Source organism: Siniperca chuatsi, linkage group LG5 (genome assembly GCF_020085105.1).
Source record: "Siniperca chuatsi isolate FFG_IHB_CAS linkage group LG5, ASM2008510v1, whole genome shotgun sequence".
Taxonomy (NCBI): domain Eukaryota; kingdom Metazoa; phylum Chordata; class Actinopteri; order Centrarchiformes; family Sinipercidae; genus Siniperca; species Siniperca chuatsi.
In genome coordinates, this window is record NC_058046.1 from 23,146,752 (window position 1) to 23,218,840 (window position 72,089).

Here is a 72,089-nt window from a genome sequence, read left to right on the forward strand (position 1 = left end):
TAAAATCACCTTGCTAGTGACCTTTTCTTTCCCACTGGCTACTGGGAATGGCTAAAAAGTTGGCCTCTGGGACAATTTAGAGTGTAACTTCACTTGGCTCGTAAGTAGCCTAATTACCATTTTTATTCCTCATTGTTTGCAGTTTTAGGGAGCTTGTTGTGATTGTCCTCAGTTAAATGTGATCCATTGTAAGATTGTTATAAGGTCAAAACTACAGGTTCTCATTACCCCCTGATGCATTAGATCATCATCCAGTCATCCCATTTTTGAACCATAAATAATTTGCTGGTATGATATCCAATAATAGCTCCAAATCATTTGCAGACATTTTCTGTAATGCAAGACTGGGATTCGTTATTGTCTTCATGGGACAATCAACTTGCCTCATAAGGGGGTAATTTATAAGCACAGATTCAGAAGTCACACCCAAAAATGTCTGTCTTTAGACATGGAACATCGGTTGTGCTTTCCATTCTGTCAAGGGCATTACGGAAGGATACAATCACACAGGCAGGAAATTCAGTTTGAAATGAATTATAACCTGCAGAGCACTATAAATCATACCCCCTAAACTCCACACTCCCTCTGTTTCCCAAACACACACACACACACACACACTGCCGCAGCCATCGGTGCACGAGTAGGCACATAGGTGAACATCTGCATGCTCACACAAACACAACGCTGCATTCAGAGATGTACACACACTCACCCATATTGCGTGTTGAGTGTGTAAAAGTAAGGAAAGAGCGAAGACTACAGCCAAATTATCCTTAGAATAAAGTAATTACTAACATACAGTAACTTGTGTAATTGACTCGGTTTCCTGTTACCGTTTGCACACCATTTAAAACTGTGGAGAGAAAGTCAATTTCAGAGAAACCACTAAAAGACTGATCAGTGATTAGAGCCAATAACGCATCTGCATGGCCACTCATTTGAAGTGCTTATTGAACGGCTTGTTGGGAAAAGTTGGCAAACAGTATTTTCATTAAAAAAAGTAGCTTGTGCTGTACCTTCTCTCCACCTCCCCTCCTGTCTGCTGAATGCCGGCTGTATAGTGAGTGTTTCGTGGTTTCTCTTTGTAATGATAGAGATTTTTGCAATTACTATTTATGGTAGCGGTGACTGTAATTGCTTTCCTCAGCTCATATTGTGATCATTATCATCACTCCTCTGTCATTCATACCAGCTATGAATATATATGAGACTGCTCTACTCTATGGGCCTAATTGGAAAAGCATCTATGTGGCCAGGACTGAAGAAACAAGAGAGACAGAGGGTGAATGGGCGGGGGGAGTAATGGCAGTGGTTTTGCTGTGGTCCCCTATTTCTATTCAGTGTTTATTATTTTTCACGCACCAGTGAAATGCAAGCCCATTTAGGTAGGGCAATAAAAGCAAATTAGTAGAACATGTGGATATTTCATTATGTGGTAGGGAGTCCATAGAGGCACAGGTGGCCTTTTTTAACATTCAGCTCCTCAACAAGCCACCGATTGGCTGGGTGTGTGTGAAGTAAGACACCACATATTGCAATCATGTTGGTTTTTCTGATCTAATGTATGCTAAATGTTCTCCAGGATAAATAATTTGTTTGTTACTTTGTTCTTGTCCATTTTTATCTAATTTGCTTGGATCAGTAAGAATGTAAATTTTCTATCACTATAATACTATGTTTACTGTCACAGTAATTACAGTAAATATTAGGCTAATTCTGAAAAGTAATCTGGTTAGATATGCTTTATAAGATCATTTCTTTGCTCTCTCTAATTGTCTATAATTAGCTCTAATGTATTCTTTTAAACCTGATGGCAGAATATTAATAAAGTGATGCTTCTGTGACTACTATATGTGATGTGAATTTAAACTAGTACTGTGCGATGCAATTCTTAAAAAGGTTTGTGAGGTGCATTTCTTATAAATTACTTTAAAAGACTTAATCAGTGTTTCAGAATGTTTTAGCCCATTTACTACAAATTGCATACATTACTCATCACTGCTGGATTTCCAAAGCATACAATTGTGTCTTTGATTTGTGAATTTCCATGCCTTGTAAAAGTTAACATTTCAAACCTCCTTTACATTGGTAATACATCACAATAAACATATTTATGTCAACGTTGAGCTACAGCAGTAGATATGCTTTGAAAAATTGTTCGCAGTTGTGTGTAAATATGTGTAATTTCAAGTAAATTGGCAAACACATACAAACCATTAGTTTGGTCCTTAAATTTCACAAGATATGCGACTAGATGTAACAACACAACAAAACTGGAATTTGAACACAGACTCCCAAGACACACTTGTACAACAGCTCCAATTTGGCCTTCTGCTGGGGACTTAATATGAAACCCTAATTGAAACTGAATGTTGTCTGTCAGTGGTTAGACAGTGAGTTTTAAAACATGCATTGTTGCTGAAGGTTGGTTCAGTGAGGTCCTTTGCTTGGAAGGAAAAAAAATCTGGAAAAAAAACATACTTTATAAATTGCGCAAGTACATGCAAGGGCACACGCACACACGGGTGTGCGTATACAGATACTGAATGGCACATTCAGTGTGTTATCAGCAAAACACACAATGCACATAATCAGCAATAACACCATAACGCTTACATATAAATCCCTAATCACATGCAGTACTCTGTTTTATGAGTCATACCCTGATCTAGTACTCTGTGCAACGAGCACCTTTATTTTTCCAAGAACAAAATATTCAGGCTTTTATTTGGACGTTAACAAGGCACAACAACAAATTAGGTTTTATTACAGAAACAGAACCGAGACAACTTAGGAAAATTCAGCCTAGGGAGCCTTTTGTTTTGCCAGCGGGCACTCGATGCAGGATGAATCTGGTGATCACACATGCTGTTAAACCAAGAAACCTAATTACTGATAGTCATGGTCCTCAACTCACTGAGCTTAACAGAGTCACTGAAAAAGATGGGAGCTGTGGCAGAAGCACTGAGCCTCCCTGCTGGGCCTACAGCACATGTGTAATTAATATATTTGTATTCTCATTATTTGGTGTAGGAGTAGTCTTTTACTGTGTTTATTTATTTAGAACACAGATAGTTTTTTTCTAAGCTGAAAACTGAATAAAAAGCAACATTGTTGATATTGTCAATCAATTTTGCCTGCATCTGCATATTTCATTTGTGGAGAAATAGACACTGCCAATAAATGCCTGGTGAAATAAACTTCAGGATTGTTGGCCATTTCAGTTGGAGAGAAATATTAACTTTTACATTACTGTGGAGGCTCCAGAGCTGGTGTACATGATGGCTGTGCTGATGAAAAGAGCATCGATTGTCATTATCCTACCCGTGGGACTCTTCGATGGTACAGAGGACCATTTCGTAGTAGCACTGAGGGGACTTAAGAGAAAAAGGCTGCCACTAACATCCTGCTAATAGTCTTTTTTACCGAAACCCTTGCTCTGAAAAACTGACATTGTTGAATAAGAGCAGATGTAAATCATTGGGAAATCTTCTTGGGAATGTAGAAAGGGCCCCCGACACAGGAAGGACATCAACAGACATAACTCGGTAAAATTTATGTTTGATTTACCAAAAAAAGGTTTGCCCAACACCAACATAAAATTTGATGGTATCTTCTCCAACTTAATGGCTGTAATAAAAAATCTATTCATTTTAATGTTTGGGGACAAATACAAGATAAAGAGAAAAACACAAATAGTGCATTCTTCTATTTAAAGTCTCTGTCTCATAGCTCATACATCACCAAACCATGACATGTCAGACATCAGAGGCTGTTTTCCCCCGATGGAAACTTGTGGAGGAAGTGAGCAACTTTGGTGGCTTGGCAGTAACACACCAAGCAATGGAGTCTGGTCACGTCCTCATCCAAAACTCCATGCAAAAGCCCTGATCTCTCTTCCAGATGTAGAGCCATAATGCAAAGCCCAACACCAGATAAGGTTCAAAGGGGGCTCTCATCGATCAGTTTCAGACTGGAAGCGACTGCTGGGGTCAGGGGAGCATCTCATTATCTGTGATGCAAAACAGCTTAAGACCCACCACCTCCTCACCTGCAGGACCAACATGGGAGATGACCTGTTAATGCTTCTGAATATAGTTAGCGATAACACTGTTAGGTGATAACATGTTTTAGAGTTCTACTTCTACATCTCCCTTATATTTATTTGTGAGAATTAAAACCTCTAGATATTTGAGATCTCAATTATTTATAAAACTGATCTTCAGTAGCGTTGCACTACTCAAGGTACTGAGACTGCTAAATTAATTACTGCAAGTAATTATTATATTTTAGATATTTTGTTGATTTTTGTACTGCAAATTCCATACCATTAAGTAATGTAAAACACATTAAAACACACTTATAAGTAAAATGAATGAGAAAACGATTAGTTGAGTCATCGATTTGTCATTCAAAATTGGTGTGCATCAGTTTGAACAATCAATTAATTATTTAAGTCTAAGCAATCAAGCCAAAATGTCAAAAATAAATATATTACTGGCACCAGCCAAATTTGCTGCTTTTCTCTGTTTTATATCGCTGTACATTGAATATCTTTGGGTAAAAACAAGCAATTGAAGACATTTTTAGTCTTTTCTCACATTTTATAGACAACATGACAACATTTCATCAGAAAAATAATTGACAGATGAATCAATAATGACAAAAATTGTTAGTTGCAGTGGCACACAGAGTCTTGCTAACACTACTACTACTAACACACACAAATGCACTTTTTATTACCTCCACAAGTATACAGTATGCTCCCAAGTTTTCAGTTGGCTTACTGTTTTCAATTAGGCTCTGAAAAGTATTCTGTAGTGGTCAATCACAGCCATCTATTATTTCATTAAGCACCATTAACTATGGCGCACCGGGCAGAAAAGTTCAAAGCTTTTAGCTTTAGAGCATTATTAAATGTGTTCTACATGCCAGTTTACCAGTAATCGTTATAATGCTTTCTTGACATCCATCAGCAGACTATAGAATTACACTGCTTCGATACCAATCAGACCCTGCAGGATCCATTTGGGCGTTATTCCTAGCAGCTTAAACAAACATATCATGTCTAATGTCAAACCAGTAACATGCTTTCTAAGGCAATCAAGTTAAGTAGTATCAAATTAATTTGAAAAGTTTTTCTTTCTGTGGGAGTCCCCTCAGTGGAATACCAGAAGTATGTGACCTTGCATCGGCAGCGGGGCGGCAGTGGGTTCGGCATGTTTGTTCAACCCTCTCTTATCTTCTGTCCAAAATGAAAAATAAAAAGAAGCAGTTCTAAGATCCAACGTAATCTTGTGGCCTGTCCTCTCTGATACGTATCAGTGGTGGAAACATGTTTCCAGTTAATTCAGACCAGGAAAAGGTGGACAGGGGGACGGGGGGCACGCATATATACCGAAGAGAAACATGATCTAAATGCTTATTAATTTCTGCGAGGGAATAACATGCGGGACCAAACATCCAGCCCTGTGTTCATTTAACCGTGAAAGTATAGGAAGAGGATACTCATCTCTTTGCAGCTTAATAAAAGCCATCTTACTGTAGCTTAAGAGATGTTATCCTCCATTCTCTTTTTTTCAATTTATCATTGACTAAAAGGCTTAGGTCATGCAGAGGCATTGACTGTGGAGATATGTCTCTTCAAAAATTTCATGGCATTACTGTAGCGTGAAAAAGCAGACAAGACGTAAATCATAACCATATGGATTGAATTTAAGAGAAACTATGACTGGTGCATTATTGTAGTTGGAATTCATCTGTGGGATGTGCTGTGAAATAAACATATATTGTAGAATTAAATTAACCTTACAACTTAGGCCTATAAATCCAAATAGACCATGTTCTGAAAAGCTCAACTAGACCTTGTACAAAAAATGATGTACTTTAAACACAGGAAAGGTCGTCACCACCACATGTGGTGTCTGTTTTGGTTTCGAGATGTGGAATGAAACAGAGGGAAGCAGAAAAGAGGAAGACACACAGAGGGAGGTCCAGTGAGTGTAAACCAGAGCAGAAAATTCTCCTACCTCTTGGGGGAGACAAAATGCGGTGTAACTTCATCACATCCTCCCTTCTTTCTTCCAGTATGCAAGCAGCAGCAAAATCCAAGTATTATTCATTTCCTTTGCACCCGCCCACCCTCTTAGATAGATTCTGATGTCAGAAAGAGGCATAGCTCCTAACTCAATCTGTCGTCCGCGGGGGAATGTGGGATCTGTAAGAGGTCAGTGCCATAGGCTGCCATCCTGCCACCTCAAATGACAATAGATGACGCTAATAGCAGGAGGAACCATAAAGCCTTATCAGATTACACACACAATGAAACCATGACATATTACTGCTGGCTAAACACCACAATGGGAAAAGTCAGTGATAGTGTTTTGCAAGAGTTTTACTGCTGTTTTATTCCTTGCTCTTGTTTATATTTCACAATCTCTCTCTGGGCTTCAGCACAGTTCTCCCTATTCTGTGTTTATTCCTTCCCTCCCCGTAGGTTCCTTTTGTTTGTATGATTACTTTGAAATGAACATGCTTACGTGCTCTTCTGTTGGTTTGCATTTTTATGCCTGTGTGTGAGTTGCCATCCTGGGAAACATAAATGGCATCCCCCCAACATTCATGTGTGTTTGATAAAAATCTTCCTGGTCTCTCTCCATTTGTCGGCAGCCGCTAACCAGCTCCAGCTCTGCTTTCAGCTGCCTCCCATTTTATCATGCAGGCTGTAATCAAAGCCAGGTCTGCCTGGACACACACACACACATTCACATGTATGTGCACACATGCAGACATACAAACGAGAGTACACACACTTGCATATCTCTCACGCCCTCTAATATGGTTTCAATTGTCTATTTGAGCTTCAGAAATGGTAACAATATTCCATTGTGACCAATAAAATGTCTGCCCACAGGGACATTTATTTATGTATGTAGAACTGGGTGAACAACATGATTTTAGCCTTTAACAACTGAGCCAAACAGTGATTGCAGCATTCTTTAACATTTCTGTAAAAGCTGCCCACAGGAAAACTGTTACAGTGAGCAGCTCGTCCCGTGTGCATTACAAGATTATTTACAAGAAATCTGCCTGGGGTGTCTATGTAATTTTAAGGTCGTACAGTAGGTCATATATTACAATATGATTTCAAAATTACTGCAATATGTACGGGGGGGTGTGTCTACAGTAGGGGGTGGGGGGCTTTGGGGGAATGTGTTTTCTATTTAAAGTAATTTATGTGAGGCATTTTAGTACATTAACATCTATAGCTGCTTATGATTAGACATAAGCTAAATGAACATATCAAGCTTCAACTTGTCTAATGTTTACAAAGATTTATGATGTGTAAATTTAAATAAGATAAATTCCAGCACCCTCTCTGCCACATGTGGCTTCTGTCTCCCTATGCTTCTTGCTCTGTGTGTAGGAAGTTTCAGCCATTAAACGCATCAGGCCAGGACACATGTTGGGGTCAACCTCTCTCCTGTTGGCAGATTCAGAGGCCCAACTAGAGAACAGGCAGGCAACAGATTTTTATCTTCCCTTCTGGAGAGCACCTGGATTAGTCGTACACCCCCTCACACACACATGCACACACACACACTACCCTGCACTGGACTGAATGACAAGCCAATTCAGACCTTTGACCTTCCCAAAGGAAGACTGAGTGGGAGAGCATGTGTTAGTGAGTTAGTGTGTGTGCACATTCATGCTTGGATGAGAGTGTATGCTTGCATGTAGATGCACATGTGCATGGTCTGAAATAAAAAAAGAGGCCGTGAGAAGGGACATATACTTTCTCATCGGTCTCCGCTATGTTTCTCTTAAATTGGCAACATTTAATTTGTGGACACCGTATTTTGCAGCTTTGCCAATAAAGCATAACTAAATGAAACTGAATAGAGTGCGAGTGATTACAGAGAGAACAGTAAAAGTAGTTCTCACATTTACTGTGGACATAATTTCCAACAGACAGGTCATTTACAGCTCTCTATTCACTTCAGCTCACAAGAGCTCAGCTGGCTCATTTAGACGCTGTTTTAAATTCTTGTCCATTTGATTCAAAGTAAAGGAGAATACCATTAAATCTAAGATCTATGATTTTATGGATTTAAGGCAGGACACACTCCTCTCTTTATGTTGCTGGCTACAGTTGTGAATATTTTTCTAATACAACAACTATTTGAAATCTTTCCGGGCAGAAGAATACCTTATTTTGATTTTGAAATTCTCAGATATTCCACCTTAAATATTTATGACTGCATAATCTCTTGCAGCCTGAGATGGTGTTTTTTTTTAAAATAGATTTTAGTGCTTGTGTTTATGTTTAGCAGCAAACTCTAGGGACACTCGGACATATTGCACTGTCCAAACATATTCAGACATATCGCAGTGAAGATTATGTTGAAATGAAAATTAATCAATACATGGAAAACCAAATAAATATGTACATATATTAATAAATACTTAACCACTTACATGAAATTGTTTGTATTTGAAACTCTACTGAGAAATACAGAATTGTTTTTACACTATTGTCCAAAATGTAACATTTAAGTCATATTTCACCATTCTCAGTCACACACTGTTATATTCACTTTACACTAGATCTACAGTATTTTTTGCATTATTCATCATTGTTTTTGAAGACTCATTGTGCTAGAGTACAGGTTGAAGATGTGATGACAACATAGATTTGCATTTGTACAAAATATAAGGAATGTATTTTGAGGAGTTTCTGGAGTAAAAATAGCTCAGTTAATCATATGATTTTACAATACTCTTACTTTTCCCCCCTGCAATTTACTTTCATTCAGGGATTGTTTTATTTTTTCAGTGCCTATCAACTAATTCTGAGATAAAGAGTTGAGAAGAAAAATGCCTCTTGGCCGCAGGGATGGAAGTGTTGTTTGAATAATAATAACAAGTATTTAAGAGGGGGAGCTGGCACTGTGGAGATCTCACTTTGAAAGCCATTAAAAGACATGTTTATTTATTGGGAGATGTAACTAGCTAATCTTTCAATAATAATACACAGAAAGCTCTATACTTTAATATACATATGTTTATGGGGTACTGTATGGACCATAGAGCATGTGTGCATGCATATGTTTGTGTGTTTCTGTGCGTGGGTGTATGTGTTTGAATAGTAACTCCATGCAGACAACCCTCACCTTCCTACGCCAACACACACACACACACACACACACACACACACACACACACACATACTTAAATTGTAAGAGCATAGATCTGGGCCAGGGGTGAGAGAGCTTCAGCTGTTTGCTTAAGCTTTAACTTTATTGGGTGGCAGGGGTTACCTCCCCTTTTCACACCATTAATCTTTTGGAAGGTCTCTTCCTTCTGAGATCCTGTTCTCACAATACTGATCTAAATTTATTCTTAGGAACATTTTTTGTGGCTGTGATTTGGCAAACGGCAAGGTGTATTGGGAGCTTTTTGAGAAAAAATGCTCTCACCGCATTTTTTCGAACTAAGTAAACAAGGCAATGAACTATTACTATACCCTATAATGAGTCATATCATATGCTTGAATAGTTTCCACAGGACCCAAGGTACACAGGGATTTCAAGTAATGATTATAAAAAACTGTCTATTTTGCTACTCTAAATCAAGAATCCTCAGACACATGGGAAGTGATGCATTTTACATTACTGGCAGAGGAAACAGTGGTTTGGTTGGATAAACAGGAGAAGAGCTGTGTACTTATATATAAGCAGGGATAAACCAGGGCTGACCATAACTGAACTAACTGTATATGCTTTTTGCAAGAGACAGCAAACACTTCAATTTAAAGTTAAATAAATACATATTCTATGTACATAAAAGTCAGACCACTCCAGGTTTTCAATGCTGTTTCAACTGTACATCAAAGTATGATGATGATTTAAATTACTTTCAAACTTTCTCACTCATGGTAAATCAAGGTTAGTTCATTTTGAGGTGAAGCAAAAGAAAGGATTTTTAATTGTGGGCTAAAAGGTTGAGAAAGGACCAACAAGACTAAGAGTCTACAGCCATACTTTGTGAGGCTGTACTTAGGCACAGCAGAGCTTGAAGCTAAATGTTTGCATGTTAACATGCTCATAATTTGGAGCTATCTAGAGTTTCAGGAGCAGGACCACACCTCAACCATGCCACTTCCGGCACTTCCATAAATACCTATCTTCGCTCTCGTATTCTGCCCCCCCATTTCTCTCTCCCCTTTTCCTCCTCTCCATCCTCCTCTCCGTAGGGTCCTGAAGGGGGTCCGTCATGCCCTGGTGCTATGGCGGATTCCCCACCGAAGCTTCCCCCACACACAGTAGCCAACCAAGCAAACAGCGAGTCAAGCCTCCCACACAATCTTGTTTCATCAATATATAATTTAAATGTATCCCGTTGACGGTGTGGTCCTTGCTAGTGAAAACAATGCTAACATGCTGATGTTAAGCAGGTATAATGTTTACCATCTTCACCATGTAATGATGGGAATGTAATCAGGTATTTGGTCATAAGTACTGAACAAATAAAAATTATGACCTGATGGTGGCGCTAGATGAAAAGTCAGAGGATCACCAAAGTTTTTACAACAAATCATCCTGAAGAGGACATGAATGTCTGTACCAAATTTCATGGCAATCAATCCAATAGTTGTTGAGACATTCCACTAAAAAACACAAATGTCAACCTCAGTTGACGATAGATGTAAAGTCTGGGGATCACCAAAGTCATCAGGATTCATCAACTGGGGCCATGAAATTTTGTGCCAATCCCTTTAGTAGATATTGAGATATTTAAGTGAGGATAAGTGAAAAGGTCATGCTGGAGGAAAAGTCAGGGGATCACCAAAGTCAGTAGCATTCATCCTCTGGGGTCCATTTAATAGTTATTAAGATACACTACACCCACTACAGATGGACGGATGGACCAACAGGCCGACCTTGGCCTCCCTTGAGCCATGCCGCTAGCATGGCTACAAACTGTAGAACGCTACTATCCCAGAAAGATACTGGTCAGCTTGTTGGCTGTGAAGTTACAGTACATGTATTCAGTGCACAGTGGGTGCATTTGTACCCTGGATGCTACAGTATTGGTCAAACTTAGAGTAAATGCTGGGAACTGCAACACAAAATCATTACAGTACTAAATGGAAAATTATTGCGATAGATGTCCATTTATATAAAACATGAAATCATGACTTTTGCTTTAATGGAAAAGCAACTAGTACTGCTCTTGAACCGTACTGTACACTTATCAGTGGAAACATCAATATGTAAGCATGAGTTTAATTTGACAGACAGGTTGCGCTCAGCCAAATGTATGCCTCTTGTGTATCTCTTAGCATTCAGCATATTCATTACATGAGTGCCTCATCTGCAGCAGAAAGAATGACCCCATTGTTTACCTTCACCTCCAATTCAAGTCGGGAGAAGTTTCTGGCTGACCGGCGAGTGTGTGTGCGCATATAAGTGCCCATGCAGATGTATGTGTTTGTGTGTGTACAGTGCTATTAGCATATATCATAGCAATATTAGCATACAGAACAACACCAGGGGATACCAAGTGTACATAAGTTGCGATCTGTTTTAAATAATTTTATTATTCTTGACATACTGAGTGCCTTTACAGATGCACTTTTTTTATAGCATAAAGGGAAAGTATTAAATCATAAAAGATTCATTTTCTCAACTGTGGTCCTATGAGAAGTTAGGACCAGAGAAATGTATCTTGACCACAAAAGTAGTAGAGTAGAGAGTAGAGTAGGGCAGCATACGTGTGAGAGAAGATAGGAACAGTCTGGCACTGACTGTGCTCAAGGTATCACGCCGAGCTGTCTATTAGATAACCGATCAGATCTGGAGCTGAAAAATAGAATTTGACAAAAAAGCTCAACAGACAGTGCTGGCCATACAGTGCTGAGGAGAAAAGGTGTAAGGACAATAGGTGGAAAATAGGTGGTATCACGCAAGTAGAAATATAGAGCAATACTGTTTTCAACCAGTGTCTTCACTGAAATTGTTTACTGAAATTTCACTTTCATTACAAGCATTATTTAAAAGAGGCCAGATGATGGCAGTTTAAAGCCAGCTGTTTATTATTGTATTGTTGATAACATAACAGATGAAGAGCGCCACAAAATACACAGTTATAACCTGTGTATCTCTGGTGCATATTACAGGCTATTGTCTGTATTGCCATGTGTTTTATGATATGTCAACGTGTGTTTACTCCACTTCCTTGCTTTCTAAACATTACATTTTATCAGCTATAAACAGAATCACCACTTGTTTGGGCTTCAAGAGAGCATGATGTTTGTATATGCAAAGGGTTTTATTGTTTAGTCTGGCTTGTGTTACAGGTAGTCTTGATTAAAACGCAATGGGATCATTATTATGACCTCATTTTTTCTGATAAACTTGTTTTATGGATTGAAATGTCCCTAACAACCTCGTCCTAGTTATTATCTGTTACTATCTGTAGCTGTAGGATGAAAATGCAGGTGCATCAGTCCAAGTGCAATGTGTGACAGCACTGATCGTGGCATTCTGAACTCAATTCAACTCAAAAGTTTTCCCATAGCTGATCGTGACTCCTCGATCAGCTTAATAACTTAATAACTGTATCTGCTGAGCTGTGGCTCCGCTCCAGATATTGCAGGAAGACTTTTGAGTGGCACTGAGAGTAGAAACTATCCTCACAAGCCAGAGAAGTCCTGTAAGCTGAACACAATTTGTGAAATGTGTGACCTTCCCCAATATTGATTTCACTGAAAGGCGTTTCCTCCCTGAATTATTTAAATATTTAAACTAATCAGGATGAGAAGTCGTTGTCATTTGAACTATTAGTTCAACAGTGTTATTCTTGGTATGCCATGAGAAATATCATCCTCAAAGACTGCAACCACCAGAGATATGACAATGTGTACTGGGTTTTCCATCCCCTTTTCACCCCCAGTTGGGCTTCTAAGAGATCAAACTACTAAATCTGTTAGGAAAAATCAATGGAAACACAGTTTTCCTCTCTGGAAAAAAACTATTCCTTAGTGCAGTTATGTAGAATTTTCAATGTACACATCCCCTTAATTTCTGAAATGCTGTTGTTGCTTTTAGTTTGCTGCCTGTAGTCTGCTGTTTTGTCTCTTACAGACTTACACTTGAGTGCACTGAAGGCCACGGGCTGAAACATCTGTACCTGTCTAAGCTCCTCATTGAAGTAATGAAATGTCTTCGGCAGAGATAGTCATTTTTAGAGTGCAAACCTGACATTATTTACATTTTGAGAGGCTGATCAAAGCGGGGGCACTTTGATCAGCCTCTTAAACTGTGATTACACTGTCCACTTTGTAGCCGGCTCATTCCTATCCACACATCAGGGAAGGTGGGCTACACTGTGAGGTCTGGAGACTACGCTGGCTTCTAACAGATCATATAAACCATTTTTATCCTTCAATTTGTTGTCTGATTGATTTTGAGATTGCACTAATTTTCTCTCAGGCAGACGCAGAACATGCAGGTCTGCAGTCAGCTGGTCGGCAGGTGTAGGTTTGTGTATATTTGCCTTAAAAGGCTTTACGATATGTACAACATACGGTACCTTCTATCTTTAGACCCTCAATTCGAATAAGGAAAATTCAAAAATTTAAAGAAAACATTGCAGTCTTTGTCAGTGCTTGTTCTTGAGGTCAGCTTGTTGGCCAGAGTTTGTACAGCTATGGTTAACTTTGAGGGGAAGATGTGCCACCACCCACACTGCCAAATCTACAGTTTAGAGTAAGTTTGTAACACTGAATGAAAGTTATAGTGCTTCCATTCGCTGGCATTGTCATTTATACAGACGCCATGTGTAGGCCGGGTGAAGGCGAGAGTTGTTGTCATACTCTGAGTAGGAGGCTGTATTTACTGGAAGCAGAACACACCCCTGCAGATGTACCAAGCTCAAAAAAGTAATCAGTACCAAGCATTGTTAGGTCATTTTTGCCCAGCACAAGCCCTTTTGACTCAAAGTGCTGTCGTAGGTCCTCCGGCTAGGCTCTCTTGGCAGTCTAAGTTAAAGACAAAAATTGATCAGCTTTCACTGTCAGGGCCCATTGGCTGTGGGCTGCCCTGAGGAGTTCAAACTGGCAAAATCAGCTTTGGGCTTCAAATCAGTCAAAGTCCATGAGATTCTTTCCATAATTTGCCTCCGACTATAGAGTGAGGATACGTGTAAATGTTAGTGCGTTGTGCCCCATGCCCTTCCTTTTACACACACACATGCACACATACAGCAAAACCCTCTGTGTTACTTATTGGTCTTTCCATCTACAAGCAAAGACTTAAATTAATTACCCCTAATAACTTTTAACTTCGTCACATTAACTTATTTGATTAACACGTTTTATTACTTATTTGACCAATATAGGAGCAGGACATTCCATTACATTTTGACACTATCCATTAGTTATTAAATTAACAGCTGCTGCAGTCTATTAATATTCTAATTATTTTTATTAACAGTTATCTGATCACAGGTGGTATCTGCTTATGACTGGTTCGCCGACTGTTTTGTACTGTGACCTTCGAAGCTCTCCCTTACCTCACTGCCTCAGTCAAGACAATAACTTTGGAAAGGCAAGGGAGGCCCTTCCTCCTTCATGGAATACATGGAATAAAAACTGTGCTGTGTATCCATCATTCAAAATGCTTCTGCTTCTTTTTTTAAGTTTTTATACTTGGTTGCTGCCTAATGTTCATCAGGATGTCTAGTGCAGTAGAGCATACCTCCCTGCAGATTTGAGCATGTAAGCTAAACAGCGGACCCCACCTCATTAATTTTGACCCACCACATTTCTTAATGTAGCTATCAGGGGATTTAAACCTTCTGGTCTCAAGATCACTTCCTAATATAACCATAAGGCTCATGCTGTCTTGAGTCATTCCCCTGGCACACCCCTGATAGGCACCATGCTTACGCAGTCTGTTGGGCAATTAGAAACACTTAATCTTAATGTGTTTGTTTGAAATCACCAAGGAAGTGTTCAATTTCTTTAATCAAAACAGAGTTACAGTCTTAATTTGAATGAACCACAATCTATGAGCTTTTTAATTCTCAAACTGAGTTATGCACATATTTTTAATCTTTGAGTATTACTTGCTTTTGAGGTGAGGATGCAAATTCCTGTCTGGGCTACATATTTGATAAGATGGATGCTGGATGTTTTATGCTTGTCAGAACTGTATTTTACCTTGATTAAAAATCTGTAATTCAAAAATATTAAACCGCTAGACTGTTCAAACATAAGAAATGTAAGCCTCAAGGACATGCACTAGTCTTGTGCAAACACCATCACACCTCTTTGGTTTGGATTGTACACTGAGGATCTCCAATCTGTGCACTGGTCTATTAGTATTGACCCTGAGAGTGGAAAACAAGACCCCTCATACAGAATATTGATGCCAGTGAGGCAGTGTACAGGATGATTTGTGCTGCACATGCTTCCTCATTGATTGTTTATTACAGCTGCACACTATGAAAAAAGCCTTCATCCATCACCCACCAGTAATGAGTTTTTACATGCAGACTCAATTCTGGGTCTAGGCATCTCAAATGGGCTGTCTCTGAAAAAGACAAAGATTGAGCAGCAATCATAGCTTATTATGTGACTTCACTGCAGGGCTGGAGAGAAAACAAGGCTGATGCTAGATAGAGGATGGAAGGAGGAGGGAGGTGGGTTGGAGGGGTGACCAGTATTCGGTGCAGCCGGGGACCTTTGCTTCAAGCTACTGTCTAGCCTTCCACTACCTACAAGGCAAGTGCTGGATCAATGATGGCGCTTTATCACATGGTGGCAAAGACTAATGCGCTGCCGCTAAAATACAGACAGCAGTCCTGGTGTGAGCTATGCATGTACACTAATGAGCTGTGCAGCCGCATGTTGTTGTGGTGATTACCATCTCTTCTGGGCATTGATCCCAGCAGGGTAAAAACAGGAAGGAAAGAGGAAGGCGACCAACAACAACAGCAGCAGAACAGCGTGGCATTCTACCCTGGCATCACTCCAGGAAGTTCAAGGTCTTTTCAGAAATGTTCTCTCAAGCTATGGAGCCTCCTGTGGACCTTGATTTGAATTACATCAACATATTTTTTTTTTCCATTGGATGACTGTAAACCCCGTGGAATTGGGAATTATTCACAGCTGTTTTTGCTCTGGACATTTTGGCTCCTGCCTCTAAGCGGGAAGCCAAAGATGGGTTATGTCCTGACAGCTAATGATAACAAAGCAGAGTGCCCCATGCCCCCTCAGGACCCACTATACAGCCAGATGTGTTTTGACTGAGCTAATGAAAATTTGTCAGGTGAAACTGATATGTTGGACTTGACGGCTAGACCTGTTGTAGTGTAGGTCTGAATCCATAAAGGCTCCATTAAAGTGGATACACTGCCTGCACTGATCAATACCCTAACACAAATGAGAAACAGCATCATTTTTATTGATGAGGAGCTGCTTGGACTTTATAGGAAAGCTCTCAATAGACACTTGGAGAGAGTTTTGTCTTTTATCACGTGTGTACTTGTGGCTTGATGTGCCATTGCTTAAATATACAAGCATGACTTCAAGGGATTAGAAGGTTCCCAAATGATATCTGATGCAATTATGGAGAAGCTTTCAAGATAAAATAGGAAAAGATAAAACTTTAATCATCTCTGTGGGGAGATGGTTGTTGGAGCAACAATGAGCACTAAGACAAATTAGTAGAATAATTGTATATGAACAGAAAAATAGAATATCACAGAAATGGAGCTAGTGCGGGGCTATATAACAACAGCATAGCCATGCTATAAATTTTCCTTTACAGTTTACAAAAAAAGGTGTGGGCAAAATAGGTTTTTCTATAAAAATAAATGCCTTGCCTTCTATTAACATAAGAAAGTTACATGCAGGAATTTCCTGTATTTTGTTTGTCTGTATTATTTCCTTTATGGTTTGGAATTTAAGCTGTAAACCAAGAAACCAATGAAACTGGATTTTTTTTGTGTGTATTGTGTACATTGACAGTAACATGGATAGAAGGAAGGCAGAGCTGCTGAATCAAATGAGCTTTGCATGTTTTGCTGCAGAGACACAACAGGCCTGTTGTACAAAGTCTGTCATTTGCAATCTGGTCGATCTGCAATGAATAGCCTGTTCCACAGGGCTGCCTCCAGAGAATGGAAGCTCTTACAGCTCTGAAGCCTAAAACAACAGTGAAGAATCTCTCATATTGTATCTCTGGGTATAAATTTACATTTCTAATTTCTCTGGCGTTTAGCAAGCAGCCCCACAGGCCAATACAGATGTCTCTGGCAGTGACCTAACTCTTCATTAATATGTATGCTGACAACCAACCAAAAAGAATAATAAAAGTGCTCCTCTCCTGTTACAGTTTCTCTGGGCTCCCAGAGCACCAGGGAGAGCAAAAAGCTGTCCAAGTGTACATCATGAATTCCCCTCTCCTCTCATCTCCTTGCTTCTTCTCTCCCATCCATCTGGACCAAGTGGGGTGGTCGCCTCTTATTAAGAGACATTTAAAGAGGATCCTTTACCCGCTTCTCCTTTAATGTAATTGTTTAAGTATCAGAGCTCACATCATACCATGTCAGAGAGGAAACCTCTTTTGTTGGAAAAGGGGAAACAGTGATGTGATTGTTCAGTGTTTTTCTTTTTTCTTCGGTCACATCTTAGACAAGTTAACCTCTTTAATTAAGAGTACTTAGCTGTGTGGGCCCGGATGGGGCAGGAAGCGATTGTTGAGACCCTGCCAAGCTGGATCGGGTTTCTCGGTGGCCCATGCCTCCAGCCAAGGCTGAATGGGAGGCTGGCTTGTCAGCAGATGCTGTGCTCAGGGATCAGTGTCTCTCTGTTGGGTTACAAGAGCCCTTTTCCTCAAGACAAGAGAGGGAAAAAAAACAGAGGACGAGTAAAGGGTGTAGTGGCGAAACAAGAATGAGGGGAACCTTGTATTGTGAGATATGTGCTCTGATGTTAGAAACTGAATACTTGGCATAGTCTGTCAGTTTGTTTCTGGCCCAGTGAGCATGTCAGCACAGCATTGTCCTCTGTGAGGATATCATCAGTAGCAGTGCAGTACAGTATATCAAAATCTTCTTAAGAACACGACACAAGCCAGTCACTTAGCATGAGCGAAGGAATTTGCCCTAAATGCTGCAGTGTTGTACAGCAGCAGGAGAACACAGTTTTAATACTACTTAAATGTACTCTGGGACAAAATCAAAGAAAACAAACTCTGTTACAGATAAGTTAGATGTTTTAGTTTAACACTGCGGCATACTGTGGCTAATACGCGTTGAGTTGATCGCACTTACATGGCTGTCAAAAATAAATATGAATACTCTGCATCCATAAAAGATGAGTGGAGCTGTTTTGATTTTTTCATCTCACATAAGTCCCATATAATGAATCACAGTTCTAAGTCTTCAGTTCCGGCAATAATAAGATCCAGCCTGCTGTGTTCGCATGGTAATTTCATCCAGCGTCCAACCCTAAATGAATACATACGTCATGTGGTTTATATACTGTATCTGTATTAGTTTCTCCAGAGCTCCAAGAAAGACGCCTCTAATTTCAGTTTTTGATATCCTAAGTATGCTTTATGCCTGTGGTGACATGGAATGTTCTAAGGGGACAACCCCATAATCTCCATGTTTATTGGTCTGTTTGCCAGACACAAGAGTGAAACGACTTCACTCAGAAACTTTCCAGTGTATAAAGAGACCCAGCGTAATACAGCTACAGCTATGTTACAATACAAACCCATATGATAGCATCATTTATTTAACTGTATCAGCTGAAAGTCGTAGCCCCCTTCGCGCTACAGACGCAGAACATATATTATATCCAAATATTTAAAATTAGAATAGAATAAAAAAATTAAATTAAAACAATATATACAGTTACTTATATATACAAAAGGTAGTGGTATGGTAATGTGCAAACCCAGCATAACAGAAAGTTCCATGTCATTTATTTATGGTGGAGTGCGGAGGATGAATCATAGTCATGACATTAGAATGCTTGAGAATTTAAGTAAAAATGTCATGGTTACATTGAGCTCACAGATTTTTTTATCTTTCTATTTTGTAAGTTATTGTATTGTTTGTCTTATTTATTATATATACTAACAGGTGTGGGTGATATGGATAAAATACTCTATCAGAGTGTATGTATTTTTTTGTGAGAAAATAACCAAATGGGAATTTTTCAGGTTCTGCTAATCCAGCAAATTAAATACATCACAGATTAAGGTACCTTAATGATAAAAAAAAAATCCAATATAGCTATAAAGCATGCCTGCTCATTGTTTTTTTACATTGCCAAAGGCCTAATATGCCCATTAGACAGAAAGCTCCCTTAAAATAAATGGTATGGAAATGTAATCTAATACCAAAATGTATATAATTCACGGTATGTATCATCATATTTACTTATAGTACAACATAGAGGTATTGTGTGTGTGTAGTGTATGTGTGAGTCGTGGAGCTCATGACTCCAAGGTGCCCTGTACTGACAATGTGCCTTGTCCATTATCTCCTTAATGGTGACTTCTTCTTTACCTTAGCACACTGTGAACTGAACCTAGCTACCCTCTTAGTGTATCAGTGTACTGAAACACACCCATATAGAGTTTCCCTGTCATGAACTAACATATACACACCAGGGTCTACAAGAGTTCAAAGTTCTTGGGTGTCCTAGGGGACAAACCAGAGTGAAAGGATAGACTTATTTTGGTCTAAATTAGTTCAAATGACTTTAAAATTACACCCTCCGATGTCTAGACTCTTTGAAAATGCACTATAATGCCTATATGGTAATAACATCCATTAAAATGAGGCGTATGTCTGCAATTAAATCTCAGCTAGAGCCACATCTTTATCTTTTAATGGAAAAAAGTGTGGGTAACATTAAAAATTTGCACCTGCAGATGTCACCTAAGTGTTTCCTGTACAACATTGATCTGAGGGAGATTACAAATGAAATGGATGACTGTGTCTAATTGGCTATTCTCTTTGATCTGGGATCAATCTCTACCACATGAGCTGTGGTTTTGGTTGAAGGGAAAATTGAGAGGGATGGCAACCTCATTTCCCAAGTTTACCACAAGGTTCAAGCGTCTATAGCCTGTGGTCAGTTGTTTCTTGTATGCTCTCGTTATGGCTGTCTGCTACCCTCTTCTTCTCCTCCTCCACTCGTTTCTCGTGTTTCTTGGGAACTCTCTCAGGAATGTAGTGACCCTGCAGGGCCATTGAAGTATTCACCTTCAAGACCTTTTGAAGCTAAAGGTGGCGGCCTCGCTCACATCTCACAGATTAACAACTAACCACATCCAACGTGACACACATGTCCACACTCTTCAGTGAGTCCATTCCCTTATTCCATACCTGTGCTTGATTTGTATTCGTTCACAACAATGTGACCTAAGGGTAATGAGCATAGATACAATAAAAAAGCTCTCTGCACCTACAACAGACCTTCCATTGTTATAGAGTTGAGTCCCACTATCCAACATGCGAAGAGATATTTTTGCATCTTGAGATGTTTAATGGCAATGTCAACAGCAGCAGCAGCAGCTCAATTGAAATGGAAAAGTACTCTGAAATCAGAAAGGGGCTCTAGCTAGCTGCCTGTGAAAGCACTCAGGCTCATCTGGAGCTGTGGGCCGCAGCGCAGGAGAATTCAAACCCCACCTGTAACTCATTATACCCGGGCCCGGCACTATGCACCATCCACATTTTGATCTTTCTCCATTTCATCTGAAATAAGTTCCATGAAAAAGAGCAGCGGATTCGGGGCGTTAGTGTTTTAGGCTCGGCGGCCGACACAGCTGCCTACACCAACTTCCTTTCCCCCTAGCTGGCCCCTGACTGTGGAAGATTAGAGACAGATTGCAGCTTGGGACTTTGGCCTCACTGTATTGAGAAATTGACAAGGAACGTTCACCATCACTAGTCTGCAGATTTTGTCCTGATTTAGTGTTTATTTTACAGTTAAAGCAAAGGATTGAAACCATGAAACAGCAGCAGGTTGATGTTTTTTTTTTTTGTTTTTTTTGCAATGTTCAGAAGGATGGGATAGTTGCATTTGTCTGCATATGCTTGTATTGAAATTGTGACAAACATCTTGTACCTCTCCCGTGCTGTTTTGAAATGAAACTACGCAGACATTTTGCATAGTGCATGAAAAATGAATTAGTGCAATGTCTGAAATATATACGTTACAACTTAATGAGATCATTTAAACAAACAAATTATAAATGCTGCTTTTGAGACACTTTGTATTATAAACAATGCAATTGCATCATTCAATATTTGATTAAGGTAAGCAACTGTAACAAGCAAACTCAAAGATCAAAGTATCCTCTTAAATTATCATTTTATATTTTTCCAACATACTAAATGTCTTTGGAATGGATGCATTTTACGAATGTATAGAGCCCCCACGGCAGGGGTTTCAGGTTTGGCTCTCTTCGTCTGACAGCTATAATGCTAAAAACTTGGCATTGCTGCTGTCTGGGCTGCATTCCAGAAAGCCCAAAAATGCTCCAAAATTTTCACTGTCGATCCTTCATTCTCTAGTTTAGACACAACATTAACAAGCGAGCTGCTTGCCGCAGAGTCATATGGATTGAGTTAAATAAAATGAGCGGCACTAATATGATTATTATACAAAGAATTTAATGGGGGTTGCTGATAGTGTTTTGCTGAATGTACTGGTATACAGGATTCTGGTTGAGTCAGGTATGTTTAGCATTCAGCATATTCCTTACTGTAAGGCAAATTGCCTTTTGTGTCTTTATGGAAAATTTGTTCTCTGCAACAACTGGCTGACAAAGTAGCAATTTGCCACTAAAATGGTGCTTGTTTGGTATTTTGTTTCCCTCATCAGCACAATTAGGCTCATTTATTTCTTCCATCTTCTGCTAACTAGCCGTTTTTCTTCGGAAAGCCAATTCTATCTCAGTATGAGTATGCCATTTACTCAGGTTTAATAAATACGCTGAGCACAAACCAATTTAATAATAAATTCCTTTAGCTGGGAAGGTCACTACACAACAACTGGGAAAACACTGATCTCCTATACCAGAGCAGCACTTTTTAGTGGAGTAAATAAACATTAATATTTTTTATTAGTAAATGCAAAACTACTGAAAACATAATGTATTTGATTAAAGTTATGAAGGTTGTCTAATTAATTTAAAAACAACAAGAAAAAAATGAAAAGTCTATAAGCTTTTAACAGCAAAAGCCCTGTTGAAAAACAAACAAATTTTGTGCTAAATTCATCAAGGATAATATGATATACATGAGATCAAATGTTTTAGTAAAAGTAAAGACTAAATGCAGGAGCATTTAAATTGAAATATACATTTGCCAAATGTGTAGTAAGAAAGACAACTAAACACTACTTTACATTATTGAGCTGAAAGCACTACAACCTTGAATTTACTTCTATTTATAAGTGATAAAGTGATGCATGTTAAACATGCAGCAGTCAACACAGGTCACTTCACTAGCAACTCAAATATCCATCTTAATAAGTCACTTAATCAAGAACTGACTCTTAGAAATGTATTTTTAAATCTACCAACTAACTGAGATAATCTTATGTGTTTTCAATGACAGTCACCGTCAACACTTTCAAGTACTTTCTTGGAATCCCATTTTGTTATCTAAAGTGACCTAACATTTGTCTTTTTTAAAGTATATGACACTTGTTTCCAGAGAAGTCCTCAAACACTTGAAATGATTTTAATGTAATGGTAAATTACTCATGATAGTCATTTATGAGAGACAATCATTTTGTGGCTCTATATGATCGGAGGCAGTCCAATCATTTGAAGGGTAAAACATGCAGTTATACATATATACTGTATGGACAGTAATGATGGCAGGTGTTTGGTTACTTACAGGAAGGTTTCCATGTGTCTTTCTGACCTTGGGCTCATTTCCCTGTTGGCACACCCCTGCAGCATACAGGAGCCCTCTGTGAGATGACTCATGCTTGACCCAAACATGTACAGGACATGCATTGGTACAAAAACATCCCTGCATTCTTCATACATTGATACAAGTAGTTGTCTATCCATTTTTACTTGTGTGGTAAGTTTTGTGGAGCAATTTAAATGCGGTCATTGGAGAGCAAAGTTGGAGAGCTTTTAGAGGACTGTTTGTGATGTTCAAATATCAAATTTATGTAAATTAGATTGAAATTTCTTTGGTGGTTTAATCAGCAACATATTTTAACTAGTCTATTTCAGACATGGGTATTAACTTTGTATGCAAACAAAATGCAGCTGATGTAAAAATGGTGATTAAACAACTAAGAGAACAGTCTCAGTGTGCATGTATCTTTCTGTCCGTTTCAGTTTCTCCTCATTTGTATTAAGCACCTGGCCAATACTTTGAATATGCTGACACTGTCTCATTGCTGAAAATCAAAATTAAACAAACATGTCAGTGTTCCCTCTGGACACCTTGTGCGAGTGTCTTTCTGAGGCAGGAAAGAGTCTGAATGAACTCCCTGTGGAGTTGCCAGAAGGAGAGTCCGGCTCAGCAAGGCCAGGTGATCTTACCTGCCGCCAGATGATAGCTGCATTGTTCTCTCTGACTCCGCTGTTTGAAAAGTCCTCTGGATTCAATCGCAAATGCCCCCACTGCTTTGATACAGTTGCCTGGATACCAAGTCCACCTGGACTAGCATATGGTCACAGCATGCCGCTCTTCATGTGAGACAACTGCTCAGCCAAAACAGTCTTTTCCTCCCTCTCTCGCTCCATCGTTCCTCCTCTCTGTGTCTCTCTACCTTTCTGTTGATAGCTTACTTTTTTTTTGTGCCACTGAAAATGATTTTCCTCTAATATAATGTGAATATCTTATGCAAAAATAACAAGATTATACAGCAACAACATAGTTGAAAAGGTAGAGGAAACAAATGGAAAAAATCTTAACACAGTTGCCCCCATCCTGGAGCTGATACATCTCAAACTCTCTCAGAGGTCTTATTCTGTCACTGATGAGGTTGGCCTGCTTGTCTCCGTCTCTAATCACTTCTGCAGATAGTCTGAGAATAGACATGTGCGAGGCTTGCCGTTCTTTTGAACACAACCTGCAAAAGTTACACTGACAGGCGGAGAGGTAGCTGTACAGAGTAATTATGCACTGGTTGATGGATGGGTCGTAGCCAGAGACTGACAGGAGGAATATGGGATAAGGTTACATCGCACGGCCCCTTGGAGATTTGCTTATAGCCGTGCAGGACCAGGCAACGGAGATGAAAATCATTAGATGTTCTACAGATTGTCGGGGATGACGTGGAGTAGACAGAGACCGCATGGGGCCCTCCTAGAACAATAAGCAGCTAGTCACAGTAGAATGCATATCAATTCCTCTGACTGAACTGGTGATGGAGATAACAGCTTGTATCTGTATATGACAAAGTGCTTCATGTAACTCTATAAAAATGCTCTTTATAGACTCTGGACAAGTTATTTGTTGTATCATAATAAATGTCAGCTCTAGGTAGTAAATTGTTCAGTCTGAGATTTTTAGGTGTTTTAGATATCATCAGAACAAGACAATCTTCCAATTAAAGGCTATAATCTATTGTCATAGTCACTTTTAATGAAACCGCGTTGAACTTGTCTGTGCATAATCATCAAATATGAATGGAAACAAAAAGCACATTCAGGCACCAGCTGTTTTATCAAAGCTCATATATTCAGATACTTTCTCCCTCATGTGAAGTTCTAACACAGTGTAAATGAATGAGTACATTTAGTACTGAACAACTAGCACAAATGACTGTGATACAACATGCATGGTTATTGTGACTTCAAAGACATCTTCATACACTGACATCTTTCTCTTTGATCTGTTTCGGTAAATTTCAGAACGGCGGTCCAGATACTTGCAATTTGTTTTTCATTCCTCACTAGCTCAGTATTTTGATAATGAATAGGAAATAGATTTGTTTGTGAGTAATAAAACAATTATGTTGTTTTGCCATCGTATAAGGTGGTTCTGTGTATTTTCTTTGGTCAAAAGAAATTCCTACAAATGTGACTAAATTATGATGAAGACATAGAATTATAAAGAATATGACTTTTCTTTTGAACTTGCCTTTCATGAGATTTCTACACATGAACACACACAGACGCAAACTCAGCACTCAGTTTAGTGAGTGTTGCTGCAGGCAGTGATGAAAGATGAGATCAGAGGTCAGCAGTACATATGGTGAACTCTGTGGATGGCTCAGGTTAGACAACAGATGCAAACACCTGCAGCTTCAACACACTCACCTCTGTCAGGCTGATGTTGGCACAACCACTCACTGATCAGATTAGCTTTTGTGGAGGGGAAAAAAAATCAACTTTTTGGATCAGCAATAAGACAAGTTTGGAGCTTTTAGATTATTAAACATTCTGTGGCTTTATAAACCGGTATAATGAAATAATGGTTGATAGTGGTTGTTGGCAGTGACAACAACACCAGTCAAAACTGTGAAATAAAGTAAAGTGAAATAAAGTATTTTATGGAATGCGTTTCTTGTGGGGTTTCATAAAATTACATGAGATCACTTTTGGTTTTGCGCTTGTGGGTTTTACCATTCCAGGGAAATTCCAGGTGATTCAGAAGTAGGTACTGTACTGTATACATTTTCCTTATATTTCGATATTCTGAATTGTCCAGAGAGCCCCTCTGTGGACTTGTAGTGATGTTTGTAGCAGGACTGTGTTTTCAAAAGTTCTCCTTTTGTTCTTCTCTCACGTTGTATTTTCCCAGTTCCAGGTCTGAGTTTAGTGCATTAGTTTACCTGTTAACGGTAACATACTGTGTATGTGAGTGGATTTAGCTCTGTCCTGAATTAATTTCCACTGAGCAATGGCCATTACAGTACGTCATTGTTAAATAGCTTAAATGTATAAACTCTAATGTTGGCTTATTGTGGTAGATTACTAATTAAAAAAGAAAGTATATAATCTATATACAGTGTGTATATACTGTACAGTATGTATATATGTGTATACTGTATATGTATATATAAACTGTATATGTATATAGTCAGTGAACTCAGTTTTAAACACCTTATCAGTCATCTGTAATGGATGGTATTTGAAAGTACAGCAGTTGTTTCAACTGTATGCACAGTCAGCATTCCTCAAAACATCAGAAACACAAAAAAGGTCACATGTCTGTTTCTGGCTGTGCAAGATGCTACTAGGATTAAAAATATTTCCTTGTCGCTTAAATACACACATAAATTAGTCTAACAGAAGATTTTTCTGCACTTACCTGAACAATTTTTGGGAGAAGAGTCTAAAAGCTGTTAAATAATTCAGTGCTGACAATGACAATTTATTTAAAGTTCCTACTATTATTACTTTATTTTAAACTGGTAGTTTTATCTCAGTGTTTCTATAAAAAACCTCCCAACATTTGTCTTTGGGTGGTTGCAGCTCATGAAGCAGCTAGATGAATAAAACATGACTCGGGTGCATTGTTTAGCCGATTCCGCATCAAATCTGGTCTGTGCTCAGCTTGAATAATGTAAATAGGTCCCATCAAAAGGTCATTGGATATTACCTTTCATTTTGAGCTTTAATGGGTTTTCTCCAAACAGGTGGTATCTATTGCAAACAATGTAAAGTCAGCAGGCTTCTCCAGAGCCACCCAGGCAGAACTGAATAAAGAGAGCTGGTAGAATCTCAGTGCACAGTGACTGGTGGGTTGTCTCTACTGATATCATAAAAACAAAGATGGGAAAGGGAGTTACACTTGGATACGAGAGCTTAATACTCAAAGACCTTTAATTACAAATAACACAAGCAATGATTACAAGTTGTCATACAGAGCAGAGCTCTTTTTGTATTTAGCAATCAAAGTTTTCTTCTGATTTCATTAATGATAATGGCTGCTGATAGTGTCCTAAAAGGATTATATAACAGTTATGTCTAAATAATTTTTGTCACTCTTACTTATTTCAGATAATGGGTCCCAGTGTGCCGTGTCATCTTCATGAACTTCTGCCACAGGTGCTAACAACACCACTCTCATTGCACTAAATGAAACAATCATTTCTAAAATCATAACGGGCTGCAATTAGTTAATTACACAAGCAAGAGCAATTATGAGGTGAGGCAAACAATGCGTCATGACTGGAAACAGCCAAGGGAGTTCTCCTCTTGTCAACACTGATTAATTCAGCTGAACACTAAACCTATTTGTCCCACAGAGAACATCGCCTATGACAGCTCACGTGTCACGTACAGTTTGCGTCACATCAAGACAGAGATGATATATTATGTTATATATGTGGTGAAAAGAGGCAGGGGGTTGTTAAGTAGTGATTTCTGGTCAAATGGAAATGCCCCTTCTCGTCTCTTTTACCAGCTGTTCTTTGGTAAGAGGAGACTCTCAACGTCTTCACCAGTAGGGGTTTGACAGGTAATTTGCTGCTAATTTATTTGCCGCTTTAAATCATGCGACAGTTTTGGGCAAGCCAGGATCCTGGGTCATAGTTCAACCTGGACATCCTGTAAAAGTGTCACCGAAGCAGATTGGCTTGACGGTCTCCACTGAGAGGGATAGAATTGCTGGAGGGGAATGAAAGAGACAGAGGGAGGGAGAGGAGTAGATGTAGTCAAAGGCACAGAAAGAGAGACAGATAAGAGTGCCGGAGCGAAGAGCGAAGAGATCGTCCATGGGCAAGTTCACGCCAGCCTGAGGCTTCCAGACAAAGTGTCAAAGCTTGGTGGAAATGTGTAAAAAATGCATTTTGTAGACGGAGCTGCGTTAGAAGTGGACTGGAGTTTTACTGACAGTGATTTCTCACAGGTTTAGCAGAGAACAGACAGAGCACCTCCACACCGTAACACAGCTGGCACAGATCCCTTTAAATGAGGCATTTCTGGCAAGGAGGCGAGAGAGGAAACAGATCAGGCATGTGCAAGTTTAGTGCTTTTCAATTAACATATGTCTAATTATGAGAATTGATGCTATACTAATATAAGCTTCACATCTTTACACCCCCTTACTCCTCTAGCCACCCATCTCTGATGTACACACACATATTGAGTACGCACACACAAACACACACACACAAGTTTTAATTGATTCTATATATTAATTTCTCTTTTTTGTCTAAAGCCAATAGAAGTCCACAGTATTAATTTGTTTCAGGTAATTGAAAAGGATGTGATTAAACCAGCAGACTATCAGAGACTGGGACTCGAAAGGAAGTTTGCTTCTCCAGCCACTTAACACTCTTTCAATTGATCGTTTTTTTGACTAATGCTGATCGATCTTACCTCTTGGTCTAGACCCTTTGCTCTGCTCAGATGGCTGGAGTCTTGTCAGTTGTCTGTTTCCCCTCCATTGGGTTGTCCTGTCAGCCTTTAGCCAACCTCTATCACCAGCATTATCTTTGCCTCTCCCCTTCAATATTCATTTCTTCCTTTCACACCCCATAATACTGGACAGGATGGCCTCTCTGCTGCACAGCCAATACAGTGGCTGTCTCAACCAATTAGAGTTCAGTAAAAGTCCTGTTAGAGCAGAGAGAGGAGTGCATTTGTCATAGCAAAGATATTATTTGGAGCAATATCTTGGTTCATGATGAGCTAGTGCCAGTGTAAATGTAGGCTATGCACCTGCATGTACAGTGTTTGTTAAATGCATTCATTTGCTTAACATGAATGCACATAGTCCTGTTATTGGTCTGAGGTTTACACAAGTTTTAAATATCATAGGTCTGTAAAATAGTTTTTGAAGTATTAAGGATAGTTAAATAGTGTTTAAATGTACAATGATGAAGTATTATGTATACTTTACTTTTAAACTGTTATACAATTAAGTACAAAATAATGTATCTACTGTACAGTGTTCAGAAATGACAGAAATAACTATGTCTGAGTTGTATGTACTATAGAGAGGCCCTTAATTCAGTATGGAGTATTCGATTGTGTGTATTTATATGCTTGGGTTGCTCTTACCACAGTATGATAAATATGAGTCAAAGGACCACGGAAGTAGTACAGATGATGCCATTTTGCATTTCAACTCTGACAACCAATATGTAAGCTGTTAGCCTTGGGAGGAGACCCTTAACATTAAGAGAAAACAGTTCATCCGCTGTGAGATCCTTGAACTCTTGAGTGAACAAAGATGAGGAGTAGCTGCTCCATATAATAACCCTCTTACACACACACACACACACACACACACATTTGTACTTAAATACTTGTGAGGACCCTCATTGAAATAAAGCCTCTCCTAGCCCCCAACCCTAACCTTTACCATTGCAATTACCTGCCTAACCTTAATCATCCTAACCTTAACCTAAACCCAATTCAAACCTTAACCCTGAAACAAAGACATAACCTCCCAAGAAAAACAACAGCATTGGCCGTTTCAGCAAATACCTCAAAGCGACATGTTTACGTTACAGTGACAAAGCCCTTTAGCGTTGTTATAGAGCCACAAAGTCCGCATAGACAGGAAGTCGGGGTGGATGGGTGCGTCGCCTGTTTCCTACCAACAGTTAATGTTGTGTTTTTTTAACGATGGCCATCATTGTTCTTTAAACCAAATGGTTATTTTTGTAACCAAGACAACAAAGGTCCCCTAACCTTAATGAAGTTGTGTTTGTGCCTAAACCTAACCAAACCTTAACCATAGCATTGTTACATCATAAAAGAGATTTATTTTTCCTACAGTAATTTATAACATTTAAAAAAAAAAGGAAACAGACAAAAGATGTCGTCCTTCAGATCAGAGTGTCAGATCAGAAAAGGCTTTTTCAAATGACGTCATTTGTGTGTATAAAACTTCAAAAGAAATACAAGAGAACATACACATTTTTATCTCTCTCATCCCCATCTCTTTCTATAATAGACAAATCGTGTATTCAGTCCGCTTTGCTTTTAACCAGCATGTCTTCAACACTGCCAAAGACTGTACTATTCATTTCATACTGTATTTTGGGATTAGACTGCTTTAAACCTTAATTGGTCAATTGAGAAATGTTACTATGAAGTTCCATATCCCATTGTGTTTGTGCCATGGTCAATTAGGCCTTGTTTATATGTCAGATTTTTTCTTATTATATTTCTGCAATAAAAATAATAATAAAACGCTTGTGCATAAATATAGAAATGTTGACACACAATGCTTAGTAAGCCCACACATTCAAACATGTGAACAAATACACATGCAGTACACACATGCACCCACATGTGCACGTACACACAAAGCTGGGAGGTGAATAACCATCTGGCTTCTGTTTCCCTGCGCTGTGTGATTTACACTCTGAGGCAGAAGGCTGAAACTTAAGCTTGACGTTGCACAGTGTGCTGCTCCAATCAGGGCCTCCATCTTGTGTTTATGGATCGCAGCTACCAGCTGTTAAGCACTTCCACTTGAACTATAGTCATTTCCTGGCAAAGACGAAGGAGGCCAGCTAGTTAAAGGTTCACTCTGACCCAAGAGGAACAAGGAATGCTCGATTCAAAGGTCAGTGGTGAGAGAAGTTTCTTTCAGGTACTCAGAAAGTCAAGCAATGAGTTGAGGAAATATAGTTCACCTAAGATAAAGTTATTAGTCAGTTAATTTTCTTTTTAGCAAATGTAGCATTTATGTTGAACTGAGAAGAGTAGCAGTATAGGTTTGTTCACAAGCTGAAATTGTGGTGTTTGTTCTGATGTTGTATTTGATTGCATTATTTTTATTAAAAGTAAATATATCTAACATTTTCCCCCCAATATATTTAAATGAGCTGGTCAAAATATTAGAAATGTCTATATTATACAGTCTAACACCAAACTAGTCTTTAAAAAGGATCAAAGTTAAATGAACTCTCTATTATTATTATTTACTATATTATAATTATATGTTTATTGTTGCATGATCTGTTTGATTGCATTTCATTTGCATTTCATTTGCATTTTCTATTTTTCTGGTCACTCAATTTATTGTTGTTGTTGTGGTGTTATTAGAGAGAATTTTACTTTTTGTCAAATGGTGGGTATATATTTTTGGGGGGAAGATTAAATGATGATGTTGTATAGGGAAATTATTTCAGTAAACAGTGTCACTTACAGCTGTCAACAAATGAAATAAACACTCATTGTTAATTTCAACTTTTGTGTATGAACGATTGTGTATGTGCAGTTTTGCTTCATTTATTTCTTTAAGTATTTTAAAAACATATATATTGAAATTTATGTTGATATTGAATATTGATGTATTGATATATATTGAATATTGATTCAAGCTTTGCTCATACCAAATTAGAATCACCTTCCCCATATTGAAAGAAACCTCTTCTTGATGCTATTTGCTCGTTTTTTGTTACTCATCATATTTCCCTCTCATTGAAACCTAATAAAAACGCTCTTCAAGAAAGATTGGTGTATTATTTTTAATCTTGGCCCAGCAAGACATCGTTAATTTGTAATAATGGTATAAATGTTTAGTTTAAGTAACTTGCACAGGTCTCATTTTAGAAATGACAATAACATGGTACGCCCTCCTTAACATTAGTTTCCATGATTCATGAGCATATATGTATTGGATGAGAGGGAAGGAATCTTCATCTTCTCATCATCTGCATGAATGCAATACAGCAAAAGGAGCACATGATGACAATTCAAACCTGTCTCCTATAATTACATTTATATAGTACTAAATTGTTTTCCCAATTACGTTGTGGTGACAACGCATCCTCCTTCTGTGCTGTGTTGACTGTCCTCCTTCCCATTCATTTTCCTGCTCAATTAATTTATATTCCCCATGTATTTATATATCCCAAGTGGTGGATGGTGGGCATACAAAGTACAGGACTTTGACTCCAGGGACCGGGTTTGCATCCTGACTCCTGTCTGTGGTTATGTTTAGGCAACAAAAGCACTTTGGTTAAGGTTAGGGAAAGATCGTGGTTTGGGTTAAATGTTAACATGTTGTATCTCAAGTCACTGCAGTTTTTTTCTGTGCAGTATTACACCAGACCATGATCTTTCCCTAACCTTAACCAAGTGCTGCCAGTGCCTAAAGATAATATTTTTTTAATATTCACTACAAGTGAATATTATATTGCAAGATTGGCTATTTTGACTTAAAACAAATGAAATATGTTGTCAGAGAACATTTTATTGATACTTTCAGTATCAACATTTTTGCCAGACGTGTTAATTAACATTATTTCCTCGTTATGTTAATAGAAAATGTAATCCGGTTGGCATTACGTTACCTTCAAAACATATTTGCCGTTGCAAAGTAGTTGTATATAAATGTAATTTATAGGAGACAAGATTGGATAATCATCCTGACAATTGCATGTGAATAGGGCTAGGTATCGTTTGAACATTTTCAATACTAGCTAATGCTACCAAAATTTTAGAACTAATGGCAAAACAATGCTTTTTTCATACTTTACTTTCAGGAATATAAACATGCTTTTCCATCAAACCCTTTTTTTTAATTTAAGAAAATTTAAACAAAATGACCCAAACGTCAGTGTTCAATTTTATCCATACACAAGCAGCTGTACAAAAACTTTGCCAAAAATGAAATAGTCTAAAGTTATTATTTAAAACAGTGGCTATCTAATTAAAGAATAAGTAAACCATGCATACAATGCCTACTTTTGGTGCTCAACAGTTTGGTGCTAGAGACACATTTCAGTTTGTACCAAGAAAGTATTGAGGTTCGATACCCAGCCATACATGTGAATGAATTATATAAGACAATTTCACTTTTTTGCTTCTCATCATGTGCACCTAAGGCTAAAATATATTTAGCTTTGAGTATTTTAGTGATGAACAAGATGATGAAAAGATGAACATATGCAACCACAATAGATCTCTCAATATGTACTGTATATCCTTCAGTTTCTACACACATAAATAGTAGGTGCCTATTTCCACAACTATACATATTTCTAAACATGATTTTCTGTGAGGGCGAAGGAGTTACATTCTCAGAGGCTCAGCAGGACATGAATCCTGCATTCATTTCCTTTATACTGTATGCAATTTAAAAGTCACCTTTTCTTTGCAACCTTAAGGCAACCTGAAACCGCAGAATGATCTCCAAAATTAGTAATATTGGTCATCGGTTGCTAGGTAACCAGTCATTGTGTTGGTGTTGTATCTCTGACAGTTCTACTTGAGACCAATCAGAGCTCTGGTTGGCTGTGTAAGAAGCACTTCCACTTACATCCAGATAGAATGTGCATGATATTTCTGTTTCCCAAGTAATTGCCTCTGAAAATAACCAGATAGGAAAAGAGAAAGCGAAAGCCAATAGGGATAGATCCAGAGAAGAAAGAGAAAAATGAAAAGGGAAAAACTATTATAAAAATCTGGGTGCACATTCACATGCATGAATGATGCAATGCACTGTAATGAATATTTTGTTTAAAATTCTTACATGTGCAATTCCCCTGAATGAATCTGATTAGACGGATGTGAGATTAATAACATAAAGAGACATCGTGATTTGGAATGCATTGTGTAGTGTCTGGCTCCTGGTCAGGTTTATATGCCACAGGCGATCCTGAGGAGCTGAGCCAGTTTTCTCCCCCGGATAAACCTCTACCATTATGATTCTGCACGTACTGTCAAATCAATGGCAACTCCTAACCTAACCCAGCCACTGATCTTAAATTACAATTAGCACTACTCATTTATGAGAGTTCTGTGTGTTTGCTGTGACTGCAGGAGCACTTGCAAGTGTTTCAAGGTATATGCTGAGATATTGGAAGCATTAAGGTCGACGGCATATATCTTTACAGTGAACACATTTCCAACCAGAACTCAACACAAACTAAATGCATTTTTTTTTAATTCTACATAGAACGACATAGTGCTTTAACCCGGCATACAAATCAGTTGCAGAACCATCATGCTTTTGATGCTGATTAGCATGTAAATGCCCTCAAGTTGTACCAGGGCAGCTAAACAAAATGAAATGAAAACCTTGTGTTATGCTGCAAGGATTGAAGTCTTATGTTTCAAACAGAAATGCCATAATTGCTATAGTCCAGCATAACTACAGTCAAGCATGCAGCTGCGCAAATTCTAAGCCCACACAGTAATCTTACATTGATTCAATTTAAGATGTGTATCCTTCAGGGAGTAAAAATAAAGATCCTGTGATGGATTTATAAACTAATCAGATTGAAAAATCAGTAAAACTCAAGGGGACTCATCAAGGTGTTTAAGATAATCACTTCTGTCCATGACATGTACATGGCAGACCTTTGGTTGGCTTTTATGTTGGCAAACATAAAATACAAAAACATGGGGAATATAAATGAGTTGAACAGGAAAATGAATGGGAAGGAGGAGGTGGTCAACACAACACAGAGGGAGGATGCAAGAGGGAGAAAGAGGCAGAGAATGAGAAAGCAATGACAGTGTAAATCTATGTGAGCATGTAGTCTCCTCCATAATGGAAATAGGAAAATGCATTTTCATGATTCATGGTGGGCATTTCCACTTATGGTCTGCAAATCATTAGAGCACCAGACGTCATATTTCTTTGGCCTAAATGGCAGCTGAGATGCTTGAATGCTGGAGAAAAATAAAAGCGCAGAGAGAGAGAGAGAGAAAGAGTCAGATAAAGGGTGTAAGGGGAAATAGGCTGGGATGGATGGATGGATGGATGACACAGTGCTAGCTGCGGGAGTGGACGCAAGCTCTGCATTTGGACCCACTGTCTCCTGTCGTAACTAGTAAATACAGCATTTCTCCACATAACCACTGGCAACCACAAACTTTAGTGGCTTCCAAAGACAGAGATAGGTGTATTTAAAGCTGAGGGTGTGTTTTGGTTTGGTTTAGTATATCAGGAAAAGGCTTTATAACAAGACCCCTGGCGAGAGCATGGATTTACTGTAGTTGAAATAATATTCGACACCAACATAGTTTTTGAGCTTGGTTTTCTTTTCATGTCATAGACCGAAACTCTGCTGTGGTTACCTCCTGTGAGCCTGTCTCTCCAAGCTGCCACATCAGCACAGTATTTTATTCAAATGCCTGGCAAAGTCTTAGTAACATTAGGAAACACACAAGTCATAACCACAAGCATATGGATGCACACAAAAACACAGACGATCTCATACTAACTTAATTCCAACAGATGGGCACATACGCAGAGAGGGGAAGGAGAAAGAGAGATAGACATAGAAAAGGAAAAGTAACATCACAGTGGGTATTACAGTGGGCAACATAAGGGATTCATGTTCCGATTCCAAAATAAATGTATCCAAATTGTTAAAAAATAGTTTTTTTCAAGGAGATATAGAAGTATGAGCTAGAAGAAAATGTAAATACGAGGACAAAACAGCCCAAACCAAGATATTTTCAAAATCTTACTAATTAAAACAAGTTGTACTTGGAGACAGAAAGCTGACCATATCTTATTTCAAAATAAAGCTATACTTATATAGGATCCCTATCCTTTATAGGATAGAGAGTACATGCATGAGAAGAACTTCTAATATATAGATTGTAGCGTTCATTCATGAAATGGACCATTTGTTTTGATCCCAGGGTCCTATGGGTTAAATTCAGGTCTGAGCAACTGTGAAATTGTAGTGATCAAAAACATTTCATTATAATGGACCGTGAAAATGTAATATTTCCACAGGATTCACGTATGCCAACAGACTCCGGATGTATTTAATTCCTTTTTTTTTTCCAAAATGTATTTGTTTATTGGGCACAGTGCATTCAATCACACATAGAACTTTATTGACAACCTTGTGAAAACGGTTCTTATTTTACAAGAGTTCTCTGACAGGAACAAGTCAATGATCCTTTAAGGTCTGAATACCTTTCACACATGCACTCTTGCACACACGCACACACACAGGGCGAGAAAGGAGAATGTTACAAATGTACTTTGTTAGGCTCTAAACATTTTGAAATATTAAGGTTAATTATAGTGCAACATCATCAGGTTTATAATAAGAATTTGCATATTTCATTAAAGCCATTTGGTTGTATACTGCAACTTACATGACACCTTCAAAAAGCTGCCTATTAAACTGACAGCCTCCATTGGTCGCCATCTATTTGGGACAATTTGTATCTGCATGGCTGGGGTTTAATTGAGCTGTGATTGCTCCCACAGTGTACAGAGGGAGGCAAGGTCAGAATGCTAATACACACACTCATGGTAGCACATAAAGGGGAACATAAATCATATTTTCTTCAGAAGAAACACTCACACTACAATAACTCGCAATTAAGATGTGAATAAAGCAGTGCAGTCACTTGGAGTTGACACATCCAGTTCTCATTTTTGTTAATGAATCATAGCCTTTCTGTCTCCACTCTTGTGTCTTCCCTCTTTGAACTTGTCAATCTCTGGAATGAATGTCTTTCTCCCATTTGTCCATTCACCTAAATTTATTGTATTTCCCCTAGACCTGACCCTCTGCACTTTCTGAGCCCTGATTGGTGAAGAGCTCTGCACAGCCTGACATCACACTCTGATCCTTGCAGAAGACTTTTTCCACTCCCTCGTCTTGAGGATGACTATTAATTGCCCTGACATCTGTCATGTGTAAAATCAAAGCCTGAGACAGTCACACTGAAGATAAAAGGAGTAAAGAATCATGTTGCCACATAAATGACAGAGAAAAAAAATACACTGTAACACTTTATATTAAGGTACACATATTCATCATTAACTTGTTGCTTATTAGCATGCATATTAGTAGCATATTGGGTCTTTATTAGTCATTATTAGTCATAAAACACTTATTGTCTTATTCTGCATGATCATATTCTACAACTACTAGGCCATTAACTAAGAGTTTTCCCTCAATATCCTACTAATTACTGTTACTGATAGTAAGTAAGGAAGTTGTTGTAATTAGTAGGCCTAGTAGTTGTAGAATATGGCCCTGCAGAATAAGGCCTTAATAACTGCTTTTATAATTACTAATAAGAGCCAATATGCTACGAATATGCATGCTAATATGCAACTAGCTAATGGTGAATATGTGTACCTTAATATAAAGTGTTACTAAATACACATTAGAATACTAAAATGTTATCAAAGACAGAAAGTGGGACACATTGTGCCTGTAAAATCACATCATTTCCTTTGTTAGGCCAAAAGAGGAAAGTATTACATTACAAATCACAAATTTCAAAAAATTTTAAGAGTTTTTTTTTTTAATCTCATAGGCTTCTGGAGCATTTTCTTGCTTTCCTTTGCTGGGTGTGAACTTCTTGGACCTGTACTGTTAAGTGATGTTTAAAATCCCACTTGTGCGACTGCCTTGTCTCTGCTATACAATCTCATATCCCCTCTCATCTTTCTGTCTAAACTGCTGTGTTAGAGCAGAGTCACAACCCCAGCACTCCTCGCTTACTGTTAAGGTCTGGCTCACAGTTTGTCTGCCACCACTCCTATATATAAAAACGTAGGGCTACTCTTCTCTGCCTCTTGTCTCGAGAGGCCCTTCTCTCTACGCCTCGGCTGATTGTTCTTTGTGATTGTGATCTTCGTGCCTTTGGTGGTGCCCTCCATATCCCGTGCTCCCGTGCTCCCCTGTTTCGGAGTTTTATCACACACCACACACACCGTGTCCCTGGACGAATATTCAGGTGGCTGACTTGTTACTGTTTCCCTCAGGGTGGTGTCTATCAGATGGAGATAGCCAACACATGGAAACACACATTCAGCAGAACACGCGCTCATGTGCAGATTGAATTTGTGTGTTCTCAACATAAAAGCATTGTCGGTTGTTATCAGTCTGTCTCTGTCACATTGGAACTGGCTGAGATGCAGACAGCCAAATCTAAACAAGTCATTCATATCATTCATAGTGGAATAACCACAGAGAGGAGCTTGTTTAATTCCCTCTTTAATATCTGTCTTAGCTTTCATGAGCACATCTCAAAAACATCCACCGAGACACTGCTCCGCTGATAGCTGTATAATAAGGCAGAGAATAGAAGTTACAGCATCCCAGAACAGCATTATAACAGTGCTCCTGCAAGAGGCCTGCTCAGCATGGGGTGCAGAAATGACTAGTGCAGAAACACCATCATACTTTGAAAAATAATTCATTCAAAAAGGAGAAAGTTAATTGCTCAGAAAGAAAGAACAAGGCCTGCCAAAATTACAGACGCTCTCTGAGAGGCGTTCACAAATTATACCATGAGCAGGTTGTGTTTAGATGTGGGTTTGAGGTTGCCTCGTGATGGTGTTCTATTGTTAGGCACTGGGGTGTGTTTGCTATCGTGGTGGTGTGGTGTGCAAAAAATGTGGTGGGATTCACTCACACAGGTTGGCAGTGATGGTCAGCATCCTGCTAGGAGAACAGACCAATATCCAACAGCCTGGGAAACACACAAACATACACATGAACACAAACAAAACCAGGCAGCTGTAGACTAACTAAGCTCCATGCCAGGTTGTCCTCCAGAGCCCTGCTAGAGATAGCTGTAGCACAGCTAAATCTGCTCCTGCATTATGGCTCTATTCAGTATGAACGGTTAGATTTATGGCTTTTAATCTTTTTTGGACAGTGGAGCCTAGTGGGAAAGCATCAAAATGACCAATGGCCAGTGACTGGGATCATCCATCCAAACAGTGGTCATCCGTTCCATTTGTTTTATTGGAATACCTACAGTTAAATTCAAATATGTCCACTAATGCAACCCTATAACTACCAATGGACCATTTCACTCATCCTGACTGCAGTGCGAGGGAGGGGATCAACAGTGACTCCCTTCAACTTCCACTGATAACTTGCAGTCATTGGTTTTATTACAGTATATCCAGTGAGAGACATTGTGGAAGTCCACCCACTAATGGATCTGTCCCAGAGTGTTACAGGATTTTCCAAAAAGATCGTTTTGGGAGTTTAGCAACAGTGCAACAGAGAGAGATGTCTGAGGTGGTATTTGTGCGATAGCTATATGTCAGTATTAACCCAGGAGTTAACTACACTACTGCTAAAGCAAGGTGCCTGAGCAGCTGTGCAATACTCGAAGCTATCATGAAGTTATCATGATATATCAACTGCCTATTTCAGAATCAGCAGTCAAAGCTGGTATAGCAAATCACTCACTTAGGCTCATCAGAAAATGGTATTATCTCATTTGTTGTGGTTTTTAGCCCAAATTAGGGAAGGGATTCTGGGATTAGATGAGAATGGGGATTATACGAACTACAACAGAGGATGCAGGAGTGTGTGTCTGTGTGTGTGTGTTTGTGTGTGTGTGTGTGTGTGTGTGTGTGTGTTTGTGTATGAGACTCAAAGAAGGAGAGCGTTTTATCTGTTTGTAAGCTTGTGTGTATGTGTGATACAGAGAAAAAAAGATGATTGTTTCTGTCTGTGTTTATGTTAGCATTTGTGTGTTTGTATGTATGTGTATATATATATATATTTGTGTGTGTGTTTGAGTGTTTGTGATTGATCCATAAATGCACAGCTCTCTCCATCACAGATGGTGCAAATGTGGATGCCAGCGTGATGATTCTTCCAACCCCAGTGGGGGCCAGAATGATTGTCTGAGATTTTGGAAGAGCTGGAAGACAGAATGAGGCACAAATTAGACTTGTTAACGAAGGACAATGAATCTGACATGCAGCTGTCTAATCTCATATCTTTGAAGCATGCAGAGAACATTCAGAGGAGAGCTGCTTCTCAGATAGAGGCCAAGAACAAATTCTGTCTGTAGCAAAAGGCACTTGCCGAGCCATATTCTGTCTGAAGATCTGGCATGACATGTCGGATATTACACAATGGGGAAAAGCACTTCATTCACTCATTTCTCTATGTTCAGACTATAAATCAGCCACTGGGTTACTGTGTCTGGCCTCAAAGGTTTCACTTATTTGACTGTGGTAGGAAGCACATTCAGATCCCACTAAGAAATCAGCGTTGATCCCATGGAAATGTCATTGGATTAAGAGATACCATATTTATAGATGTTACCAAGCAAGAACAAAATTGAAGGCTATTGTTGCTAAATCAGAATGTCTGATTTGTCTCTGCTGGTAAAGAGCATCTAACAACACCATTTGTTTTAGTGTGTGTGTGTGTGTGTGTGTTTTCTCGGGTCCACTGACACATTCATATGTAGTTACTGCTGCTGCTGGATGACTTGGCCAATCTATGATAGCTGCCTGCCAAGAATTGGCCATCACTTAGCATTTATAGCTAGGAAATAAACTCTGAGAGATACAACCATGTCTCATACCAAATCAAAAATGAAGAAGCTGAACAACAGGCAGTCATTTTCCATAAGTCTCTTTTTGGCTCTTTTTCTTTTCCTGTTGCATTCTCACACTTTCTATCACCCTTAAAATGGTTTCAGAGTCACATGAAGGGTCAATGAGTAATTATGGTGCAGCACTCATACCATTAATGTAATAAATCATATATAAAGAAAGCATATTTTGTATTTAGAGAGAAACCAAAATGATCACTCTTGTTACAAGTTACAAGATAATCTACGCAAGATGTAACATTTATCATGTACATCATATTAAAGCTATCTCATAAAGTTAGCGAATCCAGAATTGGAGTGTGGGATTTGGATTTCACCCCACACTTCTTGGCCTGATGGTTACTTTCTTTGGCATGAGTGGAAGCTGAACCTTGAACCTACCATAGTCTCCAGAGTTTTCCAGCGTACATAGAGTAATCACAGGAGGCGTGGATGTGAGATGTTAGAATTTCAGCACAGTGCGCGTAGCCAAAAGCACTCAATGTTATTTCTTCCCCTCTGTCAGGGATTACAAGGAGACAAGTTTAAGAGTTATAATGTTCTCTTACATGACCTTACAAGACCAAGCTGGATGATTTTAATGTGACTGTGACATATGAGTTATATTATTCATCTCCACCCTCATAGGGGGATTCATCCCCTCTACCCACTTCATAGCTGTTGTGGTTGTGGCCAGTGGTTAGACAGGCCTTGTCAACAACACTGTAGGACCATGATTTTAATGTCTCCTCATCTGAAACAGAGCAAAATTTGCCATAATGTATGAATTAGATTAACTATAATAAGGAATGAGGGGCATAATGAGATGCTACAAATTGCTTTCATTGTGTTCTCCCCTATGGATCATTAGCCGCAGTCCCACATGACGCTGCAGATCAGGAAACTACATGTAACCGTTAGAATACCAGTCAAGCACATTTTAGGGCTCATTTGCACAGCATGTGAGGAATGTGGAGCTAAGAGCTTGCAAGTCTGGTGATTAACGCCCGGCTCCATTTTATTCTTCATGAAAATGGATTACTTCAAAATAATCCCATTTATGGGATCATAAATATCTTGACTCTGAATTCATTCGCCTTGGAGCCTTCAAATGTTTGTGGCAGACGAATGTTGTTATTTCACATCTGGAATTACTTTTTTTTTTTTTTTTTTTAAAGAGGTGCACATGTTGGCATGCGTGCACATACACTCACATACGCTTGTCATGTTCAAACAATAGCCATTGTTTTAGCATTTGAATAGGAAACTGGGACAGTGTCTCAACAAGCCAGGTCGTTTTTAAAAATGTGCAAATGGAGCGGTAGCGTTGTGAGCCTGGGCCTAAACCCTTTAGACTGGGCCGGGTATCAGAGTTGACCCTACGGTCCCTAGTCACATTTAATTACCACTATGACTCAGCGAGCTGGACAGCCAGCCAGTCAGCTCGCCTGCCTGCCTGGTCCAACCTGGAGCCACAGCAGAGCAGAGCAGACTTAGAGACCAAAGCTTTGACATTTTGAGAGATAGCAGCCGCACGGCAGTCTGGGGTTTGCACCAACTGTCTTTCTTGGCCCTGCATAGTGGGGCCCGTAATATTCAGCACATTTCCTACACGGCTAATATCTTCTGGATAGTGTCTGAGCCAGTAAAAATACACTCATTTCCAGGCCTTGAAGCTGGTTTGCATCCAGGTCTCCTTGACAATTTATGGAAAAATATGAGAGAAGGAAGGAGGGGAAAAGGGAAGTTTCATTTCTTGCATAGGGTCATGTTATATGACTGCCACAATGAAAAACACTAGCATACATTAAGTGTAATAAAGCATTAGATATAATAGAAAGAAGGGACCACTTTTAAATATTTTCTTCCTACTGTGTATGCACACAATGTGCAGAGTGAAAATAATGAAATAAACAATTCATATTACAAGGAAAATATTTTCAAAATAGATTTTTACTAAAAGAAAATGACTGCAATTGACAACGATAGTGACTGAGCAATCCCTTTGCCACATTAGAAGTGTACTAGAGGGCTAAATACAGATAGCATATCTAGTGTTCATACTGCACATTCTGGATCATCACTGTCGGCCATTATCTGACTGTAGGCCTAGCCAAGTGTAACAGATATGCACATGCACATTTAAACAGACACAATCAAGTACACAAATAAAATACAAACAATATGTTGGCAATTCAATTTCAGTAGTTCTCACTGAAAGATGTTTGCTATTACTAATCTACTGGATTGAACCAATGTGAACTCGTCTCAGCCTCTTTCCCAGCTTGCAGCCAAACTTGGCTCCGGTTCAAATTGCTGTGGTTTGCATTCTTGTGGAAGATTTTGGACATGATGGTGGACAGTTTGAGTTGTACCAACATTCTCTATATTTCCCCAAATCTATTGGTCATCAGAAAACACTTAGGTTAAATCTGTTCAGTTATTTTTGGAAATGCTTGATCATCCCACATGAAAAGGGAAAAGTTTCAATGATCAATATCACCGCGTCTGCCTGTCAGCATGCAATAATCAATTTTGTCTGCTGAACTATCAGTTTATGGATTCAAAAACATTCATTGGTGGTGTTCCTGTTACATGCCTCATGATGTTTTGATATTAGAGCACTGTTAAAGGAAACCAATCTCTTGCCTGCCTCAGGTCAAGATGGATGTGTTGAGAGCCACAGCCCAGACCAGATTCCCCATGGTCGTTGAGCAACTGGCCCATTCTGGGCTCCGCTCCCCTCTTCCTGCCTTTTCCTTCCCCTCATCTATCCCGTCAGCTTCCCCTCCCAGGGACTATTCCACCTCAAGCTGCTGGAAATCCCCCTGTCTGTTGAAAGGCATCCTTCACTGGCACTCAGCAGCCATTTCAGACAGACATGTGATTCGGCCCAGAATGAATACAACAAGCATCTCAATCTTTCAGGCGCTGCAAAATGACTACTGACCGGTTTAAGGGAAGGAAATACTTTGACAGGAAAAATGTTTATGCCTTGATGACTCAAGACGTGTCAGCGTGGATTAGAGACAATATTTCAGGGGTTGAGCATGGATCATGTTTGTCTATCTTGATAAATTGGACATGGGTTAAGCAGCATGTTTTCAATCCAAATAACTATCATGTTTAGCCACTGAGCAACTATATTGTTTTAGGGACAATGAACATTGTATTGTATTGCTGCAGGGAAGTAAATGGCATAATGGCCAAGGACCAATTACACTCTGTGAAATGCACTGCCAAATATGTGGCAATGAGTATTTTGCACATTTTTACTATATAATAAACTGAGCTAATGGTGATGCAGAGCACATTTCAAATAATTAAGACAACTTTGCCTTGGAAATACACCAAATAGTGGCAAGGAATTTAATTTGTTATAAAAGGAGTTGGTTTTCTGTGTACTTGATTCTAAAGTGGAACTGGCTTAAGATCTAAAAAAATATGACTATATTATATAATGTTATTTAAAATCCAGCCTCCCTCTATTTTACTAGGTTCAGTATTATATGGCTCTAGATGCCTGTCTCCATCCTCCAGACTCAGGTTTATGATTCTAGCTGTTGTACCTCAGAGGTATGTTTTGTCTCAGCATCTATCCCCATTTCACTTTTTAACACTCCTTGTCAGAAAGGGGATATGTCATTTCCCTTTGTAAATCTGAGTGGAACGTTAGCTTCCCCTGGAAACACATGTTTTACCTTTACAGACCTGATGAAGGTTATAGCCTCTCAGTCATCGTAATATCGTTCTCTGTGACATTCAAACACACAATGCAATTTCATGTGCACAAGCTCTCACATAGATGCACACACTTACACATTTACGCACACTCTTAAGGCGCACGACAGCCTTCTACTCTGCAAGAGTGATATCAGGTAACAGTGCTACAGGCCTTAGATGGTGCCTCATAGTGAAATTGTGAAATGTTATTATTTAGTTCATTGCCAGTGGTCTGTGACACTATGAAGGACGGCGGGGCACACAGAGGAGGGGCCTTGGGTGATAAACATTGCAAAGCTTCAGCTATAGACAAAGTCCAACTTCATTCAACTGGTGCATTGTATTTCAACTCTGAACCAGATTTACATGTTTTTATTCCTCTACTTAAAACTGCATTAAATTACTTTACACACTCATCCAATGAGTTTCTCTTTAGCTGCAAAATAATAAAATGATCAAGTTTTTGTTTTTTCCAACTTACTTTCCCATTATCATTTTCCCATTGACCTCTGTGGTAATTGCTCAAATAATTTCCCATTAGCCACAAGTGTTTGCTTGAGTTCAATGGCCTTGACTAACTGTATCTCAAGGTGGAATTTCAGTTTGAGGACATACTTTGGATGGATAATGTCTGTGGGAGAGCACACTGACACAATTACTTTAACCATTAAGGTTGGTATAGGCTTACACTAGACCAGTGATTAAATTAATGCTTAGAAGAGGAGGGGTGGATGGCCCAACAGGCAATTACACCAACCCTGAACCAGTGGACCGCATTATCTAATGAGCACTTACTCACACATTACACAACAAAGGAGGAAGGCATATGCTGTAAGAAACTTTAACCCCCCACTGCTACAATTTGTGTGGAAATAGGAGGATTTTCTGCAATTTTGAATGGATTTCACATCCTAGTTACCACTCAGAAGCATGATTGCGTCCTGTGGTGTATGAAGCAACTCCACCCCCCTTCTACTTCTTAAACACAAACACACACACACACACACACACCACATAGGGGAATGTCTAATTGATAAAATATGGTATTCATTAAACCTAATAGGCCCTATTCTGAACTGCATACATGATATGGAGAGGCAAAATGGCTTCACCTGTGCCCTGCTCCACACATGCACACAGCTCAGGGTTCACCATAATGGAAGGAGGGTGCTAGTCACAGGAGACATTTTAAGTGCACAATTTAAAGGTCTGTAACCAGATACAGTATGAGGAAACACTCAGCGCTCTTTCACAGAGCACAGGGAACTGCAGTTTTGAAAACTCCAGTAACTTTTTACATAAACAAATCAACACAACCTCCTGTTTTCTTTGTAAATCCATTTGGATAGATTTGTGTGAAAGAGATTACATTTATTTACATGAGTATTCTCGTATTTTATACTACTGGTATTTGTCTGTTTATCTATATATCAGTTTCTCTGTCTGTCTGACTATGTAGATATATACATATGCATTAATATAATTATATAATTTCATTTAATAATATAATTACATAATTTAATTGAATCCGCTTCAGTTTAACTTTTCCTTTTCTGGATTGAAGCAGAACAGAGCTAGCAGACCACTGCGTCTCTTGTTATAGTTGGCAGGACAGACAATAAGTGATCATTGAGCTAATGATGTGCAAACCAGCTCCTCTCCCTGTTAGTCTGCTAGTCTGACCTGGCTCAGGGCACTGCAGCTGTGGACGGAAACTGCCAAAACACCATTGTTAAGGTTAGTGGATAAAATAGAGGGTAGTGGGGGTATAAAAATAATAAAAAATGAATGCATCATTCTTATATGTGACAGTAGTACTCTTTTGTTGTAGTCTTTTGTAATAATGCTTCTATGAATTATCACATAGGTGTGTGTGTCAGTTTTCAAGGTTGTTTCTAAAACCATATTACAAAATCAGAAATAAACTGCCCAGTCTCCCTTTCACAGTAAATACAGAATCACCATTAATGTTACATCATATTTAGCCATAAAAGCAGTATGAGGTTGCATGAAGGCCACTGCAGCAGTAAATGTTTTTGTGTAGCTATTGGGTATGTTAATGTTAATTAATGTTTATATAAGCCAAGTGAGAGAAGTGCAATTCTACCACACCAATGCTAATCCACCACATACAGATACTGATTTATTTCGCACAGCACCTCATAGATGAATGGAGTTAATTTTTTTCTAATCTGTAATAGATCTAGCTGGGGAGGAATAATGAAAAGTGATCGTGCAAACTAGTCCAGCCAAACACATCAGTTAACACTGAGGTCGGCAGCCTTTGTACCACTGACAAATGTATAACACCTTATTCGGTTTGCAGTGCACAATGCTACTGCATGAGTAAATGGAGAAATACATCCGTGCATGATCAGTTTTAAGATTTGGAGAAATTCTGTCAAAGAAAGACTGATAAGAAAGGGGTGAAAAATCTGTGATCAATCATGTGCATCTGCAGTGATGATAACTTCTCTGTGTCATTTGATTAATTTGGACCTTTACAAATCAGGATGTGAAACACCAAATTTGCTATGATTGAAGTGTGTGAGGGTGAATGTGTTACAGCCCAGAGTAATGTGTGTGTTGTTATCTATTACCCTACAGCACAATTAATGATTTTCCAGCCACAAGACAGGGATTATACATCAGAGAGCAGACAAACCACGATAACCACCTTATCTCATACGGACCACAGTAAATGTATTGTCATTAAATTCTACTGGCATGTTTTCATTGATGCGCTGAAGACACACTCTCCCAATAACAAACTGAAAAGTCTGGGTGGGGGAATCCATACATGGGCTATACTGCTACACAGACTACAGATTCAAGATGAGGAAAAACAAGAAGTTGTAACTCATAAATGAGGGCATCTACTGTGAGAAAAAGAAGCAAAAAGAAACTCTCTTCCCCAGTGCTCTCATTTTGTGGTGATGTATTTAGCACAGCGATGTGATTGCAAAATCCCATCTCGTTCTTCCAGACCCTATAAAAAGTGAGTATGACGGTGGCAATACTGATGTGTGACTGTATGGCCCTGAGCACACCACCAGGTGAATGTCCCAGAAAAGCCAGAAAACACTATTTTGCTCTGAACTGGGGATTCTGTGGCCTCTTCCGAGAAGGAAAGAGAAAACCTACAATTTCATTCATGTCAGTGGAATTCCATACATATTTCCTTTTTGGTTTAAAAGAAAGAAGGATGAATCAGTTGGCATTATGAAGCTGGAAATGAAGCGTAATGCATAATATTGACCTGTCTAGGTGTTTTTGGAGAAATGGAAAGCTTCCTTTTACAGTGTTTGACACTATACCTTTGTTTGGAATTTAGTGGATTTGCTTTTAAAGGAGACAAATACACACAAGGTGAAGGGAAAGAAGCAGCATGACAATACTGGGAGTGAATCCACAGCAAAAGCAGCGCTCTGTGACCTTGAGATGAGCTGCTGGCACTGTGTGTAGCAGGGCCACAGGAGAATGAGGAGAAAATCATAACAATTAAAGACAATGAAGGCATGAAATGTCCAGAAGAGAGAGGAAGAGAGAGGGTTCAAATGTGAATGCATTTGTGTATGTGTGCATGTTTGTGTGCCTGTGTGGATTGGGGGTTGGAAGAGTGTTGAGGGGCTTGAATGGTACCCCTCAAAAAAAAAAAAACTCCACACACCTCAATTAGTGGTACATAGCAGGGCTCTAAGAGAACCAGCCTGAAAGCTGTTGAAGTGGTTCATGCGAGAAGGAACTAGAAGAAAATCAAAGACATTTTTTAGCAGAAAGAGGCCATATATACTTTTATAGCCAGGCCTAGGTTTTTAGTTAGTGGGAGGGCCGTGTAATGCTTGGAGTAAAGCTTGATAAAGGCTCTGAAAGCTTTTTACAGTGACATGGAAAGTAGATTCTATCGTACAAGTGTGTTCTAATAGAACCCACATTACTGCCATGGCAACAGAGACACCAAATATATAGTCGCAAAACAATACAAGAGGAATATAATTGAGATCAGGAGAAGGGGAAAAAATTTTCCCTGGATGAAGTGTATCATCTGAAGTAAACGACTAGTTTGTGGTCTACAGTGGGAGAGAGTTCTCCCCCAAAGGAGCTTATTATCCACATATAGACACATCTTTTTCCTTCTGAATGACATAGAAGATTGCGGAAAGCTACAGTAGATCTCTAACACACACACACACACACACACACACACACACACACACACACACACACACACACACACACACACAGACTGGTTTTAAAGCAGACATACTACAGAGAGAGTTTCCACTATGTTTGACCACCCTGCTAATCTAAGATGATGAGGTGTCGATGGCTCTCTGCTCTGGGAAACACACGTGGGCGAGTGTATGTGTATATTTCTGGGTGTGTTTATACGGCTACATATGCTTGTGTGAGTTTCTTAATCTATTTGAATCTTGCTTGTTTCCTCGCTGTAAATAATTGCTTGCCAAGAGAGGTTGGTTTTGGGGTGTTTTTCTTCTTTTAGTGACAGGGTTTAAACAGACCTCAGACAAGCTTCCGTTGGAATGTTGTGGATCCAGAGTTTTATTGCATCTACGGGAACGGCTGTTTGGATGAATGACTTAAATACAACCTCTGGTGCGAGGGATCAGCAGGTACTTTCCCTCTGTATCACTGGCCACAGTAGATTTGTGTGCAGTGATCTGTTCTTGACCCAAAGATTCAAGTAGGGTGGTTTTAAGTTGATGCAGTTCGTTACAACTCAGGTCAGCGTAAACTCATACCGTCATTATGACAAAGTCGTTCAAGATGCTGCGGCTTTGTCAAAGACTGACTGGGTTACTGTTCGCTGCAAAAATCTCAGTCATTTCCATTTTGGTTTTGTATTTGGTGCAAACTCAGACCCACACAGGGTTATGGCAGCATTTTGATCACAACAAAAACATAGCCACTATCTATGAGATTATGTAAATCAATATTGAGATTATCATTTATTTTGATCAATGGAGGTCGGGGTTATACCTTTTCATTCTTTGTAGCGGGTTGATCATTCAGTCTGTGGACAGGGATATTCAGTTAAGTAATTTACTCATGGCAACAGGGATGATATTAGAGATTAGCAGGTTATTAAAAACTGTATATGAAGCTGAATTAAGACAACACCTTAACCATATTATGACCAATAGCTGAGTTACTCTGTACATAACCATGCAGTCACACCTTCCTGAACTGAAATCTCCCTGCAGTGGAGCAAGCATGCTTCTTAGAAAATTAAATCTGAGGGGAGGAATATCATTATTTTCATTAAATCAAAGGGCTTATCAAAGCAACAAGCTGTAAACGTAGCTTTCACATTGCCATGTAATCATCTAAAGCGAAGGAAATCTGATTTGTGTTTTGAATCTTATATTTCAAGCTTATTTTCCACACTGTTATATATGAATGAGTAGAATTACTGTGGTGTTGTGGTGAGGTTCTTTCCTGCTGCATCTACATTGGTTATTATAGGAACTACACAGGCATGCATCCTTCTACAGAATAGATTTTAACCTCACTCTCTGAATCCAAACGCAGCAGCAGCTGAATAAATTGTGTTTTCGGCAGCAGGCATTGGAGGAGGTTGATGCTCACCTGCATTGATGGGTGCTAGGTGATTAAGCTATTTGCCATATTTACTTTGTTTACCACTAAAGTCACAGCTTGTGGACAAGCTTATTAACCGAGTTTTACAAATACTAGAAATATTTTCGAGCCACATTCCCACAAATGTGACTTGTATTACATCTGAAACCACATACAAAAGTGGCTCATATACAGTTTGAAATAATTGGATTTGATAGATTGTTTACTATTATGACATGAGAAAACTGTAGTTAAATAATTGCCTGTGGGATGTTACTTATGTTACTTCTGGGCAGCAAGGTGGCTAAATGGTTAGCACTGTCACCTCACAGCAAGAACCTCCTGTGTCCAAACCTCAGAGTACATGTTCTCCCCATCTTCACATGGATTTCTTCCAGGTGCAGGACTGACAATCTGTTCACAATATATCCCAGCCTTTAGCCCAGTGCATGCTGGATGCTCCATGCCACCTGTGAACCTCAATAAGTGGGTGTAGAAAATGCATGAATTGGATGAACAATTCATTTCTCTGCACACCCCTGATTAACAGTGAATACAGTCTGAAAATGTATCATTTGCTTTTCACTATTCTTAAAAGACCTTCACTGCATCCCCTTTTGTCTTTGGATGCCTCTGGTCTGTTCAGTTTAGTTGGGCCATCAATCTCTATCAGGAGACTCTCTCCACTTGTTTGATTGGAAATGCTGCATACTTAATGGGCATTATTTGAAGACTAAAGGGTTACATTGCTCTAAGTGGCCAAGATAGAAATAAATGAACTGAAAACACCATTATCTGAAGGAAGAGATTAAAATGCTTATAGGCTGTTAGGACCAAAATAAAGCAGGAAAAAAAACGCTTTATGTGACTTTATTTCTTTTTGTATGCATTTAGTAATGGTGCACATAAACTGATTATTTCTCTGTAATCCTTTAGGGATTGGGGCTCTTTTTAAGACTTGACTGTTTGTGATTATACCCCACGCAGCCAGCTCTGCCTGGCTCAGCCCAGAACATGTGTTTAAACACTTCATTGAGAGTTTCCATGGTTGCTCTGGCTTCCAAGATGAACTGCGATTCTGGCTTTTTTAATGTCCCCCAATAAAAATTCACAGTAGTCCATTTATCTCAAATGCTGGTGTGTGAGATGTGTGGCACAGTGCTGTGGTGAGATACAGGGAAGATTTTTTGTGACAGGCTTTGACACAATACTTTCAGTCCTTCCCAGGTGACTTAGAACTATAGTCAAAATATCTGCTCATGCACACCAAGGGAAAGACTTGTGCGCACACACAGGGGCCACACACACATACACACACACACCATTCTATCTGTTTTATTTTTTGTCTTTTTGTGCCCACGTTCCCTGCATCACCTCATATTCATGTTCATTGATTTGGCAATATTAACATGATGTCTGTAATAGAAAAAAATCAAAGCTATCTAATAAAACCAGTCCAGTGATGTAAGTCTGATCAATACTGTCGAGACAGTGGGATCACAGACGACCCTAAAACTAAACAGCTTTAATAGTGTTTTGGGAGAAATAACATCTAAGGGTACTTTGCCTTCGACATATAGGTATTATTCATTGTTATTACACCATGTCATCAAATCATTTTTTATTCACTGGATAAACTTTTAGACACACAACACATTAGAAATGATGCTATGGAGCCTTTTCTGTTATGCATCAGTTGATCACAAAGGTTTATATGTGGCATATGGATTCTCACTCTTACAGTCAAAGGTGACAAGAAGTTAGCACTTTGTTATGCAATTAAAGTGACACCAAATGTATATTTTTTTCTTCTGTCACATCTGAGATAAATAAAAGGGTAAAAGAGTATTGCTGTGCAGGGGAGAAATAAGGGAAAATCAATAAGACTGTTATAATTCAGGGAATGAATATTATTTAGTGGAAGAAATGAATATAAGTCATCTACCCTCAGGGACCAAAGCCAGATGATATCATTGAGAGCCTGTTGACGTCAAGCATCAGCTTCAGCAATATAAAAGCAGGATAAGTAGCACGAACTGCCAGAGTTCATTTGTATAGTGTACTTCTGTTTACATTATGCAAATAAGGGAGTGAACTTGATGACATGCAGTTCAGTATTCCTCTTTCCTACAAATCATTACTTTTTTATACATTTTGCCAGATTAATATTATTTAAAATGACACCTGCTGTAGCAAAAGTACTCACTGCTATAAATTTCATTATGGAAATGTTGCCTGTCAGCACGGAACCTGGTCAAGTTCACCAGAGCCAAGCCATGATGTTTAGTCACATAATCCACATTACACAGCTCTCAGGAGAACAAACAGCTCATACAATGACAATAAGCTTGTTCAATTTCACTGAACATGGAGGGTCATACTGACTCAACTACAGTGCTACGCATGGCCATCTGAGGGGGCAGAAACACAGAAGAGTGGTTATTGGATTGTTTGGTATCTGGTTTCAGCGATAGATGTGAGTTATAAATTATTGTGTGAAACAGGCCTTGACATTGCTGCCATGATTTTGATTAATACTCTTTTCATATATTACCACTATGATTCAATCTAGGCCAGAAAGTGATGTAAAAAAAAAAAGCTACTGATTTAGAAAAAATGATACACAGTAGCTCTGCACAGCTGTTATCCAATCATATGAATTATGTGATGAATGCCGTAGGGCAAAAGGGAAAAGGAAAAATGAGAGTGTGTCTGATGCTCACTTGTAGCATGGACTCTATTTCTACCACCTCACTCTTCTGTCCTTCATTCATACACAATATTATAGAAACCACTGCCTGAATTTTACCTCATCTCACCAATTTGTAGCTCCGTTACAGGTCCTACAGGTCTTTCCTAAGGATTTTCCTGGAAAGCATTATATAATTTGGTAGTAATTACGTGTAAAAATGGAGACAGTGTTTAATTGGTTTACTTCCAACTAATTAATTCCAGTTAATTGCTAGTGTAACCAAGAGAGTCTCTTATTCAGTGCATAGCAGGTCAGCTGAATATATAAAAATGTGAGATTTGTCTACAGGCAAGCATATAATTCAGCATATGTAAAGAATAAAGTTCCCTTTAATAAATTAACAATAAATGGGCTTAAATGGAGCAGTTTTTCCTCTGGAAATCAACATCTATTCATAAACTCAACACAACTAAATTCTAACTGTATAACAACTTTCTCTATTTCCCCTACAATTAGTATCAAATTACATAGTCCTTTTCAGAAAATGTCTTACGAAATTATAAGATGATAATTAGAAAATGATGGACCCGTAAAATAAAGTGTTGCCCATCGCTTCATTCTATGTTGTACTTTTTTCCTGTATATAATCTATGAATCTCATAAACGGCGAAAGAAATCAGTAATACATGCACTGTATTAAAAAAACAATTAGCATATTTACTGCCTACAGTTTTGCAGTGAAGTGACTTTTCACACAATGTTATAAATGTTGTCAAGTCGCAAGTTTCTAGGCAGAGTCTACAGGGATTTATCTTTGAAATTTCATGTCTCTGATCTGATCTTCGCATACTGTACTACACCCTCAGATCCTGGCATAGGTTTGTGGTTTTAGCCTCACATTACCACATTTCACTGTGCTTTTATCTGGAATTAGTAGCTAAGCCTACCTAAGAGGTGCCCACCTGCCTGCTTTAAGCATATCACACTGTACACCTTTGCTCTGTCATCATCTACCTACCCACCAAACCCACAACCATCACAACACATTCTCAACCACTCACTCAAAAGCTTAAACACACACAGGCTTTAAGTACACAAAATCTAATATACATGCACTTCACTCAACAGCTACATTCCAGGTGGGTTACCTAATTTAATTTACTGCATCTAGTGGCTTGGGTCTCTTTTGTCCTTGACCCTGATGCTGCTGGTCATCACCCCCTGCCAGGAGGCCTGCCTGCATGGCATATTTATAACTGGGCTGGAGAGGGACAACAACACGCATACCAAGTGCTAAAAAAACACAGACCAAAAGTTTGGGCATCTGCCAGTCATCATTCCATTTTCATTAATTACCCCAAATCAACACATACAGGCAAAGATAGCCACTCTGTTGACAGGCTAATGGAGGAGGAGTGCTGCAGGTTAAACAGAATAAAATGCAGCTCCAGCTGAAAGGAGAGTTTTGTGATGTTGACACATCCAAACATATCAACTCTTCATGATTTTAGTCACATGAGTCATGTCCTTACATGAAAAGCTGAAAGCGTACAAGTGTCATTACATAGAGTAAACAGTCTCAGCCTCATACACAGCAAATGCATTTCTAAAGGGAAAATACAGAAAATACAACACGTCCTGTCAATGTGGTGTTATTGTTTTAACACTGCAAACCAGGTCAGTACAAGTTGTTCAGATTCAGACGCTCTTGTTGATGTGATCGCATTACATCAACTTTGCGAAACACTGACATGACTAATCCTCCTACACCCCATCCCAAACTTTTGTATCTGACCATAAGGTTATAGTCATGACAGGTACTGAAGTGCACAGCATTCGCTCACAGAGTGTATGCAAAATCCCTGTCATATCTGCTGCCCACACACCAAGCTGGGCCTACTGCACCTGTCAGAGAACATCTGTTCATCTGTCCTCTGTCTTTCTGTGCTCTCTCTCTCTTTCTCTACCTCTCTCTCGCTCTCTCTCTCTCTCACTCTCTCTCTCTCTCTCTCTCTGTCAGTTACTCTTATAAGTATATCTGGATTTCATTTTCGTCTCTAGAACTGAAAAAGTCTATAACTTTTACACAGTCTTTTGTAACATACAAAACGTGATTCAGGCTATTAATATTTGTGATACACACCCTGTTTGCTTTTCCCTGTACACACGCTACTCTACACGAGTAGGGCTTTCAGTAAACTAAATAATGCAGTGTGATGTGATATGATAATTGCTCTGTTTCAACAACCTGCGTGGAGGCTTGCAAGAGCGTCCATATGTAAAATGCTGATAATTAAATCCTCACAACAGCAGGACAGGACCCCATGAAAACAAAAGTTGCTTTACAAGAATTTTAGCTGAAATTACTCCCTTAGTCATTTCATGCAGTGTACAGAGCTACGTAATGGTTGCTCTAAAGGACCATTTTAGAAATACTCAAAGACTTAACTTTGTAAAGTCTCTGTGGTACCAGAAGGATGTTAATACTGTAGCCTTCCCCTTGCCATTGGTTTCATCAGCCTTACCTTCTCAGTGAAGAAAGAGATTTTCAACACTTCATGAGAAATGGGCAGCAATACATTTAAATGGCTTAAAATATTACACCAGTCCATGTGTGCTTGATCTATCTTGCACAACATTCAAACAGCAGGGCCAGATAAAAAAACATCCAGCAATCCGTAATAAAAAATATAATACCGTATGTATTCAGCTTTTATACTGCATGACTCCACCACTTCATTCTCACTGATATACTGTGTCTAAAACGCATACAATGGGAGAGTGTGCTGTTATATGAATACTTACTATCCTCACTGCTGCTGACTGACTTGTTATTCCAATAGACATTCCTTTAGTATTTGTACTGATGTGAGGTCACAAATATATACCACTTATTTGTATCTAAGTATACTGTATGCCTACGCCCAAAGCATGGTGACATAGTGTGACAGCACATCAGTTGGGGCAACTCATGTACTTTACTTTGGCAGTTAATGTACAGGCAGGCATTGAAGGCCATATTTAAATGTTGACCTTGTGACCCCTGACATTTAGGATTGACCGTTAGGGGTAATACAGGAGCGGTTAGCAACAAGACTAAAAAGTCAGGGGTCGGCAAAGGCGCCATTCATGTAAGGATCTGACTTCAGTGAAGACTTGTTGTGAGTGCCTGCAAAGCCGAGGAAGGCAGTTTAATATATTTGTTTGTCTTTATTATGACTCAAAATATCCAACTGCTGTCATACTGATTAATAACACAAACTACCCTTTTAACCTGTGCATTTTGTTAGTTTGCATGTGTATGTTCCATGTGATATTGAGTATAATGTGAGCTGAACCACGTTCTTACCAACATGCAGTTCTACCATAGCCTTTCTGATAAAATATCATTAAATAAAAATTAGAGGCTAATATTAGAGAATGTATCCAATGTGTGTACATACTGTGTGTGTGTGTGTGTTTGAGAGAGAGAGGGAATATGCACACGCTTGTGTGTGTAGGTGAAAAAGTGAGAGAGAGGACAGCAGGGAGGAACAGAGAGAGGCGGAAGTTAGAAGGGTCATTTGCATGATTTTTGGAAATATTGCCATAGCCTCAGGCTTTTACTAAGAATACTGAGCCTGGAGAAAACTGAGTTATTTCCCATACTGTGTGTTCACTCTGCTAGTTCAAGATAAATAAATGCTCTTCCATGGTGCATTAATACAACCATATAAGGTAGAACTCTCACAATTAGCTTTGCCTTTTCCCTTAATTAATGTTATTCAGTAACACTTCAGAATAATGACATTTAGTAAGATCCACTAGTGAAGAACATGATTCCTAATGCATAATTTGGACAGTATTACCATAACAGATTCATTTAATTTTTATTATAGACCTACATTTCCTTCTTTGGGGACTCTGTCAGTTTTAGAGATGGTGTATAAATTACGAGATGATTACATAAAAAGTAAAGCTAGTTTTAATATGAAATATATACATGTATGTTGCACTGCTGTATTGGAATGTATCATAAATTATTTGTTAAACATACAGTATGTGTTAAGCTAAATCTCAGGAGTAGGTCTAAAAGAACTACACTTCCCAGAGTGCACCAGCAGCAGCAAACTGGCTGCTTATGACCAGATCAGTCATTGTCACTGATTGAAAGCACCTGTAAAAACATGGAGGTTATCATTCATTTAAACAAAGAAACTTCAGAGAGAAGACACTCCAAGTTCACTCTATGGTTCAATCCCAAGACGCCAATGGTCGGTGAAATGTTTTATTTAATTTTATGATGTTTGAAATGCTGTTTAATTGGACAAGTATGTTTAACTGCTGTGTAGATTGGCTAAGAAACACACTGCAGCATTGACTTCATTGATTTTGTGTTTAAATGAGTTTGTGCTAAATTTTATTTTGAGTTTGAAAAAATGTAAATGCATAAGATACAAAAGGATAGTACAAGTTAAAAATGTTAAAATTATGTTAAATGTTAAAACTTTACTAAAACATTTGAAAATGTTTAGTCAAAATGGTAACTTTTGTTTCTCTGTCTTTAAAGGTTTACAACCTAATTTACTGATCAACTGACAAAGCCAAAAAGAAAATTAAAAGTGATTAAGTTGAAAATTTTAGTTGTCCGTGTGTACTTTGGGAAATTGAACAAGAGGAGGACTTGACAGTATGTAGAACAATTTAACGGGTTTTAGCAGTCCTCATAAAATATTTCTGTCTGTAAATCGTATAAGATAATTCATCCATTAATTTGAATTACTAATCTTCTTACTTGTTACTTATTTAGATGCATTGTGTGTAAGCTTCTCACCAGCCAACAATCTTGTCGCCAGGTCAACAGATACGGGGAGGGATGAACTTTTCATTTATGCTTTTGCCAATTTACTTGGTTATCCATGTATGCAATTTCTTTTAAGGGCTATAAAGTGTCATTCCCTGCAAAAGGAGCCTATCAGCTTGTGCTTGCCACTAGTTAGGTTAGTTGGATGTAAATTTTTACTTTGTGTCCTTAAATTGTGTGCAACACATTAAAATGTTTGCTGCCTTCAGTCTAAAGGTGCAACTAATAACAGTTAAAATGTTCAGAGCTTGAATTACATGATACTCAGTGTGAGAAACCTTGTGCATACAACAGCAGAACCGAAAATATTTAAATAATTTTGTTTGTTGATATCGAAGGCCAGCTGGTTGATATAAATCAAAGAATACAGCATGGCCAGTTCAGGATCCATCCATGAAATATGAAACTGTAAGGAAGACTTGTGAATGTTCATTATTCTAAACTGTTACCAACTATTTTAACTTTTATTAAATAAAGGAGTGAAATGGCTTAATTCTAAAGTTCATTCATACTGGCAATTATAATGTAGGTGTTAGTGTCAGATTTATTATTTTATTTACTTTTTTTGTCTTGATGTCTTGTTACAGACTGAACCTTCAATATTTATACCTGGATTAATGAAAAGCTGGAACACTAAATCGAGCCGTCTGCTAATCTGATCTCAGACATGCCGCATTCTCATTTGAAATACAATATGATGATGGCATCAAAGAAAAGAAAAGAGTGAGGTGAAATATTGTCAGAGAAGGAAAGTCTTGAATTAAGGATCAGATTAAAGTTATGGCGAGCTTCATGAATAATGCAGCCAACGTTTATTTCCCAGGAAGTCAACTGTAAAACATAGTCCTCTTGCCAAGTCTCCCTGCTCTCAGTACTCTCTACATTTCATCCACACCAGTAATGATGAATGGCATTTTAAAGTAAACTAATTAGACCCGAAAAAGAAAATGAATTGTGACAATATTTATCCCATCAACATCATAATGGCGCAAGTGTCAGAGTATTTCTTGCCATCAAAAAATTAAAAGCATAAATCAGAGGTTATGGAGGCAAAAAAATTAGATTGGGTTTGAAAGTTATTGTTTTAACAGGATGACAAAATCATTAGAATCTGATTTATGACCCCGGGGCAAAGACTTTTCGATGATCTAGTGTTGGCATGTCAGTGTAATATCCCTGTCATCGCTTTTGCCTCATTCGTTCAATGGGCACTGGCAGGAAATACTCTCATTTCAATGGCACACTTACTCTGAGTGGAACGAGCTGCTCAGGAGATGACCAAAGCCCCTCTCCCTTCTGGCAAAGCTGATAAATTGGTGTGCTCATATTCCACAGCAGTACCCCACAAATATAACTCCATTCTGTGAGGAAGGAAGCAGATAGACGTGGAGGATATAATTCTGACTCTGATGGCATATTTATTTAATTCTGATATCTGATTTTCGGATAGCAAAATCATCAGTGACAATTAAATTCTGATACTGTAAAAATAAAATAAACTCGACAGTTTTTGTAAGTCCACAACCCTAAAGTTTATTTAACAGTGCTTTTGAACACTGTAATTAAGTGATATCAGCTTCATCAACACTTTGAATAGATGTTATTGAAAAATCTAAACTTACTGACAGTGGAAAATGTGCCATGTAAATTTTATTGCAACCATTTGACACTTGACAAACTAATTAGTTTCATTGTAATCACTTTTGTGTACTGAATTGCTTTAAAGCCACCAAACCACCCACTTTTCATGCTCTGACCAGTGTTCTGTTGGTTTCACAGTGAAACGTTTGGGTTGCATTTATTTCTTCGAGGGGTATGTATGCTCTACCAACACGTTCTCAACTCGTCAAATAGTGCAGCTTGGTCAGTGGCCCTACGCTTCAATCTATGACGCTCTATGTACCCCTCTAGTGTCAGTTTTGCACGTGCAGGGTTCCGTGGTCTTCTCCCTACGCAGACCTTTCGCACTCTTTCTACTACGTGACCTGACTTTGACAGCACATCAAGACATTACGCTAGAGGGGCGCCTCCAGAAATGATGCTAGAGGGGTACGAAGCGTACTGCAGCTGACCAGGCTGTTGATTTGAGGTTTTGGGAGTGAGAGCGGGTTGGCTGTACAGATTGTAAAGCCCCTTGAGGCAAATTGTGATTTGTGATATTAGGCTATATAAATAAAATTGACTTGACTTGTCAGATGCTGACTGCCTACACACAACGCTGAAAACAATCCATCCTACTGTAGTTCACATTTCACAGGGAAATGTGTGAACCCTTTTAGTTAAGATTTGAAAATGAGACTACCATATCAGACATAGAAGCTTGACCCATAAAACATACAGACACACAAACGTGATCCTCACCACCTTCCACCACCACCTCTTTCAATGTCTCTCATTTCCCCTGAAGTTGATATTTTGTAGTGGCGTCACATCTTCCCATAATCCTCCTCTGGATTGGCTGCAGCCCCTCATCTCTCAGCCCTGAAGGTCAACATGTGATAGGTATCAGTAAAAGAGAATGACCTGCATGAAACACATTGCAGTAACCTCCACCTGAGCTGAGGGTAACTTACCTTGGATTTATGGAATTACAGGCGTAGAGAGAAGCCTTGGTCATCTGAGTCTAATTGAGATAATTGATTAAAAACAATCATACAAATAAAACATCTTTATACACTACTGCAGGCTATTTCCTTAAATGTAATGAAAACATTTCACATTATTGTTTACAGGATGTTGCTTTCTAGTATAGAGCCTGAGACTTTTCAGGGGTTGAGGCAGTTTATGTGCCTGATTTATTTAGTGTAAACTACATTCTACAACTCATTCATTCATTCTGCGAGCTCAAGATCTGTGAGTTTCTGTTTTCTCTGAGGTTCTGACTCTGCAAGTACAATGAAAGTAACTAAGATGGGGTGTTGATCAAACACAGCTGAGTTGAAAGATACATTGCACTTGCTTTGACAGAACAAATAAATGTTAAGTACTTTTCTGATAAATTTGCTGTAAAACAATGTGCTGATGGCTGTGTTCAAATACCTTTTTTTTTTCTCTACCCAGCATTTTCCATTTTATTCCTCTCTGTAATTATTTCTATTATTTTTTTCTGAACTTGTTCTTGAAACATGTCAAAGCTGTCATAAATCATAAATCCTAACCATGAATTCAATTCTAACTTTCTAACCCATCAACATTGATATTTCCACGGTGTGACTGAGACTCTAAAATGTATTCAGCTTATCAGTTATTTCTGGCACAAGCAGCCACCCCCCAACTCACTCTCAATAAATATGGGGTTGACTAAGTTGATATGCCTCGGAGACGTTTTAAATATTTCCCAAAAAATATCTATGCATAAAGCGGGGCAACATAATTGGGTGATTTATGACCTTTTCAAACCACTGGAGCGATTAACTGAAGACATCATTCAGAGCTGTCAATCAAACTGATTGTTCACATGGAAACGGAACACCATGCAGCCAATGAGGAACCCAGCTGACTTGAGAACGATGCCTTCAAGAGCCTTTCACTAAAGTGGCCTCTTCAGGACTGTCAGTTGCGTTGTTATTGTGTTAAGATAAAACTTCTTCTATCAGAAAGCTACACTGGCAAAGGGAGAAATAGAATCAAAGGCACAGGTAAATCTGTGCACATTCATGCATTCATGTTGCCATCTCAAGGGTAACATGGTTTTATCTCATCCCAGTGCCCTCTTCTCACTCACTGCTGGTCACAGACCTTGACTATGTTCATAGCTTAATAGTACATCTGGGACACATCTTCACATAAAGCTATCATTACCTCAGTTTAATGATCAGGCACAGTGATTTGTCTTCATTGGTCTTCATAGACACACACACCTGCATCTCCAGAGCCTTCCTTTGGAAACAACACCAGGAAGAACAACTTGACACTAATTGGCTCATCATGTCAAGTGTGTTCATGCATAAAGCATTTCTTCGTGTGATGCTTAAAAAAGTACCAGCTTTGGAAAAGGATGAGATTGGAGAGGATTGCATCCTGGATGAGATTTCATGTCTTTTACGTCAACGTGTTTTATTCCAGCCTACAAAGCGATGTCTACTTAATCTTCACTGTGACCCACAGTGGTGCTGAAAAAGCCTTTAATACCAAAGACAGACTGGCAGCATAACTATCTTCCAAGAATCCGAGCTTTCTTTATTTTATTTAGCAAATTCTCTTTTCTCCCATATAAAGAACAGTGTTTATATTCTGTTAAGTCAAATTTCACTGATCTTCATAACATCGCTCCAATTGGCTTATCAGGAGGCCTTTCCCCCCCTGTGGTCCTCAGGGCTTGCTGGCTCTCAGTCTAATTACCAGAGATAATGGAGGGTGAAACTAAATGGCGCTGATGGGGTCCAGCAGAAGGTTATTAGGTGTCCTCATTAGTGCCCTACTGAAGTGAAAGGAGGTTTAAGGTCTTATTCTGATCCTGATGGATGGAGTCTCTCTTAGTCTGTCTTTAGAAGGTGTTATTCCACAGCATAGACAGGTAGGCAGAGGCACGGATAGGGAGATACGTAAAGAGAGGAGTGTGTGTGTGTGTGTGTGCGCGTGCATGCATGGTGATAGCATCCAATTTCGCACATGATGAGACATGATTCTACTTGAGTGAGAGGTGTATGTTCATTTGCTGTATTAGTTACAGTAGGACATGAAACATTCCTAATGTACTGGCAAATTTGACAGTGCTTCTGATTACAAGACACCATGATCGCAGTACATCTCAGTCGTAGTTTCATCCTGCTGTAAATGGGTCAAAGAAGAGAAAAAGAGTATCACAATGATCAAAGCAATGTATTTCCGTTTTATTGTATTACTCATAGTTGCTCAGACACGTGTATATACAAATACAGATAATTTTTTGTCAAATTTTTTTGTTGTTTATATACTGTAAAAGAGCAGGTTGGAAATATTCCCCACTGATGGCAAAGTGGGAGCGGGGTTCAAAGGTGAGGGAAGAAGGACAGCAGGTGGTGTGGTGGAGGTTATACAAGCACAAGAAGAATGGGACAGGACAGGTGCACAAAATGAACAAGTGGCTCATCAGCAAGAAGGGAGCTGACGAAGAGAGGCTTAGCCCTGTACGCACAGAACCTGGATCGATGCTAGGCTTTACCCCGCTAACAATCCAGTTCAGGATTTCGTGGAGGGGGTGTACTAATCCTTGAACTGTGCCCAGGACCAACGTCTACTGTAGGGACAAGTGATTCAGGGTTGTTAAAAAGGGAGAGAAAGTGAAGGGCCCTGTTGTAGTCTCTTCGACGCCAGCAGCCGTTCCGTGTAAAAGCACAATGGCAGAAAGCGTCTTGTACACAGACGGGGCTGCCAGGGCAGAGGCTGAAGGGCTAAGGCATGGGAAACACTCTTCGTTGCCAAAGAGGGTTGCCGCTTCCCATTCACTGCGGCAACAGCAAATGAGATACGCACACACACAAACTCAAAGGTCTCACACATTTTTTTACACTGAAAAACGTCCACACTGATGTATACACTCCCAAAACGCCTTCTCTTGGGAGCGCAGAAAGAGGATGAATAGTCAGAAGAGACAGACGGCAACTACATGGGATGAATTCAGTAGATGGGTACAGAAAGAGTCATTCTTAGGAAAAACAAAGTTGCTTTTGAACTACAAAATGACTGACCCCCACTGTAACTTCACAACAATGGTTTGTGTTATGTACATTTGTCATGTCACTACACAGCTTAATGACATCACTCAAATGGGGATGCAAAAACACACAACATGAAAGTGATCAGAAAATCTAACTCGTCTTAAAGAAAAAGAAAATAAGAACAAAAGAAAACTTTCTTTTTAAAACTTTTGATTTTTTTTTTTTTTTTTTTTTTTTTTTTTTTTTTTTTATACATGTCATCAAGTTCATGCGCATGCCACATAATGAAACTGGCGAGATCCTTCCATTAAAAAGCAAACAGCTGACCAACATGCTTTCAAACACTGAAGGCAAAAAAAGTACAAATAAGCCGTCTATTAAGTCCCAAGTGTTTCTTTCCTAGGCAGGATCCTTATGTGAAGAGATGGTGAAGGTTGGTGACTGGTTTGAAACATGTAACAGGTGAGCCACTCGTTTGGCTAATGTCCAGCCTTCTGTACATTGGTGTACAGCTCCCACAGGTTTCCCCTTCATATTAGCTCAAAGTTTCATTAGGCATTGAGGACCAAAGCACACAATGCATTGTTTGAGGACAGTACACACTCCGCAAAACCCAGAGATAATACCGTATTCATTTTTTAGAAAAGACATAAGAACCAAATTAATACTTTAATATCAAACACTATTTACATCAAGAAGTTTTCCTAATAATAATAGTCATAATCATCATCATCATAACAATAATAATAATTATACAGTTTTAACAATGATGTATCTCATTTTTTTCTTTTGTCCTCCAGAAAGGTACAAAACAGATACTAACCTAACACTACATGTTTTATTGTTGACTACCTCAGGATACACAGTATCCAGTTTATAAGTTGATCCTCATTTCCCAGGTTAAGGTGTGTACAGAATAAACCATGGTAATAATAGCAATAATGACAAATAGTAGTATTGGTAATCATAAGAGAGTACAATTGAAGCTGGTTTCTGATAAAAGTCTAGTGTTAATCTGCTGACAAGCGTCCATTTTGAATCTTATGCGGTGCTCATTCCCTGTGGTGTTCTCCTGAAAATTAGTACCTCATTAAATGGCCTCATCTCCTATTACCCCCCATAGCTGAGCTGCTATTCCGCTTTAATAGCATTGTTACCGTAGCGCAAAAAAACAAAAGGCAAAGGCAGTCTTTGTGGGGGGGGGATGCCATAAAAATGAAAACAGCAAAAACAGTGCATGCCTTTTGAGACAGAATGATACTAAACACTAGGTTTATTATTGAATCAGGTGTTTTTTGTGTTGCATGGATTTTTAGTTGTTTTGTCTTATTTTGTTTTGTTAGGCACACTACCTTTGGCTGCCTCCCATGTCTTTTCTATCTGTTCCTGTGTGTGCATCTCTCCCTCTAATTCTCTCCATCTCCTTCACTCACCAATTCTCTCAAACTGCAAGGTCATCGGTGCTTTAAAAAAACCCACGGTGGAAATCTACACCCCCCTCCCGAGACCCCCCAAGCCTTCCACCATCTATTTTTAATACCAGAAATAACTCCCCTTGCCACAACATGGGGTCCACATGCCTGTCATTTTGAACCTCATTAAAGAGTCACTTAAACCAGTAACACTAAGAGCTGAAGGTGGACATGCAATTGCTCCTGTGCTCCTTTTCTTACTCTATTTCTCTTTTCAAACCAATTGGTGCCCTATTTCTCATACAAAAACCTGGCTCTGAAAGAAAATCAGCTTCAGCAGAGTTAATTTCTCTACCGGTCCATACTTCTTTGAAAGCAAAGAAACAAGTCCCTTCTGTTTGAAAAAAAGACATAATAGCTTTCATTATGCTAACTCACCATGTGCATCTGTGGGAGCTGAAGAAGCTGAATATCATTATAACAGTGAATTCATTTGAATGTAAGTGCTAACATAAACCTGGCTAGACTAAATAGACCTGTGCATTGAGTTGAATTAAATGGGTAGTTTCTCTGTTCACACAATGTGTTTTCAACTAATTGGAGCTATGCATCAGTCTTCTAAACGCTGCACTAATTGCTGCAATAAAGTGAATGGGTCAAAGCTGTGGTTATGTTTAAGAGACAAAGATGTGAAAAAAAGTATGGCACTGTGAACCCAAGTGTCTTTTCACACACCCATGACCTCTGTTATTGTTCTCATTTAAGTGGATTTCAGACAAAACAAAAATACAAAGTTTACAGTGTCTGCAATGTGAGAGACAATATTTGGAGACACCATTGGCGGCAAAGTAAAATAACTTATTGGTTTAGAAAAAAATAAAGTGTCCAATTTAGCTGTGAATCATTTTTAAACAATCACTTTAACAATCAGTATCAGAGAAAAAAGCTGTGAATGCAAATGTTTATGGGGGTGTTAATATCGACTAATACTCAAATGGAACAGAGAGAACAATTGCTGCCCAGCTCAGTAAACATTGCGTAAAATGACTGTGACTGTTGCCGTGAAATTGTGTGATCAACTTTCAAAAGATATCGATCCTCAATCTTAATAGCAGTCTACAAAGTGTCTGGAGAGAAAGTTTCAATTTAGCTGTTTTGTGAGTCAGAGTGAACCAAATGCTTTGAGAGGAGTTTTATTGAGCAGACTGGCATGCTCTACACAAAGGACAACAAGAAAAGGTTGCCTCATGGTTCCATGGGTTTTACACTCACTCACTCAAGCTGTAAGTAGCTTATTCACCTATTCACACACTTTGTATTCAGCGGGCTAAGGTTCATGCCATGTACGTATTTCTCAGTGCTGTGGTTTCCCCTCTGACCCCTGCTTACAACCATTACTCTTCTTTTCCTATTTCTTCATCTTTTAGCTTTGTACTGCACTTCTCAGTAAAATGGAGGCACAAAAATCAGCTTCTTATGACCCAGCAGAACTTCAAAATATTTTCTGAAAGGCTTCTTGAGAGGTCTCGGGACAACGATGTATTTATGTATGTACAGTCCTTTCTAAGTCCTAGAATCTTCACTTTCCTACTGTGTAATGCTGCTACTGTACACAACTAAAAATCCTACTGCTATTCACTGTTAGTGTAGAGGCATTTTTTATTTGACTGTAAGCATGTGTGTATGTGCTATATATGTGTATGTGTGTGTGGATACACATCAGTGCTGCAATGACATAAACATGATGTAAAGGGATGTCACAAAAAATTCACGGGAAAATAAGAATCACTAAGTGTCAAAAAACGGGATTTGGCATCTTAGTTGAAGGTTTGAGAGGGGGAACTGTCTCTCCCACTTCCAACATCAACTTTTTTCACTCACAGACGGAGAAAGACCACTTAAATATATTTCTGAAAAAAATAGAGGGTTCCTTGAGAAGCCTGCTCTGATGCCCAATCAAGCAAACACGCTCCACCCAATTCCCGCCCCTTCCCTGCAGCCTCGGGCAGATTCAGGCCACGCTAGGTGTAAATGCCCTCCAGGACAGAGGGAGGCGCTATAAAGTGAAGAGTGCTGGTAGGCAGACCAGCAACAAAGCCAGGAGTGGACTTGTTTTCTGCAGGTGCGGTGCAGCATTTGTTTCATCACTTCTGGAAGGTTCAGCCGGTTCATGGCTGGTATCGTCTGAAGAAAAAGAAACAAGGTGAATTGCTATTTATGGTACAAACTGCTCTTTTGCAACAGTGCATCACAGACAAAAGACAACATTATGCAACGTATTCTGTTAAAGTGTCTATTGTGGTGTACAAAGCCGTGAGCTGACCGTATTTCGAAATAAATAGTGGAGACATCAGTGCATTACTGAGATGTTTGGGCTCATGTTCATCACGTTTCTTTCAACATAACTGTGGTAAGTTGTAATAGTGAAGTCTGAGTTGCCATATGAACTTGGGTTGCTATAACATGCTTCAAATCTCGTCAGAAACATTTTTAATTCAACTCCCAGGTGAGGTGCCTCTTGTGTCTGTCTGGCAGTGGCATCAGTATCTGTGAGCAGCCATGTGCCCACTGCACCATGGGAAAGTAGCTGAACCATGCACAGCAAAGGACAGACAGACAGAACAGAGGACCGGACAGTTACATAACTATACGTGTGTGTGTGTGCGTGTGTGTGTTTGTGAAGGGACGTGACAACAGTAGATGACGGATAAATGTTTTAATTTCCCTCCGTTGGAGAGCGTAATAGGGGAATTAGCCAAAAGAAGCATGCAAGGTGAGAGGCAGCCATCAAAGATGCAGGCGAGATAGCAAGATGGGCAAATAGGCAGATAGAAAATCTGGCAGGAGGAGAGGCAGGTGGGCATCACAAATGTCCTAGGATCTGGCCTTGTGTATGCGAGTGTCTCCCATTTAGACGGGAAGACATAAAAATGCTGTGTGTTCTGAGCACAGAAAATAATTAATCCTGCGCTACACAGCCAAACAGCAGCTCAGTGGAGGAGTGAAACAGAAAAATAAAATTTGCCAGATTTATTGTTGATGTGTAAATGTATGTGTATATGTATACATATCATTTAATTGATGATACTTATTGATTTATATTTATTGATTTTGATGTTTTAGGGCAGAATAATTTTAGTAAAAATCTAAACTAATGATATGGAGCAGAACATGCAGTGAAAAGGTTTGAAAACAGTGTGAGAATGTGAAACATGCACATCTATGAGAACATCATACTGTAAACTGACACATTCATGAATATTATATATATGTGTATATATATGTGTATATATGTATATATGTGTGTGTGTATATAATGTGTGTGTATATATATATATATATATATATGTATATGTGTGTGTAATTATTATACACTACATATACAGTGTATATAGAAATATATATCAACATGCAATATAGTCCATCAATATAATATGCAAGCAACAGTAGCATGACACAGCTTTGGTAATCTGGAGAAGAATCAGTTTAAGATAAGCATCAGGCAGGGATGTGGAAGAAGGACAGATCAGCTTCCGGACAAACAGCATAAAAGGAAAGAGGCACAGAACAAGAGACACGTGTACAGATGTATGGAGGTCATACTGAAGACAATCAAAAAAGCAGGAAGCCATACTAACCTCGTGGTTCTAATGTATTGTCTACTTTGTCGTTTACATCAAAAACGCGGTCATGTACGCCTATAGTTTTCACACAGCTGTCTATAACAGAAAATAGGGAGAATGAGAGATCATTAGAGGTATATGCCAAATAGGTTAGTGACATTTGAAGCCCCCCTCTCAGCCCTGAAATTAAACATCCCAAGCAACAAAGCTCATGGCAACATTCAGATGAGGTATGAAGTGACCTGGATTTCATTTGATGTGATCATCTATCCTCCTTTTCGTGTTTTCAAAAAAAAAAAAATTCTTAGCAAGTAAAACAGTTTTGTGATCAATGAAAGGGGTATGTTGGACAGTGAGCAAAAGGTAATTGAGGAGGAAGTGAGGTAACCAGAGAAGTAGACATAAACTGTTTTGATTTTCAATCCAAATGTGTACTTCAACAAGCTCTATTACAAAGCCTTGTGTTGCATGCAAACACTTACTTGATGGTCGGACGAAAACTTTGAGCTTCAGGCATGTTTTCCTCCCGTTCTCAGCAATGGTGGAGGCTAAAAAATGCAATAGACATAGGTAAAGAGGGCGTTAATATAATACTACATGTAATATCACGTGCACTAAACGATCAAAAAAATGTTTCTGATTGCACTTATCCTTCATATAAGGGTCTGCATAGTTAGATTTTTAATAATGATTATATTTTTTTCCCCGTAGACAAGTTAAAACTGAGGTAGTTTATTCAAAACAAACTTTCATTTAGTTAATGTTGACTCTTAAGTGGATTTTGTGGGGTTAGTCATGGTTCTTGTGAAATTATAGCCAGAAAGTATTTACAGATGTGCTAGGGAAATCTCTATAGGGAAAGTGGACTGCTTTACTCACACTTTAATTGTATCATTTTAGATTCTACAACTGGCAGCAGCTTAGTGTGGATCAAGAAATTAGCTTCATTTGGACTTTTTTTTTTAAAAACACTCTGGAAACTATCATGTTGTTCTAATACATTATTTGCATACATTTATGTATTTTCCTCAACACTCTTCGAGGGACATGAAGTTCACACATTGAGGATGTATGTGCTGCATGTGTGGATGGTTTGCGGTTGCTGTCAGGAAATGGATCCCTTCCTCTCAAGCCCATGGGGTGTGAATCTCTGAGTGTTAGCTACCATAGTGTTTGCATCACATCCCCTAAAAATATCTCATGTATAGAGCTAGTGCGTGTGTGTGTGTGTGTGTGTGTGTGTGTGTGTGTGGTTGACCACTAATGGTGTTGTGGTGAGGCACCAGGTGCCTTCTCCTGTAGAGAGGATAGGGGTCAAACACATGTCAGTTGGAGCATGGTGGGTCTGGACTGCGTGCATTCATCATGGCAGGAGAACGTAGTAGGTAGTTTAAAAATAAATGCTGTTGTCTTGTGTCAGGAACTCATCTTAAATGGAGAATATTGCAGGCTTTTCCCACTGTTGTGATATATTAATGCTATTTATTATAAACTAGTTTTCGTTTCTATGATCCCCTCCAGCTCCAGAGATACCATATTGTCCACTATGATGTCTTTCAGGCATCATTTTATGTTGTGTGTGGATCATTCCACAGCTGATGCAATGAAGCCAAGCATTTCCAAAGGCTACCATTTGGGATCTGTCAACTCCTCTCTAGTGAACCTTTACCTAACCCCTCCCTTCCCTTCCCTCTCTCCCAGCTGTGTCACCCTCTCTTCTCGTCTGTCAGCGTGGCCATATCCATTCATCAAAGCTCAACTGACTTGCCTTTGTCGTATTTGCAGCACATACACCAACGAATGTGTGCACATGCATGCAAGATTGCAATTGATGTTCCAGCATCTATTTTATGCTGAGGCAGTGAGCTGTCTGAAAATTATTGACTAATAACTATGGAAAAGGGTCAGAGATGGAAATCTATTTCTTTCTTGCTTTTTTGTATGCTCTCTACTCCTGTTTCATCCTGAGATCCAGATGCCAGTTTTTATCAAATACATACTGCATACTCTTTCAATCACTTTCATTTTGCGAAGCCTTCTCTACAGCTCATCAGGCTTTCTCTCTATCTCTCTCGCCTCTCGGCCTTGCTGTTACCATTTTAATGTTGTCGCTTCATCAGCTGTTATCTGCCTCTTAGTCATGTGTCAGTGTGCAAGAGAGGTGGCATAAGATCAGATGCCTTTTTTCACAGCTCAGTTCATATTCAGCAGATGCAGAAGAAGAAGAAAGTGGAGGGAAGAGAGAAAGAGGGCCTTATTATTTCGGTGTGGAGGCAGCTGATGACACGCTAATGAACCTTGACCACCGCACTCACCCACTCAGTCATATATACACACCAGTACCCACACAATTTACGTCACTCTTCTTATTGCTCCACTTCTCTTTTCCACCACTACTTTATGCTCCCATTTTCACATACATGGCCAAGCACATACACACACACACTGTCTCCAGATGTCTTATCTTCATCATTGTTGTGGGCAGAGCGAGGTCCCAGCCATCGACACCAGCCACTTAGCAAAGGCAGCTGTATGGCCCTGATGAAAATGGCAAAAGGCATGTGGGAGTCTCTGTCATGATGTCAGTTAGTGAAGCTGTTGTGATGTTTATAGATATCGCCATAACACGCTAACCACCTCCTACACAAGAAGAATCGTGGACACAAGGTGCAAGAGTGAACAGATATCATGATTGCGGTGATCGAAGCAGCTTTCACCAATTATATATTACATAGTTACAGTGGAATTCATTATTTCTATGTTTCCTAACAGTTTGCAGCAAGTATAAAGCTAAAAACTCTCATATCTATACTTTTTATAAATACAGTATATGACAATGACCAGCCACACTTCTACATTGCTCTGCTTATGTGACAAAAGTCAACTAAATGAGTTCAACTGAACTTAGATGTGACCATTGTGTTGACATGCAGCAGATGACGGAGGTGTGTTGCTGTACTGTAGATTCTTGACTACAAAGGAAAGATTAAGCATGGCTCTACATTCCTTTCTTGGTAGCAGCTCTTCATTCTCTGTGTTTGATGAGGATCCCTCCACCCGGGCCCAAACCGTCTGCGTCAGCGCCTGTTTATTTTGGATTAACATGCTGCTGAGGGCCAGCTTATTGTTCTTGTAGGCCGTAACATCAACACCTGCTATTCTGGTTCCCATCAGGCTCACAGCCTCAACCATCAATCCATCCAGCCTGAGCAAGTGGCCGCTTTGAAGGACAGAGGCCCTGAAAAGATGTCCCAGAGATGGGGGGTGGAGGGGGAGGTTGGTGGGAGCGAGGTCAGGTTACTCCTCCAAGCCTTGTCCCCTGGCTGGTAATGGCTGGTCCCCTCAGTACACTGCATTATGCATCAGCATTAAGGCAAATGGAATGAAGCAGAATCCAATTACGGAAGAACAAACAGGTGGGCTCAGTGCGGCTTAGGCGCAGTATTGTTTCAATCACATCCCAAGCCAAGCTTTATTGCAACTGTAATGTTATCTGGAAAACACATTTCCTTTGCCTTTCAATGAAAGATTCAACATCACGTTCCAGACATGAGGACATAAAACCATGTGTCTAGTGATAGGAAGCTAAAGTTTATGCTGGCTTAATACAGTAGATAATATGGTAGGATATTGATTTCTTATCCATCATTTAGGAGGCATAATGGTTCAAAATGGTTGTAAAAGAATACTGCAGGCTGAGTTCATCAAACTGCTATAAGAGGCTTTGTTTGTTATTTTTTTAACATTAAATCAGGTGTCATCTAGGGTCTTTTCATAGCCAGTGAACCATTGCCAAGATGGGGTGGGCATTTTGCAATATAAACACAAACACAAGTCTTAATGCAATATTGCAGATTAGCAAGCAATATGGCACGAATGGTTTAAAATAATTTGTAGAGTGAAAGTTTCAATTTCCCTCTTTTGACAACTATGTTTAAGATGATCTTGTTTGTAGTGGTCCACTGCAACATCAGTAAAGACACATTGTGTCCCAAATGTCCACAAATCTAAACATACTGTGACAACAAACTGTTAACATTTGATATAAAACTGTATTTTTCAGCAAAGATTTTAAGTTTGAAAAGCCAAGCTTTGCATAGACTCGAATGCCATCATGTAAACATGTAACATTAATAACATTATGTTAGCATGCCTCTAGTCTCCATCAGGTCTCCAGTTGGCTTTAATAATGGTGCTCTAATCCTTTGATCCCTGCTTATTTGTCAGAATGGGATGGGTTAAACAGAATGCCCTGTAATGTTGTGTCCAGCACTGAGCATTC

The 72,089-nt window shown here is 39.0% G+C and overlaps 1 protein-coding gene and 1 long non-coding RNA gene across 3 annotated transcripts in view; both read right to left on the minus strand.

Moving 5' to 3' along the window:
* Positions 1-1,896: 1,896 nt before the first annotated feature.
* LOC122876729 lies at positions 1,897-24,301 on the minus strand. Its single transcript, XR_006378124.1, has 3 exons — positions 23,610-24,301; positions 22,945-23,000; positions 1,897-4,051 (listed from the first exon to the last, which is right to left on the minus strand). It is a non-coding gene; the product is annotated as an uncharacterized LOC122876729 (long non-coding RNA).
* A 37,643-nt stretch (positions 24,302-61,944) lies between these two features.
* efna5b (ephrin-A5b) overlaps positions 61,945-72,089 on the minus strand; it is a 97,044-nt gene continuing 86,899 nt past the window's right edge. The window contains exons 3-5 of one of the 2 annotated variants that reach the window (XM_044195947.1): positions 68,290-68,355; positions 67,823-67,903; positions 61,945-66,368 (exon numbers count right to left, since the gene is read on the minus strand). In XM_044195947.1, the coding sequence (XP_044051882.1) occupies positions 66,241-66,368; positions 67,823-67,903; positions 68,290-68,355 (275 nt within the window). In that variant the 3' untranslated portion in view covers positions 61,945-66,240. The remainder of the gene's footprint in view (positions 66,369-67,822; positions 67,904-68,289; positions 68,356-72,089) is intronic. The other variant, XM_044195948.1, reaches the window with a different exon arrangement.